At 41.0% G+C, this 72,089-nt stretch overlaps 1 protein-coding gene and 1 non-coding gene across 4 annotated transcripts; both read right to left on the bottom strand.

Annotated features, from left to right (window-relative positions):
* Positions 1-18,653: 18,653 nt before the first annotated feature.
* On the bottom strand, positions 18,654-18,760 carry LOC139033363 (U6 spliceosomal RNA). The gene has a single exon (XR_011485948.1). It is a non-coding gene; the product is annotated as a U6 spliceosomal RNA (small nuclear RNA).
* Positions 18,761-32,177: 13,417 nt separating this feature from the next.
* NREP (neuronal regeneration related protein) lies at positions 32,178-65,488 on the bottom strand. 3 transcript variants are annotated; one of them, XM_070462364.1, is made up of 5 exons: positions 65,451-65,488; positions 65,043-65,084; positions 63,676-63,744; positions 39,659-39,736; positions 32,178-33,939 (listed from the first exon to the last, which is right to left on the bottom strand). In XM_070462364.1, exons 3-5 carry the CDS (start codon positions 63,676-63,678, stop codon positions 33,814-33,816), a joined length of 207 nt encoding a protein of 68 aa, XP_070318465.1. In that variant the 5' UTR covers positions 63,679-63,744; positions 65,043-65,084; positions 65,451-65,488; the 3' UTR covers positions 32,178-33,813. The 3 variants fall into 3 exon arrangements, with proteins under 3 accessions (XP_070318465.1, XP_070318464.1, XP_070318466.1); XM_070462363.1 differs by lacking the exon at positions 65,451-65,488 and adding an exon at positions 65,278-65,383; XM_070462365.1 differs by lacking the exons at positions 65,043-65,084; positions 65,451-65,488 and adding an exon at positions 63,949-64,087.
* Between the last annotated feature and the right edge of the window lie 6,601 nt (positions 65,489-72,089).

The raw sequence follows: 72,089 nt of genomic DNA, 5'->3' as shown, positions 1-72,089 counted from the left end.
GTGAAGACATATTTGGTGTGCCATAAATAAGGAAATTTTAAGCCAATTGAAAAGGATTAAAAAACTATTCTTTTGTCATCAGCAACATTTATATTAAGGATATTACCTGTATTAAGGATATTACCTGCCTACCTACTATACAACTGTGTGGTCTGGTTTCTGTCCTCCAGAAGTTTACACTCCAAATATTCATTATGATGTAAAAATAGTAGTGTCAATGACTCATATGAATTTAGTTCTAGCTACTAAAAATAATAGGAAGTGCCATTTGTATAGTTTTTGATGATTAGTACTAATTTAAGATTCACAAAATCTTATGAGAACTGTGGGTATTCCCATGTCACAGATAGATAGAAAGAGACTAAAAAGTTATTTGTCTAAGGAAACAAAGGTAATAAGGAGCAGAACTGGGGTTTAAGTCTCTTGATTCCAGACTTGCTCATCTTTCCTCTACATTCTACAGGACCACGCTTCTCAGAGCAGCGGGCCAGCCATGGAGGGGAGCAAGGGAGGTGATGCCAGATAACCATGAATGCCCAGTCTTTCTGAGTACTTTTATGATAATGCCAGATCCTGGTGCCCCAGATAGCAGTAGAGGGAGATGATTCTCCAAGAAGAGTCTTCAGGTTGGCCTCAAGCCCTGCAAACTCTGTTAATGGAGGCAGCAGGGTCAGTTCTGGTGAACAGCCTGGAAAGCAAATTTGTTGGGGGCAAAAAGTAAATAATTCAGGAAAGCTCAGGTCCTTTAGAGGTGGTCTGACCTCCATCTAGGTCACATTTTTCTAAGTGAATATGATGGTTACCTTCATGTGTCAGCTTGAGTGGGTCATAAGTTTCATAGATGCTTGGTCAAACATTATTCTGAGTGTTTCTGTGACAGTGATTTTGGATGTGTTTAATATTTAAATCAATAAACTTAGTGAAGCAAATTGCCCTTCCTAGTGTGTGAACCTCAAATCACGTGAAGGTCTGAGTAGAAGGAAAGACTGATACTCTCCAAATAGGAAAGAACTCCTCCCTCTTGACTGGCTTCAAGCTGGAAAATCTTTTTTTTTTTTTTCTGCCTTTGAACCTCAAGTGAAACAGTGACTTTCTTGGATCTCAAGCCTGTTGGCCTTTGCATTGGAACCACACCAGCAGCTCTCCTGGAGCTCCAGCTTGCTGACTGCAGATCTGGGGACTTGTCAGCCTCCATAATCACATGAGCCAACTCCTTACAACAAATACATATATATGTATATATATAAGACAAAAGTGAAAGTCACTCAGTTGTGTTCAACTCTTTGCGACCCCATGGACTGTAGCCTATCCAGGCTCCTCTGTCCATGGAATTCTCCAGGCAAGAATACTAGAGTGAGTAGCCATTCCCTTCTCAACCCCAGGGATCTTCTCAACCCCGGGATTAAACCCAGATCTCTGGCATTACAGGCAGATTCTTTACCATCTGGGCCACCAGGGAAGCCCATGTATTTGTATGTGTGTGCATGTATGTGTATATTATGTGTATATATATAAATTCTACTTCTCTGGAGAACCATAACACAGTGGATGGATGTCCACATAATCTTCCTATGTGAATGTCCACCTTACCATCTCTACATCTGACAAGGAAAGCAAATGGGTCTTCCCTTTCTCAAAAATGCAGGATGACTTTACTCCATAGGAGCTCCCCTGTCCTGTCCAGACTGCAGTTAAGAAAACTGTCATTTCAGGATCATTCAAGGAGCCAGGTCAGAGATTTTTAAACATTAAATTGATATCAGATCTATTTTTAAGCTTATAAAGAATCTCAGTATAAAAGTGGATAAAAAGGGGATCAACTGGAATGAGGTTGGCAGCCCAGGGGCAGAGTGGGGTTGCCTGGAGTTCCCCTCCAGTACTGGTAGCTCATTGCTCAGGGCCTCTGTAGGTTTTATTTCCATCATATGGAGCAGAACTTTATTCTACTTACTTTCTAATGTAACTTTTCTTCTTGAAAAAGAAACACTGTACAAGTTACACATGCTTACTGTAGAAGATACAAATGTGCCTTTATAAAAGGAAAAGTTACTCATTATCTAAAATTCTACCAACCAGAGAAAACTAATATTTTCCTGTTTCTGAATTGTTTACACATATACACATGTGTGTATTCACACTATACTTGCATAATACACATAGACCAAAGCCCTCTTGAAATAATTCATTTCAGAACAACTAATCATAGAGAATTATAATGCATCTTTCATCAAGAAATGGTAGAGTACAATTTATCTTGACTAAAAAACAGTTTCATCTATTTCAGCTGACTTTCGATCACACAAAACAGAGCCTTTACATACAGATGAATTCTATCCTCTTGCTAACAGTTACCTAGCAAGACTATAAATTCTGTAATGCTGAAAATATTTTTTTCAGATTTTCTAGAGTCCTTTGTTCATTTCTCTGAGTACTTCTAATTTCAGTAAACCTTTATTCTTTAGGAGTGAATCAAATGTCTGAAAATAGATATCCAGAGAATAAAAAGAAGGAACAAGTTGGAGAATGCAGATGGATGGCCCATTTGGGGATGCAAATCCCAAATGAAGAAGGGTGAATCTAGGTGTTTTTTTTTTAACTTTCTTTGAGGTCAATCATACAGAGAAGGATAAAAAATTTTTCACCTGGCAGCATTTTTATACATATCACCTTTGAGGTACATTTTGGAAGAAGATTGAGGGCCTTCAATTTTCTTCAATTTTCTTCCTGGGCTACCTCTCCAATTTTTCTTCTCACATCTTTTCAATCATGATTCCCTAACAGCTTATCTGAATTTCATGAGTCCATGCTCTTGACATCCACTCATCTTCATCTGTAGAAAACATACTCCTATTTTGAGTCAGGGTTTCTCAAACACCAGTGTGCATCAGAAGCACCTGGTAAGTTTTTTACAGCACAGTCAGTGGGGTCCAACCCCCACATTTTTGACTCAGTGGGTCAGGAATAGGAAAGAAAATTAGCATTTTCAACACATTCCTAGTGATACTGATCTGTGGGCCACACTCAGAGGACAACTGCTTTGCAGTGTTTCTTGGACTTTGCTGTATCTACCATCACCTGAGCATCTTGCTAAAAGGAGAGCCTGATCCAGTAATTCTGGGGTGGATCCCAAGGTTATATTTTTCTAACAAGCTCCCACTTTGAGCAGTGTGATTTTTGTGGGGCTCAACTCAGAATACTGTTATTTTTTTAGAGGAAGAGGGCCACCCCCCTCCTCCATATCAGTGGTTGCCAGACTTGTCTGCACGTTGGAATCATAGTGATCTTCAAAATATACTGGTGCCTACATCTCATGTCAGAGATTATGGCTGGTCCAAGGTACAGCCTGGCCTTGGGAGTTTTAAAAGATCTTCGGGTGATTTTCAGGGGATCCTCAGGTGATATGTATGGAATCACTGACTCGATGGACATGAGTTTGTGCAAGCTCCGGGAGCTGGTGATGGACAGGGAAGACTGGAGTGCTGCATGCAGTCCATGGGGTCACAAAGTCAGACATGACTGAACGACTGACCTGAGCAGGTGATTCTGATAATGCAAACAAGTTTAGGAGCCACTGTTCTAAATCCTCAAACTACCTGCCATCCTCCATTTTATTTTCCTTACAGCTATTGGCAGCTTTTGTCTTCGCTTTCATCTAATCTGCCCTACTGCACTGAAACTGCAAGTCCATGTGTCCAAGGCACAGGGAGGCCAAACAATACCAAAACATTAGTGTTTGGAACAGAGAAAGGTTTATTGAGGGCCATGCAAGGAGACAGGTGGTTCATGCCTTAAAAAGCCCCAAATCCCCCAAAGCTCTTAGCAAAACCCTTTTCTAGCAAAGCTTTGGGAGAGACCTGGTTAGTTGTTGCAAACTTCCTGGTGTCAGAGGTCAGGTCATGCTCGGGTAACAATGTTTCCGTAAATCTCCAGCTAATGAATGCTATCCTCTGTCCTGACAAGAAAGGGGATGGTCCCGAGGCACAACGTGCCCCTCCGAGGTCCCGGTCCCGGCTAGAAGGAAGCAGGTCTCAGCTGGTAGTTCCCTCAGGGCCAGTCCCCAGACCCTGCCCAGCTGTCATCGCTGAGGGAGCCAGGCGCCCAGGACCCAACTGGCCCGCAGGCTCCTGAGGCCTGCCCATATGGTGGAGACCAGGTCCCACAGGATGCATCCCATGCGGACGGTGCTGCCATTAGATCTCAGAGACAGGAATGGTGGGGAAGGTTCACTGTTGCCTCAAGGACTGGACCCCACCAGTGGGCGGCTGTGGTGAGAGCTCTGGAGCCCTGCAGGACACAGCCCCCAGCCTGTTCCCTGGGCCCCCCGCTCACAGGCTGGTCCGAGGCAGGGTGAACTGCAGGGTCCTGAGGAGAAGGCTCGTATCTGCCTCTTACCTCACTCTCCGCCTGATGACCACCACCTTTGGCTGAATGGAACCACTAACGGTCGCTAGCTCACTGACGGTTGTTTGTGGGAGGGGCCCAGTATCAACCAATGGCTGAACAGAGCCACTAACGGTCACTCAATGGCAGTTAGCCCCTTGGGGGAGGGGCCCACTAGCACTGATCAATGGCTGAACAGGTCCGCTAGTTTCCCAGTGACTGGAGGAGGTGGGGAGAAATGCTGCGCAGCCGTAGGCAGGGCTGTGTTCTGTTACACTACCAGCTCATTCACCCTCCTGAACGCAGGAATGTAGGCTGTTTCTTTCAGTGTTTGACTCGCACTTGTTCAGTCACTACGTCATGTCCGACTCTTTGCAACCCCGTGAACTGCAGCATGCCAGTCTTCCCTGTCCTTCACTATCTCCTGGAGTTTGCTCAAACTCATGTGCATTGATTTGGTGATGCCATCCAACCATCTCATTCTCTGTCACACTCCCTCTTCTCCTGCCTTAAGTCTTTCCCATCATCAGGGTCTTTTCCAATGAGTCAGGTCTTTGCATCAGGTGGCCAAAGTATTGGAGCTTCAGCATCAGTCACATACTAAATAAATGTTTGTTGAAATTAAAAAGCGACAAAAATATTATAAATAAAAATGAATTTGTAAAAATTATTACCCTAGTCGCCAGCCCCCAGTAGGGTAGGGTTTTCCCAGAAGTATTTTATCTGAAGATAAGTTGTCTGACTTTCTCATAATAGACTCACAGGGACTACTGCTCTTCACATCTTCAACTTCTAACTCATTTACCCTATGAATTCCAGCAAGAGACTTTTCTCATACAGCTTTTAGTTCACACAGTTGTTTTTCACTTGCTACTACAGACTTGCTAAGCCAACCCCAGGATCCAGGAACACATTACTGCCTGCTCCTGGGATTATGAAAGAGCAGGAATGGAGCCCACCTCAAGTTTGTCCACTGACCTTCTCCCGCAGAGATCTCTGTCCTTCTGTAAAGGCCCTGGAGCTTTGTACCCCCGCACCAAGGGGTTCTTACTGGCAGGCAAATGTCACTGAAAAAATGGAGTTCATTCTCTTTCCCATCATACTCTTCCCCTTAAGATCCCTCAGTAACTGCAGGCGTATCAGCTGAGTGTAGGCAGCTGAAGCCTGGATCTCAAGGTCCCGTGTGTCATGATTAATTGAAGGCTTCTGTGGGTTTGTTAAGTAAGTATGGTTTCTTAGGGTCCATCAGCTTTGTAATCACACCTGGAAAGGGCAAAACTTCTTCATTCTGTATTTTTCTCAGAGAACTAGTAAGTCTTGTAGTCACTGTCTGTGCCAGTAGATATTACATGTTTCCAGATCCTCAGGCTGCTTCCTGATTTTGGAACAGATTTATGTAAAGTCCTGACATTGCACTTAATGCTGAGAACGGTGCTGAGGCCCTGCAGCATCATGCGTTAGAAGACAGCTGCTCATATCAAAAAGCCAAATCCCTGCCAGTTTAAACAAGTAGGATTTATCTTCTTGCCCGCCCCCCTTATCTAACCAGATGTATGTCTAACACTGCAACTCAAAGTGCCCTTAGACTTGAGACTTCTTCTATTTTCTGCCCTACTCTCCTTAATAAGAAAACATTATCATCTCCTTGTTATGAGATGGCTGCTGTATCTGTGAGTTTCACATCCTTAATTCTAGGCAGAAAGAATAAGGAAGAGGGAAGCATCACCTCTTCCAGAATTTCCAAGAGACTCTGAGCTAATGTCACAAGGCTATATTCAGCTGCAAGAGAGTCAAGTAAAGAGTATTTTCAGTTGGGCACGGGGCTGACCTATCCATTTAGGACAGTGCCTAGAGCTCGTCATATTAATACTTTTAGGATCCTCCAAAAATGTCATTTTACTTTCTTTTAAAATCAGAAGGGAAAGAGACTATACTGAATATGAATATACAACAATGAATCTAGTCTGAATTGTGTTTGTCTTTATACCAATGAAGTTGTGAAATTCAATCTTAACTTTTAAATAGAGAAGGGGTCCACAAAGGCCAAAGCATCTAAAGATGATGCTTAGGATCATCTAAGGATGATCCCAGCACAGCCATGATTGGGATGATCCCATTGGATTCCACACTGGAATGATGCCACACTAGCATGCTACTGTCTTTTTTCCCTCAGCCAGAAAGCAGATTTCATAAGACTATGAACATTACAAAATTAATACACATAAATAATAACATCATTCTCACCAGAGACATATTGCCCACTACAAGTATTGACTAGTGATTATTAGTTTTTTTGAATGGTATATAAGTATTTTTTCTTTCAAAATAAGATGCTATTGTGCAATGCTACATTTCTTGACCTCATTTTCCAAACCAATAAATTTTAATAGCTTCACCCTTTGGCTGCCCATGGTTTATCATTGCCTAATCGCTAATTCCTTTCCTTGGTGTTTTGCCAATAAGTTGGGGATTTCTTAGACTACTGACTGCCATAGAGTATGTGCTTTCTAGTTACCTGACTACCTGCACAGCCTATCACCTTGGCCCTTCTGCAAAAGACCATTTAAGGAGGAGCTGTTTTTAGCAATTACTGTATTTTCATTTTTGGTTAGAAAAGAGTGGGTTTTTCTCTTCTCCACAAACATTTGACCACCAATTGCCAAGAGTATCACTTGTGAGTTATTTGGAAGAGCTGTTGGCCCTTAATTGTTTCCAGATGACATTTGAAATGGATGATGTGGTGGAATTCATTTCCTATTCTCAGAGCACCAAGAATAAGCTTAGCACCTCAAAGCATCCTACTTGAAATCTTTAACAGAAAACATGTGCCCCATACAGCCCATATACAGGGAATTTGTTCCTAAAGAGGTGGCTTCTGTTGACAGTACTAGTGCATAATCCTTGAAGTAGAGACAGTCTCTTGTTCTACTTGGTCCTCTCATGGCGGTGCAGTGGCCATAGTGGCCTCTTTAGCCTCTCACTGAATCTTAATCCAAATTAATTAAATTGCCAACCTTAAAACCATTTATGCTTCCAAAATCAATTCAGGATAATAAGTTTTTCCTGGGAAAAAACCAAACTATCATTATGTATGATCCTGGCTAAGAGGAATGCCAGTATCCATATAAGAAAGATATGGTCAGCATCATGTTCTCTTAGACAAAAGGAGAGCCCTGGAATCAGCTTAGGAAGGAAAAAGTAAAGAGAGTAAAGGTTAAAAAAGAAAACAGCTCTTTCTAAGAGGTGAGGTTAATGGGTAAATTGTTTCACTTTCTAAACACAGTATCTTCACCTAAACAATGAGGGTAGCATTGCCTGTGTGTGTGCTCGGTTGCTCAGTTGTGTCCGACTCTTTGTGACCCCATAGACTGTAGCCCGCCAGGCTCCTCTGTCCATGGGGATTCTCCAGGCAAGAACACTGGAGTGGGTTGCCAAGCATTGCAGGTGGATTCTTTACAGTCTGAGCCACCAGGGGAGTCTACTTCAGAATAAGTTGTGATGAAGACCGATCAAGATAATTTTTGTAAAGCAATAAGGCAATGCCTCTCACATTTTAAGACCCCAGTAGATGGTGTTTATATCTTTATTGGGCTTCCCTGATAGCTCAGTTGGTAAAGAATTCACCTGCAATACAGGAGATCCTGGTTCAATTCCTGGGTCGGGAAGATCTGCTGGAGAAGGGATAGGCTACCCACTCCAGTATTCTTGGGCTTCCCTTGTGGCTCAGCTGGTAAACTGCCTGCAGTGCAGGAGACCTGGATTCAATCCCTGGGTTGGGAAGATACCCTGGAGAAGGGAACGGCTACCCACTCCAGTATTCTGGCCTGGAGAATTCCGTGGACAGAGGAGCCTGGTGGGCTACAGTCTGCAGGGTTGTAAAGAGTCAGACATGACTGAACAAATTTCACTTCACAAGTTATGAGAGAGCAAAAGACGAATGATTAGTAAACAAGGAATATCAGTCAGAGCAAGAAAGCCAGCTGAAGGGTGCAGGGCAGACCAAATCATTTAATGGAACAGAAAATCATTTCTAAGCAAATTCTCAAAATTCACCAGGGTGGTAAGGGTAGAGAATATGAGAACACCAGATCTCCACAAAGCACAGGATGGGATTTCACACTATCATTATATACATATACGGCTCCAAAATCACTGCAGATGGGGACTGCAGCCATGAAATTAAAAGACGCTTACTCCTTGGAAGGAAAGTTATGACCAACCTAGGCAGCATGTTAAAAAGTAGAGACATTACTTTGTCAACAAAGGTCTGTCTGGTCAAGGCTATGGTTTTTCCAGTGGTCGTGTATGGATGTGAGAGTTGGACTGTGAAGAAAGCTGAGCACTGAAGAATTGATGCTTTTGAACTGTGGTGTTGGAGAAGACCCTTGAGAGTCCCTTGGACTGCAAGGAGATCCAACCAGTCCATCCTAAAGGAGATCAGTCCTGGGTGTTCATTGGAAGGACTGATGCTGAAGCTGAAACTCCAATACTTTGGCCACCTGATGCGAAGAGTTGACTCATTGGAAAAGACCCTGATGCTGGGAGGGATTGGGGGCAGGAGGAGAAGGAGACAACAGAGGATGCGATGGCTGGATGGCATCACCGACTCGATGGGCATGAGTTTGAGTAAACTTCCAGGAGTTGGTGATGGACAGGGAGGCCTGGCGTGCTGCGATTCACAGGGTCACAAGGAGTCGGACACGACTGAGCGACTGAACTGAACTGATATATATATACATACATACATATATATATATTTGGAGGGGGAGGGGCTTGTTTGTTTTACTGTCGTTGTTTGAATTAAAAGGAAAAATAACCCAAAAAGCTAGAGTTTGCCAACACTGGAGCTGTCTTCATTTGCTAGAACCACCATAAAATAATACTACAGACTGCATGACTTAAACAAAATTCATTGTTCTCCCAGTCTGGAGGCTAGAAGTCTGAGATCAAGGTGTCAGCAGGACTGGTTTCTTCTGAGGCCTCTTTCCTTTGCTTGCAGATGGCCACCTTCCTGCTGCAGGCCTTCTCACATGGCTCTCTGCTCACACATACCTGGTGTCTCTCCAGCCTCTTGTAAGGACACCAGTCCTGTAAGCCACACGAGGAGACCCTAATAACCTCACAGTCACCTCTTTAAAATTATCTCCAAATACAGTTGTATTCTGAGGTCCTGGAGCCTAGTGCTTCAACTTATAAATTTGGGAGGGACACAATTCAGGGGTTAATATAGATGTCAAAATGCACTTAACATCTAGGCCCCGACGTCTCAAAAAATAAAAGAGGGAGATACAGGTGACATCACCATCAGGGTACCAGCCTTTCTCCTCTTTATTCTGATCCTCTCTCTTCTCTGCAAACACCACATTGGTTTTCACTGACCGTCTTTCTGAAAATCCTAGGCTGTCTCCTTGATGCTAACTTCCTTGAAGATTTCCATAGAGAGACTTCAATTAGGGTTCAGTGGAATGGTGTGGTGGGAAGGACTGCAGGTTCAAAATCAGAAAATGAAGGAAGCCTCTGGTAGGCCCAGCAGGAAGAACATGGCTGAGAGATGACTGGTTTGCTGCACAGAAATCTGCTTTCTGCACTCGACTTCCCAACTACCTCTGGGACATCCACCACTTCATTCAAACACACTCAAGGCAAAGCATTCCAACATCGCTGATCATTTCTCTGGCAGCTTTCCAGTGCTTCATTCTTTGGGTTAATAGTGGCCGAGAAAATTATGCAAAGTATCCGGGATGTTGACATCAGTTCAATTCAGTTCAGTCACTCAGTCATGTCCAACTCTTTGTGACCCCATGAACCGCAGCACGCCAGGCCTCCCTGTCCATCACCAACTCCTGGAGTCCACCCAAACCCATGTCCATTGAGTGGGTGATGCCATCCAACCATCTCATCCTCTGTTGTCCCTTCTCCTCCTGCCCTCAATCTTTCCCAGCATCAGGGTCTTTTCAAATGAGTCAGCTCTTCGCATCAGGTGGCCAAAGTATTGGAGTTTCAGCTTCAGCATCAGTCCTTTCAATGAATATTCAGGATTGATTTCCTTTAGGATGGACTGGTTGGATTTCCTTGCAGTCCAAGGGACTCTCAAGAGTCTTCTCCAACACCACAGTTCAAAAGCATCAATTCTTCAGTGCTCAGCTTTCTTTATAGTCCAACTCTCACACCATACATGACTACTGGAAAAACCATAGCCTTGACTAGACGGAGCCTTTGTTGGCAAAGTAATGTCTCTGCTTGTTAATATGCTGTCTAGGTTGTTCATAACTTTCCTTCCAAGAAGTAAGTGTCCTTTAATTTCATGGCTGCAATCACCATCTTCAGTGATTTTGGAGCCCCCAAAAATAAAGTCTGCCACTGTTTCCACTGTTTCCCCATCTATTTCCCATGAAGTGATGGGACCAGATGGCATGATTTAGTTTTCTGAATGTTGAGCTTTAAGCCAACTTTTCACTCTCCTCTTTCACTTTCATCAAGAGGCTCTTTAGTTCTTTGCTTTCTGTCATAAGAGTGGTGTCATCTGCATATCTGAGGTTATTGATATTTCTCCTGGCAATCTTGATTCCAGCTTGTGCTTCATTCAGGCCAGCGTTTCTCACGATGTACTCTGCATGTAAGTTAAATAAGCAGGGTGACAATATACAGCCTTGATATACTCCTTTTCTTATTTGGAAGCAGTCTGTTGTTCCATGTTCAGTTCTAACTGTTGCTTCCTGACAGATTTCTCAAGAGGCAGGTCAGGTGGTCTGGTATTCCTATGTCTTTCAGAATTTTCCATGTCAGAATGTTGACATACTATTTGCTCTACTGTCTACTTCAAAGTTCCTCAGAGTTCTCTGAATTTTACTTTCTAGAACAAATATTCTTGGCATAAGCATAAAGGATGCCCAATGCAGTTATTTTTAATGGCAGCAGAAAGCAAGTTCTGGATGTTCAGGTCGGAAGCAAGCTGTCTGTTAGCAATAAACAATTAATGGCTACGTAGTAATAAATTTGGTTGGCACAGACATTTCTTCAATTCACTGATACATAACAACAACCACAATGTATTAAAATATGATCTTGTTTCTATTGAGTGATCTCCCTTTGCTCTTGTTCTTATGCTACAACTTACCTGGCATTGCCCCAAGTTCACCTTCAGTTTTATTGATTGAAGATGGCATCTAAGGAGACCAATTTGATTCATCAAAGTATAAAGCTAGATGGGACCAAAAGAAATGGTTCAGTTAAATCTGCCAGGAAAATTCCAGTGCAACAAAACCATCAACATTTTCCAGGGCAGAAAGACAGTGTTTCTGGTATATTTCACTGTCCAAAGGACTTTCCTGTGTCAAGTCACTCCCCTGTTGTAGTGTCTGAATTTGAATGAACTCTATATTACCGAATCCTCTGCCCCATATCTAGTCTAAGGAAGAGGGCTGATATTCCAACAATTTGCAAGCAAATACACAGACTGAATTCTGAATGGTGACTCTAGATTCCCCTTGAAATTTTGATTTCCAGTGTTAGTCACAGCTACAGCTGGAAGACTACTTAGTCTATGGCTGATTCAGGAATTCTTGCCTAATGGATGATGACTCATATGGTGAGTCCCTTGAAATCTGAAAATTAATGCTGGTCAAAATGCAAATTTCCAGGGGGAACCCTTTGCAACTGTTTGAAGCCCAGTTATTTTTCTCATGATATGCTAGAATTTGGCTGGTTGCTTATTTTAGGCTATTTGCACATGACTTTGCTATACTTTTGCATGGATGAGCAAAGCATAGAGTGTCCTCATCCTTCTGTGGTCTCCCATTCTGCTTTCTTTCCCTCAGTCTTCAGCAAGGATCCTTGTCTTCGAGAAGACCGTTCACCCAACAGTGCCCTCTGCCTCTCATCAGCAACTTAGCAGCATAACTCAGGTTCCCTGATTTCTAGCTCAGGGTTCTTGATACTATACCAAGTGGCTCATAAGGGTTACTCCAATGTCCCACCCATCCCACAGGGCCACTCAAGCCTCCAGACTGCACAAGTCAGCTGTCTGCATGCCACACCAAATAAGGTCTGAGGATGTGAGTTTTGCAGCCAGAAAACCTGAAGCTACTCTTCTTTCCCTGCCTCAAAAATTGCCCATTCTCCTCACCAGCCAGCCCCTGGAGCAGCTAAAGGACATGACGTGGCTTTGCACACTCATTCTATAGGGAACAAAGGAATATAAATTAGAGCTCCTATTACCAGTCTCCTCAAACTCCTCAGTGTTTCCCTGCAGAAGGTCACAGTCCTTGGCTTGCTGTTAGAGGCATCCTTTAGCCTGCTCTGAACCTCTCTGCTTCCTCTCGACCCAGCAGCTCCTTACCCTGCCCCTTCTCATCAGTGATGGATTCTTGCTCTTTGCTATCCCATTCCCCTTGGTAGAGTGTCCCTCCCACACCCTTCACTTAACTCTAGCTGAGCCGCCAGACACATATTATTTTTCCCAGGCCTTGCCACAGAGGGACCCCCTCCACCTCCTCTCTCGGGTCATTTAAGCACTCCCTGCTCACAGGGCATGCAAGGTCAGGTATTGTTTTCTGTCTCCCAGGCTCTCCTTCCTTAGCAGCTCCCACGCTTTTTAATACCTACCAGACACACCTGATACTTTCTCGCCTCTGTGCCTTTTGCCCATGCTGCTCTCTCGCTGAGAGCTCCACTTCTCATTTCTATCAGAATCCTAGCTATACATCAAAGTCAGTTGAAATACTATCTTCCATTTAACTGACTCTAATCCTCTGCATTCTAGTGCCATGGTGACAAATTACCCCAAACTGAAACAACACCGATTTTTACCTTTATAATCCGGGAAGGCAGAAGTCTGAAATGGCTTTCACTGGGCTACCATTAAACGATTGGCAGGTCTGTGTTCCTTCTGCAGGTTCTAGAGGCGGTTTCCTTGGCTTTCCCAGCTTCTGGAAGCCACCCACACTCTTCCCATCTTCAAAGGCAGCATGCGTGTATCTTTAAATCTCTCTCCACTTCTGCCATCACACCGCTCCTCGCTGTCCCTCTGGTCTGCCTCTTATAAGAATTCTGTGATTACTCTTGGTTCATATGAATATTCCCAGAAACCTCATCTCAAGATCTTTAATCATGTCTGCAAAGTCCTTTTTACCATGTAAAGTAACATATTCATAGGTGCTGGAGATTTCCCTAAAAAAGAATCCATCTTTTTCATTTCTATAACCTTATAACATTGTGCTTGAGTATCTCTAATTCAGGGTTCATCTAAGACTGTATCCTTAGGGCAGGGTAATAGCTTTTATTTACAATTCAGGTAAAACTTTATTTTTGGATACTGGTATTTGAATTTCATATTATTTTCGCATGTCACAAAAGATTTTCTTTTTCTTTTTGTATTGAAGTACTGTCAATATAAGATATTACATTAGTCCCAGGTGTACAATATAGTGATCCAACATTTATATACATTATAATCTGATCACCATGATAAGCTTAGTAAACAAGTCCCCAAATCCATATAAAGTTATTCCATCTTTACTGACTATAGTCTGTGTGCTGTACATTACCACCTCCATGACATGACTGGAAGTTTTGTATGTCTTAATCCCCTTTACCTGTTATACACAATCCACAACCCACTCCGGTCTGGCAATCACTAGCTTGTTTTCTGTGTCTGTCTGTTTCTATTTTAATATGTTTGTTGGTTTATATTCCACATATGAGTGAAATCATATAGCATTTATCTTTCTCTGTCTGACTTATTTCACTTAGCATAATACCTTCTAGACCCATCCATGTTGTCACAAATGGCAAGATTTCCTTTTTTTGTATGCCTGAGTAATATTCCATTATATGTATTTCTCCTGACAATTTCATTTCTTAAAACAGTCTAACCTCTATTCTTCATTGCAATGTCCACATACAGGCGCAAAGGTAATTTACATAAGTATGATTATTATGGAAATATCTATAGTAATGAATTTGAAACAACTTAAAAGTCTATCAGTATGGTAGTTAAATTATGATATAGTAAAAAAGAGACAGAATATTAAGCAGACATTCAAAACAAGAGGGAGATGCATAAACAGGCATGGAAAACATTCACAATGTGTTAAGTTTAAAAAAAAAGCAAGTTTAATGCAGTACATCTAAAACAATTTGGCTTTTGAAAACAAATTATATGTGTGTAATAGGTTATATATGCAAACAGAAGGATCTGGGAGATAGGTTATTACTTGCCTATATGATTTTGGAACATTTTCACCCTCTCTGAACATTTGAACTTGATATTACAGTTATGTTTTGCTTTCATGATTGGAAGAAAGGAGAGAAATCTCTTCTGAAAATACAGCAACAGATATTATGTGACTTCTGGAAACAAGGGAGGTCAATAATGGGCATTTGGTAAGAGACCAAAACATAAGACATTCTTCTTTCAGAGGAAACTGAAAGCTAAGGAAATCCTACTCCATAATTACTGCTTTTGAAACTAACTGCTTTACATTTACTTTCTTTTCCATGAAATGAGAGCAGTCACATAAAAATGTTTCTCAATGATATTAAGATGTCACGACTCCACAGTTGTCTACATCTGACTCTTCCCTGTGCTTCTGCGGTGTGACAATAAGCTTCAGGAAATCTCCCGGAATTCCCAGGGTGGGGAGTGAAGAAAAAACCCACCTTTTTGTTATTGAATTGGATACAGGCTATTAACAAAGAGATATTTCTAAGTAGATTTAATTAGACCATTCATGGTGTAAATTTCTTTTCATATAGTCCATTTGTTTCCTTAAATCTCTGTGTCTTTCTATATATTTCTTTTCTTCTATACTCCAGGATCTAATCAATTTAGAATTCTTTACACGTGATAATTCTTTGAATCGAGTTTGGCCACCAAAACAGCAGGATGCTATCAAACTTATTTTTGTATGTATGATTCCATATGTTTAAAAGTCAACATGCAAATATATGCAAAAATTCTAAAATTTAAAAAAAAAAACAACTCCCTGAACTTAATACCAGTCCTTATGGGTGGTTCCAGGTGTCCTGAAATTGGGTGGCTTGTGAGTGTGGGTGGGTGGTAGATGGTAACTACCAACCTCATTCTCTTCCTTAAAGTTGCTAAAAATGAGATCTTACAGGAGACCAAGGAGATACATTCAATAATGCTCAACCAAGATTTTCTAATTGACAGTTTTTTGTAGATGCTTTTTAAATGAACATAATTCCATTTACTTTTGTCAACAATACTGCTGCTGTTTACCCTGGAATGAGAACCACAAGATGACACCTTTATACTCTGTCTAGTACCATGATTCCTCTATTACAGAATAATAAATCCAATTATCTGTTTATTCAAATTTTCCATTTAACTCCATAGTATTCAAAAACACTGCTATTATATTTTCTGAGTCTCATTTCCATTATTGGCAATCTTCTCTGCATATCATGTCTTCTGCTTTGATGAGGCTAAAATTTACCTTGTAAAATTCTTTGCTTAGTGTCATAATAAGAGTTACGAATTTACAAAAACTTGGTGCTATTTATTTCTACTTGGAATCACCTGGTTCTCTCTGGAATCATAGAACTCTTATAAGTAGTCAGTGTACTAAGGAAAATCAGTGTGCTTCCTTGCAAACACAAGGGAAAGGAAGAACGAAGGAAGGAATTCAAGTGGTGGGTTTGATGACATAATGGACAAGAGAATTCTGAGAGGTTTGGCGTGCCGCAGGTATCTTCCCAGCTCTAGGAAGCCTCAAGCTTGCAGAGTACCACAGTACTTCTACTTTGTAATCCCCAGCCTCCCACTTCCTGCCCATATCCTCTCCTTCCCCTGACCCAGCACCTCCCCACCATGCCCACTCACCTTCTTACCACCTATCTGCATACTCACCTATAAAGGCGAGCTGACATAAAATTCAGGATGTGAATAAACATGCTGTGGGGACAAAATCTCACTCATTTTTAATTTCTCGGCACATTCTAAGACGTAAAGCAACCTTTCCCAGGATGGAACACAAATGTGCCCTGTTCATCCCAGGCAGTGGATCAAGTAATTGTGTTTCTGAGGATGAAAACTGCCTTACTGGGAAAATAAAGATAGTTTTTTTTGTATTTGAAGATTTGGGCTCATGTTTAATTGGTAAGAGTCAAGCCTCTCATTGATTGGGCCATTAAAGCCTTTTGTGAGGGAAAATAAAGAAGTTTGAGCTTTTGGATAAAGCAGAAAATGGATTGAAGTGAGGGAGTTTGAGAAGAAAGGGGATGTAGGGAGAAGGGAGCCCTGAGCCAGGAGGATGTTCTACTATGGCCAGGGTGGACCAGGAAAGGGACCCAGAAAAAGCCCTCCATGAAGAGGTTATCATGGACATGTTAGCAAATATTTTTCCCAGTTGGAAGTAGAGATTTTCAAGATAGGTGGTTGGCCAGGGAGATTTAGAGTCATGCATCTCAGACTGGTAGTCTCAGATGCCCATACAAACTGGGGATTTGGAAAGGATATTCATACAGGAGATCATGTTCTGTGACAGTGTTTTCCATAAGATAAAATGCATTTCTATTATGAGTGTTATTCTAAACTAGAAAGAATGGATAGTGAGTGTTGACAGTGGCAGGGCAGGGCTTGGGTGTGGAGAGGGGTAGGTAGCAGCTGGGGGAAAGGGTCAGGCTTTTGGGAATACCAGAAAATAAGAACACAAAGAGAATGGTAGCAGCAACAAAGTTATTAGCAACCTTAAATACAGAAAGATCATTTTGCCAAAGTACAATTCAGATAAAAACTGGACAAGTTATTTTTAAGTAGTCAAGACAGCTAGAGTCATTGATCCAGAGACTGTTTTTCGCATCCTTATGCTGGAATTCATTTTGGTATGGTTTTATTTTTTTAAATATATACCTATTTTGTTTATGCTTGTTTTTGCAGACCTGCAAATTTTATATTCATGGATAAAAGAAAGCTGACGATAGGGTCAGTGATTCATTACAGATAATTATTGAGAAACTAACCACGGAGACCAAGGTCAGAGCTGGAGGATTCAGTGGGGGAGGGGTGATATAGAGGGAGGGAAGGACCTAAGTGTCTATTTATTTATTTTCTCTTTTGTTTCTCTTTATTTTTTTCCACTTATTTTTATTAGCTGAAGGCTAATTACTTTACAATATTGTAGTAGTTTTTGCCATACATTGACATGAATCAGCCATGGATTTACATGTATTCCCCATCCTGAACCCCCCTCCCACCTCCCTCTCCATCCCATCCCTCTGGGTCTTCCCAGTGCACCAGCCCTAAGCACTTGTCTCATGCATCCAACCTGGGCTGGTGATCTGTTTCACCCTTGATAGTATACTTGTTTCAGTGCTATTCTCTCAGAACATCCCACCCTTGCCTTCTCCCACAGAGTCTAAAAGTCTGTTCTGTACATCTGTGTCTCTTTTTCTGTTTTGCATATAGGGTTATCGTTACCATCTTTTTAAATTCCATATATATGTGTTAGTATGCTGTATTGGTCTTTATCTTTCTGGCTTACTTCACTCTGTATAATGGGCTCCAGTTTCATCCATCTCATTAGAACTGATTCAAATGAATTCTTTTAATGGCTGAGTAATATTCCATAGTGTATATGTACCACAGCTTCCTCATCCATTCGTCTGCTAATGGGCATCTAGGTTGCTTCCACGTCCTGGCTATTATAAACAGTGCTGCGATGAACATTGGGGTGCACATGTCTCTTTCAGATCTGGTTTCCTCAGTGTGTATGCCCAGGAGTGGGATTGCTGGGTCATATGGCAGTTCTATTTCCAGTTTTTGAAGGAATCTCCACACTGTTCTCCATAGTGGCTGTACTAGTTTGCATTCCCACCAACAGTGTAAGAGGGTTCCCTTTTCTCCACACCCTCTCCAGCATTTATTGCTTGTAGACTTTTGGATAGCAGCCATCCTGACTGGTGTGTAATGGTACCTCACTGAGGTTTTGATTTGCATTTCTCTGATAATGAGTGATGTTGAGCATCTTTTCATGTGTTTGTTAGCCATCTGTATGTCTTCTTTGGAGAAATGTCTGTTTAGATCTTTGGCCCATTTTTTGATTGGGTTATTTATTTTTCTGGAATTGAGCTGCAGGAGTTGCTTGTATATTTTTGAGATTAATCCTTTGTCTGTTTCTTCATTTGCTATTATTTTCTCCCATTCTGAAGGCTGTCTTTTCACCTTGCTTATAGTTCCCTTTGTTGTGCAAAAGCTTTTAAGTTTCATTAGGTCCCATTTGTTTATTTTTGCTTTTATTTCCAATATTCTGAAAAATATGGAACGCTTCACGAATTTGCATGTCATCCTTGCGCAGGGGCCATGCTAATCTTCTCTGTATCATTCCAATTTTAGTATATGTGCTGCCGAAGCGAGCACAGGACCTAAGTGTTTGAAAGGGAGACTATGGTAAATGCTGAAGACTAGTCCATTTAAAGTCTTTCTCAGGGGATTTTCCTGAGCATGAGGTGAGGCAAACATGTGAGCCAGTCTATGTCATAAGGAAAAGTCATGACAAGATACGGTTTCCTTTTACAGCTATGATTCCCCTACAGGTAGATGGGGGTGCTTTAGACCTAGTGAGGCTAGACTTAAGCAAGGCACTTGACAAAGTCTAAGTTCTGTCCTTGTAATCAAGTCAGGGAAAAAGCAGCAGCAGTGGCAAAAGCTAATCCTTAGACTAGTGCTGAAACAGCTGCTTAAGAGTAGCCTAGGAAGCTGTTAAATGTCCGAGATGCCTGGCCACGGCCCTTTAGGCCCTGGAGTGAATTCCAGAAGTCAGGTTTTGGTACGCTCCCCAGATGATTCCCATGAGCAGACAGGCATAGCATCTCTGAAGGAAGCTGACTGACAGACCAGAGACAAGCTGAAGAGAGGCGTCCCAAGGTTCCATGAGTGTTCCATTCCAGTCAACACTCTCCTCAGCATCTCAGATAAGAAGGAGGAGTTTATCACATCCAAGGATGGCGTGAAACTGGACAAGATGGCAGAATTAGCATCCAAAATGATTTCAGCCTAAGTTTGACAAGATAAAAACCTAAGGTTATGTTAAAATAAGATTGTCAGTAAAATTTTCATATCACCTACAACTTCAAATGACAGGGGAGACCTCCAAAATTCATCTTATTATTTGTAATTTTAGAAAGTCAATGAAAAATAATGCAGGGATCTGGTCTGGTCAGAAGTCTTTCAGCCTGGGCAGGGAGATGATTGTATATAGACAGATGTTGGGAGACAAAGAATCAACCATGAGGTCAATTTGGCACATGAATGGGGAGTTAATAGATTTCTATGAGCAGACTCAGGAAAAAAGACGTAAGGTGTGTGACTTGAATCCAAAAATGTAGATACATGGCACATCAGTCTTAAAGTTATGGAATCAAGTATTAAAAAGGTGCATTGCATTTCATCAAGGTCTTGATTAAACACTCTAGTTATTAGTTAACTAGGATGCTACTTGTCCTCCTTAAAAGGTAAGCGTCTTTCAGTCTCAGAATTGAAAACTGAGTAGAGAAATATCTTAGAAAAGTAAAACCCAATAATACTAATATTTTTGCATCAAGAAAATTTAAAATTCAATATTTTACATACTTATGTTTGGGAATTGCATTTGAATGACAGCTTTGTAATTTCAATGTAAATTGTCTAAGTAATTGATTCAGATGTCTGGTTTGCAGTGGAATTCTTACTAACTATATAATACAATATTTCAACACTTAACTCAGGGTTCATGATATTTATAAACTCAATTTATTAGACTTATATGAAATAATTAGTACTTGGAAAGTCTGCCAATCAGGCAATCAAATTAAATGGAAATAAAACATATTAAATTTATATATGCAATGTAAAATATGTGAAAGTATTTAATTAACTAGTTTTAAATGGATCAAATATTGTTCAAAGGCCTTTAGAGTAACTGCTAAAACTGCTAGGCACAACTTGAATAGCAGGATTTATAAACTGAATTTAGAACCTGAGGAAGAATGAGGTTATTAAAAAGTAGTGACTTTAATGAAGTGAATATCAATCTTTGAAAACAAAATCAACACCTGAATAGTCTTTTATACATAGAGAAGCTAGCCTTGAGTGAACCAAAATCTCACATCAGCTTGTCCAAAGTTGGGATGGCCCAGCAGCAAGTGTGAAAATGATGAAGGCTGGAGGCTGAGACCTTGAAGCTCCACTGGTCTCAGGACGCTGAGTCTGCTGAGAGCGGCTACAGTCTTGGGACTGAGCAGAGAGGTCTGTGTTCAGAGAGGGAGCCCATCACTTCCCTCCACTCTACACAGGTCAGGTTCCTTGGCGTATCCTCCTCACTCTCGGAAACCTATCTCTAGAATCAATTGTTGCTGGCTGTCCTGAGCCAGTTTGATCATTCACTGAGGTTCTTTTTAGTCTGGTTTTGTAGATAATGCAGATATTTTAGCAGATAATAGAAATGGGTGAGATTAGTTGTGTCCCTACAAAGTCACTACTTTGTATAGTAGTGACTATACAATGAAAGTTATAATGAAAGCAGGTCTCCAAACAAATTCTTCCACATGTCTATCAGACATTTAATAAGCAAACATCTATCAGTAAATAAGCACAAAACAGTTCATACAATCTATCCTTTTATGTCATCTGACCATACTTTTCAAGGAGAAGTTTCTAGAGGCAGATTCAACAATATTTTAGTGGCAGAAATCTGTACTTCTTATAGAGGAGCTGGCTTCCAAAACTGACAGGGCTCTTATGAAGGCATGGGCTCAGACCCATGAGGCAGCTTAGCAGGAACTAAAAAACCCTGGGCTCAAATATTGGCTGTCCCCATTCACCAACTTGGGAATTTTACATAATCTCTTCTGCCTTCCATTTCTTCACCTATAAGGCAGGGATAATTAAAAAAAAACTACCTATTTTTAAGGTTGCTGTGGGAACTAGAGGCAATAATGCATATAATGTACATAGTGTCAAATAGCCAGCACTGATGAAATATAAACTATTACTGTCATTGTTCTGTGTAATTACAGAGAGAGAACTAGAGTTTATGGGTAAGAATGAGAAATAAGAAAATAGTCAACTCAGAAAAAGAATTTTCTGGCAATTATAGTATTATAAAAATAGATGAAGCTATCTTTTGCTGAAATAAATTCCTGCCAAGGTCAGTATTCAAGATGAAACTGTCTGTGGACTTATCAGAGGTTTATCTAAGTTTTCAGAGGAGATTCCTGCTGAGGGTGGAAGATCAGATACAGAGAGGTCTCTGTCGTCTCCAGCACACAGATTCTGTAGTATTGGCCCCTTTTCTTTTCTTGTAGGTGTCATTTAGACATGATTATCCACGGGTGGTCACAGAAGGGTTCTCTACCCTGGCAGTTTTACAGATTGAGAAGGTTGGTCTGGAGAAATCACTTTTTCTTAATTTTAACTCTGTCCTTTTTAAGGAAAATGGTGAAATGCTCTTCTGCTGTACCTTTATTCCTGTTACAAGCAGTGTAATTTCCTGCTTTCATGTTTTTTCAGGTGCACCAAACATCCACCAGTCTGACATTTCCCATTCTCCACTTTACAGCAGTAGTCACACACACCCTCAAACAACCCTCATTCTCTATTTGTTTTAAAAGATACAACAGGACCTTGTTTCTGGGATTAAAATTGTGCCCTGGGCTACTTCTCCAGCTTTCTGCCATTTGTATTTCTATGCCATTTGATTCTTGCACGAGTTTTGTATATTTACCCACCCCTGGACCCCTTCTCTCCTCTGAGAAAGACTACAACTAGTTCCTTATTTAGGAAGTTCCTGCTCTAATGCCTCTATCTGTACAGACATCACTTCCTGACTTCTCCCAGGCTTAAATCATGTATGGTCCCCATCTCTGACCTTGCCCAGTTATGTCTGCTCATTCTCCCCATTTCTTGGCTATCAGTTCAGTCTCTCAGTCGTGTCCAACTCTTTGCGACCCCATGGATTGCAGCACACCAGGCCTCCCTGTCCATCACTAACTCCTAGAGCTTACATTTCACCTCAGAATTTCCCTAACACCCAAATCTGTTACTTTTACTGCACGTTTAAAAAATTACAATCAATTTTTAACCAGCTCATGTATCCTGTGCCCATTGCTTCATGCATGAAGAGTCAGAGGAATCTCTTGATTCTTGATGAGTAGACTAATCATAAAATAATACAAATGATTTGTAAACATTTAAAAATGTTCATCCTCCCTAATATGAAAAAAAAAAAAAAAAGCCAGTAGAGGCAATGAAGTACTTTTTTACTCTTACAAAATGAGTTGATAGGAAACCAGGCAAATACTGCAAATCTGGTGAGTATACCCTAGGACAGGCACCTGTGCCTACACTGTTGATAAGAGGGTAACTTGATACCAGTTTTTGAGAAAGCAGTTTGGCAAAATATAATATGGAAACACGACCATATATACTTTTGGGGACAAAGAGGTTCATCACAGCATTATTCAGAGTATGTAAAATAAGGTAATAGATAAGAAAGTTTGCCATAACTGAATATTTTGCAGTCAATGTTTTTTTATTCCTCTATTTTTTAAATTAAACTTTTTATTTTGAGATCATTGTACACTCACATGCAGCTGTAAGAACTAATGCAGAGGGATTTTATGTACTCTTTACCCAGTTTACAAAACTGCAGCACAGTATCACGATCAGAATGCTGACGCTGAGACAGTTAGGATGCAGAAGGTTTCCATCACTATAAGGATCCTTCATGTTGTACTTTTAATCACTTGCTCATCCCCACGCCCTCTTTTTAGCCCCTTATCTGTTATCTCTTTGTCCACTTTTTGCCATTTCAAAAAAGTTATATAAATAGAATCATACAGTACATAAGTTTTTGGGATTTTTTTTTTTTCACTCAGCCTAAATTTCTGGAGATTCATCCATGTTGTTGCATTTGTCAATAATTCATTTCTTTTTATTCTATGAGTAGTATTCCATGATATGGGTATACACAGTTTGTTTGGCCAACCCGTTGAAAGGCATCTGAGTTGTTTTCACTTTGAGGGAGTAATGACTCAAGCTGCCGTAAACACTCAGGCTTAGGTGTTTACATGAACAGAACTTTGCATTTCTCAAGAGATGTGCAATTGCTGGGTCATACGTTAGTTGCATGTTTAATTTTTTAGGAAACTGCCAAACTGTTTTCCACAGGGACTGAACCTTTTCACCCTCCAGCAATGTATGAGGGATGTGGTTTTTCCTCACCCCTATCAGCATTTGGTGTTGGCACTATTTTTATTTTAGTTATTCTAATAGGTATATAGTGGTATCCCGTTGTGGTTTTCATTTGCATTTCTCTAGTGGCTAATGATGTTGAATAATCTTCAAATCTTATTTGCCATCTATATATTGTCTATGTTGAAATTCTTTTCATGACTTTTGCCATTTTCTATTTGGATAGCTTGGTTTTTCACTATTGTATTTTTAAAAACTGAGATATAAGTAACATATCATAAAACTCATCCTTTTAAGATGTACAATTTAGTAGTTTTAAGTACATTCAGAAGATTGTATAACCATGACACTTTATGTAATTCCAGAATAGGGTAATCACTCATATTTATTAGCAATCACTTTCCATTCTCTCCTTCCTCACCCCTGGCAACTTCTAATCTACTTTCTATTTCTCTGCATTTGCTTATCTGGGATATTTAATATAAACACAATCATATAATATATAACTGTATGTGACTGATTTGGGTATAAGGTGTTCAAGGTTTATCCATATTGTAGATGTGTCAGTGTTTCAATGCTTTTTTATTGCCATACAGCATTAAATTGTATGGATATATCACATTTTGCTTGACTAGTCATCACTTATGGGCATTTTTAGTGAATATGAATAATGCTGCCATGTACATTTGTTTGTGTACACATATTTTCAATTCTTTGGCTATACACCTAGGTGTAGGATTGATGAGTAACATGCAGGTTCTACATGCAGGCTGTTACATTCCCAACAGCCACTTATGAGCATGTAGGACGTATAAAGATTAAGGAAGAGGCTCTGCCATCTCAGACAAGCTATTTCACTGTGGGCAACTAATTATTCCTGAGCCGAGATAACGATTCTGACCTCGCATCGCATCATTGCCGAGGAGCCACATGTGAAATGATATAAGTGACAGTCACTCAAGTGTCCTACACAGACAATGAGCAAGCGGCTATTTTTCACTCTTCCCAGGAGCTGCTACCACACTTTCTAAATGTCCCTTGGAGCCAGTCCTCCTCCACAAGAACGCACATCAAATGCTCTCTCATTATCACATCTGACAAAGCAGATCCTAGCTGTTAATGACAAATTAGAGCAGACCAGCTACCCTTCTGTCTAAGGAAGCGGTGCGCCTCAGCTCTGCTGGGAACACTTGTTTTTCGGAAGCTAGCTTTGGGATTTGGAGGAGTGAGCTGGGGAGGTGGTTCCCGCAGAGGCCTGAGGAAGTACCCTTGCTTGCTCCCCTCTCCCAGATATCCAGAATCTTCGGCACAGACAGCCCGGGGAGAGGAGGGGACAGGAGGAGGCCTAGGGCCTCTGCGAAAAGCCACGCTTGTCTCCTGCCTTCTCGTGGCCCTGAGAGAGGCCCGGGGAGGAGCCCAAGGAGACTTGGGAGCGGGGCACATGTGGCCCTGCACCGGCTACTGGGTCAGTAACGGGCCCCGCGGCCTCGGCTGAGCCACGTCACAGGCGCGCGCCACGCAGTGTGTGTCCCGGCGGCAGCCGCGCCCTCAACCTTCCCGGACCGCGGCTGCCATTTTTCAAAAGGAGCTGGGGCAGCCACACACAAGCGTTCTTGTAAGAGGGCAATAGGGGTGGAGAAAGCTCCAGAAAACAGATCCCAAGGAAACTGGCTAAAGGAACGGAGGCAGTTCTGCCTGGAAGAGCAAAAGGCAGAGGAACGGGACACGAAAGGCTGTTGTGCGGAGGGAAAGGGCGCCCTTGGTCTCTGTAGCGCTGAGAACTCAGCTAGGACCAAAGGGTGGCTGGAAAGTAAGAGATGTGTTAGGCTCAGAAGGGTTCCAACTGATCATTAAAGCTGCCCAACTTGAAGGAATCACAAATTAATGCATTCTTACAATGCTCCATTCCATGAGGCTTTCACATACCCACATGTGTCTCTCAGTGAAATAGCTAAGCTGTTAATGGCACTGTGTACTGTGAGAAGGAACAGATTAATTGCGTATTGCCTCTATGTAGCTATGCTCAGAGGTAAGCCTAATGGACACACACGATAAAAGAAAAGAGATCCTATTTTTCTACTCTAAGGTTCTATGGACTTTTCTCCAGGACTGGGGTCCCAAGGACTCGAGGGTTGGAAGCCTGCCGTACAATCCCACTTCTCAGCGACCCAGGTCCCCTTCTCCTGTGACCGCTGACGCAGCTGCACAGAGATACACCGAAGTGTTTAAAAGACTATGAAAGAAAAGGATTATCGCTAAAGAGATTTGACCTTGAAAATCAAATGAATGAAGTAAAAGCTCTAAGAATAATTACCGACGTAATGAACTTGCAGCCCAGGACGACCAATCTCTGAGACCTTCCTCCTGACTCCATGTGCAGTCAGGGGCTCCGGGGACCAGGTAGTCTCCATCTTTCTTTCCTTTCCCCATCAAAATTCATTCCTGTTGTGTTCCCTGGGAGTCTTGTTTCCTGAAGCGCACTAAGTTCATGGCCTGCAAACTTCAAGGCTTCTCCGTGCAGAATAATGGGAGGATTCATGCATTGTGGCTGGGTGAGAAGTATTTCTGGCCAAAAGTGAGTTCCTCAAAGCCCAGGATAGAGGTGGTTATCTAGTTCAGAGATGTTAAAATATTTTTGTTCTAAAATAAGAGAGACTCTTGGGAGTTCCCTGGTGGCCTAGTTGTTAGGAACTGCTGCTTTCACTGGGGAGGCCTGAGTTCAATCCCCAGTCAGGGAACCATCCCACATGCTATGCAGGGTGGCCAAAATGCAAAAAAATTAAAATTGAAAATTTGGAAAAGAGAATCTTAATAGAGTATTTCCATCATGCAATTTCTAAGTTAACAGTAAAGTTTTTCATCCTAAGTTTAAATACTTTCAAAGGTTATAATTTGAAATATATTGTAAATGTTTCTAACATAAAAGTTGAATTTCTTTCATAAATGTATGCAATCAAATCTAAACACCGTGGCAACTGATAATCCATAACTTCATTTTTAAAAACAAGTTTTTAACTTGCAGAAATTTGATTTTTTTTCATGAACTTAAATTTTTATTCCAGATCCAAGAGTTGTAATTGATAAATTTTTTTATAAGACTTTATTGGTCACCCATCACATTTATCTGCAGTAAAAAAAATGTATCTAAATTTAGAAACTTTTATGTTCTGTGATCATAAAACTGTAAGCATTAAAACAAGCTGGTTGTATGAATTAGCATCATTAGCAATTCACTACTAACTAAAACTACATAAATATATTTATTATTAAACACAAAAGTTGAAATTAGAATGAAAATACATCTTAAAAAGATGATGAATTTTTTCAATTATTTCAAGCATCTGGAGATGAATATTACTTAATGCTAAAATGAGACATGGGTTATCAATTCTATTTCTTTTGTATGTTTTTAAGCTGTAAACTGTAGGAGCTGAAAGTGTTTTATGATAGTAATGTAATTTAACTCTTTGAACTCCTTCCATGTTATATGCCAAAATTCATATGATGATCTACTATCAAAACATATCTTTAATCTTCTTTCACCTGACAACTTGATTAGGTCCTTCTGCATTTTTTTTAATAAGTGGCGAGTTGGAAAGCACCCTGACTTGCAAAGGGATTTGTCCTCGTCATTAAAATCTAATTCACTTGCTCAGTTTCTGGGAAGAAAGATCTTTGCAAAGATTTATCAAATGATTTCTAATTATGTTGTAACACTTTCACCTAAACCCACCTTTTAAAATCCCATGTCTTCAGAAATGAAAGGAATAATAGATAGATATTAATTTCATTACACTTTTGTCAAAACAATGCTTTTTGATCAAATATTTTTATGATATTTCTTGCCTTAACCATATTATCATTACCTTAGAGTTGCAGATTTAGCCCATTAACAGAACTTGTCCATCACAAACATCTTTGGCAGAGCTAGTCTTCACTGTCAAACCTTATTAGTCAAATCAGATACACTCTCTGTAGAAAAAACCTTGAATTCACTTTTCAATTCAGATAGTTATTTCGAGGATTATTATAAAAAATGAATGAGAATTAAGTCTATATTGTGAAACTGACCACTGAAACCAATCATAATTAAAATTATATGAACCTAATATAATTAATTATTCCATGTTTAAATAAGTTATAAAAATAAAATTATCCATACACTTTCTTCAATCAAGTAAGAAGAATGATGAAAGGCATGACATGTGTCTAGTAAAACTGAATGAGGCTATTGAATGCTACTGATTGACTTTGGAGGATAAATAAGAACTGGTGAAAAAATGAGAAGCACCACAAATAGAAGGGTTTTAGGCTTCTAATAAGTCTAGCAGCACACTAATATTTTTGATGATGTTATGAAAAACATATTAAACATTTTATAAGATAGGATAGGATATGATGAGAATTGACTATAATTGAAACAAATTTATATATATATATACATTTATATATATATATAATTGAAACAAGTATTTTATGCTATGGTTTGATACCACAGGTTTTGACAGTTTTATTAACTAATGCACATCAAGTCTGAAAGAGACCACATGAAAATTTTTTAATCCTTGAATTTTACCCATTTTATCTTGTAAAAATTGAGTGTTTTCAAAAGGCATCCTGATTACATTTAAAATAATCAGCAATGCAAACTTATACTGCTGTAGCTGTTCTAGGCTACTTTCTTCCCAGGTTAAGAAATATCCTAGGGATGAGTATGGAGACCAATGGGGAAAAAAATGCTTAAAATCACATGAACAAGCCATTTTGGGTATTCAGTGTTTCCTACTGATTTTCCCTTTGCTTCCCCCTCTTAGGACTCTCTCTTAACGGCAAGGCATTTTTTGACAAGAGTCAGGAGGAGAAAGCATTAAATAAAAATTGTCATTATTTCCATCACTGCATTTTACCAATATTATCTGAATTCTGAAATCCCATGAATCCAAACACCTCATTTCTATGTTTTCTAATCTATCACTTTGAATGTGTGTATAAGAAGGGAAAGCCCAAAGCATAATGAATTTATGATTAATCATTAAAGCAGCCTTCCTCTTTGCCACATCTGCAGTTTTTGTGTCATATTAAGGACAACATATTATATTAAGAATTGGGATGTGTGAGACCTACCTTTTTTAAAATAATGTGGAGAGGACTATTATAAACATAGGCTCATTCTCAGCAGAACAATCTTAGGAAAGAGTCCAGTATGCATAGAGGATCTAGAAACGAGTTTCCTTAAAACTACCTATGAGCATAGACTCCTGGGAAAGACTTCACATGGCCTGAGGTACACATACCCTGGTTTGAAGACCATGCATTTTTCAGACCTATAGTAGTCTAACCTGACCCAGTCCAAGGTGTTCTAGCCTGGGACTCTCAGTCACTGGGGGAGGGTAATTCAGAAGTTGAGAAGAGGGCCTGGAGCTGCCAAGGGAACTGCAGCAGCCCTGTCTGTTTCCAGTCTGGCCTTCACAACCATCAAACAAAGATCTTAGAGGGTCCTCTGACCATTTGTGGGTGCATCTCTGAAATTAGAAGATTCCTGTTGCAAACTCAAGTGCCAACAGAGTGAGGCAGGGGAGGTAAGTAAACAAAGCAGACAGTACGAGATGAGCAGGATGAGGACTGGATGTGTGAGGGGCCACGCCTCATCAGAGACGGAGGCTGCTACTCAGCTCTCATTTTTCAAGGGACGCCCCAAACCTACATTTTCATGTGAAATCTTCCAACTTGTAAATGGTGGAAATTAAATCAACATTTTTATAAAGCACATTTTGCAGGCAAAACAAGTCTGCAGGTCCTATCTAGTCCATGGTTTTTGGTTAGCAGTCTCTGCCCAAAGTCCACAGGGTAATATTTTTACCTCTAGAGAGAGAACAAAGCACAGTCTTTAATCAGAGTTTGGGTCTCCTGCTCTGACTCTGGCTGGTGCTCCAGTTTCTCAGCTCCACATCAGCAGCTTATTCAGTTCAGTCCAGTCACTCAGTCACATCCGACTCTTTGGGACCCCATGGACTGCAGCCCGCCAGACTTCCCCGTCCATCACCAACTCTTGGAGCTTACTGAAATTCATGTGCATCAAGTTGGTGATACCATCCAACCATCTCATCCTCTGTTGGCCCCTACTTCTCCTGCCTTCAATCTTTCCCAGCATCAGGATCTTTTCAATGAGTCAGTTCTTTGCATCAGGTGGCCAAAGTATTGGAGTTTCAGCTTCAGCATCAATCTTTCCAATGAATATTCAGGACTGATTTCCTTTAGGATGGACTGGTTGGATCTCCTTGCAGTCCAAGGGACTCTCAAGAGTCTTCTCCAACACCACAGTTCAAAAGCGTCAATTCTTTGGCATTCAGCTTTCTTTATAGTCCAACTCTCACATCCATACATGACTACTGGAAAAACCATAGCTTTAATAACCCTGAACAAGTTGTAGCTGATCTTCACAACATGGATCCTGCAAATTTACGTTGAAATGCATAATTAATTATCTAGTGTTTCAAGCTTCATAGGGAACAAGGGAGTAGTCATCATCAAACCCAAGCCATTGAGTTGGATGGAACTTTAAACATCATTTATTCTAGCGTCCCTGTTTTGATAGCTTCCGATAACATTTTCTAAATATTCCTTTCAGAGTCAATAGCACTTGGGTTAAGAAACAGTATTATAGCTCCTGGATGCGCTCCTCTTCTGCCTTCAGTCTCTGGAGCTCCAAGGATTGCAAAACTTTTTCAAAGAAACAACTATGAGTCTACTATCAGCCATTCTCACTTTCAGCCCCCGGCCTAGTTACCCTGAGGCTTTAACTTCAGATGGTGCGCTGGTTTTCAAATGTGTCCACAAATATTTTGATACTCCTCCCTTCAGGAGGTAGAGCTTAATTCCCTCTCCATGACTGTGAGCTATACTTAGTGACTTACTTCTAATGAATAGAGTATGATGGATGATGGTGACTTCTGAGAACAGGTCACAGGCATTATGGCTTGCTCCCAGCTCCCTCTTAAATTACTCACTGTGGGGAAAGCCAGAGGTCATGAGCACACTTGAGTGGCCCTGTGGAGAAGCCCATGTGTGGGAGAACTGAATTCTCCTGCCAACAACCATGTGAGCAAGCCACACTGGGAGCTGATTCTCCAGCCCTGGTTAAGCCTTCAGATAATTGCAGCCTGCTGACCTCTTAACTGTAAACCCAGAAGAAATGCTGTGCCATAACCGCTAGCTCAGCTGCTCCTGACCCCTGACCAACGGAATCCAGGAGACGATAAACTTCTGTTGTTCCAAGGTGTCAAGTGCGGTTGTTATGTGGCAAAAGATGAATATAGAGGGGCATAAAGCAACCCAGACTACCACCCCCCTGGCCTGGCCTCATCACGTTTCCTGTTCTGAGTTTAACAAGAGCAAGGAGGCAAGATGTAACGCCTCACAGCTGTGATAACACATATAAGTGATGGGAGCCTCCTGAGTGAGGAAAATAGTAACATTATAAGATGAAAGGTAATTGTATTTGAAGAGCACTTCTCTTACATTTAGAAGTACTTACCTCGGGTGGGATTACCAAAACAGTGTAGCCCCATTTAACAATTTTCTTCCAAGTTGAGAAGATTCCAATGATCTGGTAGGCAATTCTGCCCTAAAGCTCCTTTCTCTTAATAAGATTAAACATTAAGATACAATAAGAATCTTGACCAAACTCTGAGATATGCATTAATTTCAAAAGCAACTCCCCAATTTAAAAGTCCCTCCTGACACAAACAGAGGTGTCAAGAACCAAGATTCCCCAGATAGCATCTGATCCCCTTTCTCCAAAGCCTGAACTCCCAGCTTGGGGCAATGCTATCTATGGCTCCTCTCCGGTCTCTCTCTGGCTCTTAGACATCTGCTTCTTAGCCCGTTCTGGTGAAACCCAAATAGCTAGGTAGTAGAGTTTACTACCAGTCAATTTAACAACTTGTATTAATCTGTAAATCCAACTGAAGTTTCATTGATAATAGATGAGAAAGGACCAGCTGGCATTTCTCATACACAGGGAGAGAATAAATTCCCTGAATTGTTGGGTTTCAGCATCCCAGGTAACCTCCAGAAGGTTCTGGTGATGCTTATCTTATCATTTGCTAGATTACAGGTAGCTGGGTACATGTGAATTCAAGACTTAAAATTCTATCTCAAAATTCTACCCACTTATAAGATTTTTCTTATACGTTTATACACTTTTGTGAGTATATGCAAATATTCCATGAAGAAGCAAGGTTAGGTATCTTTTGGTATGGGTTAAAAACCCCACAGAGTAAGTCTTTATGGCAAGGGCAAAAAAGAATGTTTTGAGGTGTGAGGGAGTGCACTGAAAGAGCAAAACACAAGTGCAGAAATAAAAGGGTCTTGGTTTAATTCTCCTTTGTATCCATAGGCAGCTCTACAAATACCATCCTAATGAGCCGTTGCCTAGGCCCTCATCTCATAAAACCCTCAGAAGGCAAAATGCATGAAAGGCAGAGCTGATTCTATCTCTTTTGATATTTGCCCTTGGATCTACTTTTGGGTCTCTGAGAGCACATGAATTAACATGAGACAGTGAAAGTATTCAAAAGGCCTTTCCAATGATGAGTCAAACCAGTTACCATACAGCTTGCATATTTATTGAACAAATACTACTAAAATAGCTAAAATACATTGGGTACTTGTCGTGAGTGCATCAGTAAAGATCACATTGTTACAAAAGCCTGCATATTCAGCAGTACACAACTGCAACTCTACGTAAATGCCACAGATGCAGAATACTGTTTCTTGCTCTATTTACACAGCGGATATACCTACTCTAACAAAGGAGGTAGGGGGGAAATGCACAGGAAACTCAGGCCAACGGGGAGCGAGAAGAGAAGGAAGAAGTGCAGCGCATGCGTCAGTCGATGTGTAACAGTCAGAAGCGGAACAGTTCAGAACGAAGCCTGCCCTGTCAAAGGAAGAGCTAAAAGACAGTTATATAAAAATCAAGGTGGGCTTTCAGACTGGCTAACACAACAACATTCCGTGAGTAGATGGTATTGTCTGATTGTATTTTTGTTTATCCATTTCATTGGGAGCAAGGACAAAAATGTAAAATCTACACCTTGCTTATCAGGACTGTTGAAAAAGAGTGCTCTGCCTTTTAAAAAAAGAATTTTTTTTTTTGGTAAAGACATTTTCTTCAACCTAATTTTTGGGAAAGGTGTAACTTTCATGTTCCTACTGAGATGCTAATTTGGGGGATTTCCCCCCCCCTCCAGAGGGCATTTATAAAAAGGAAAAAAAAAAAAGTTTGCCCCTTTCCCCCTGAATATTCTTTCAAATGAAAGAACCAAAAGAGACACCTAAAGACGCCTGTCAAATTATTGCTTTTCGTTCACTAAGTTAGGCAGGCGAGGCTACGGAAAGGAAGAGATTTGGTAAGGAAATTACAGTTTTGTGATTGCTCCCGCTACAGTGACTGCGCGTCCGGGAGTGCCAGCCCGTGAGCCGGGGTCTCCTGCTCCGCGGGGGCGCCCGCTCAACCTCCAACGCTGACGAAGAAAGCCACACTGAAGACACGAGGAGAACAGGTCAATCCAGTCTAGAGAACGACATTCAGGGAGACAGAGTACCAACACCTTCTTAGAACATGAAAATAAAAAATAACTCCATCAGAGCTACCTCGCCAAGGAGCATGTTGAAAGTCCAAAATAGCACCATTCATCAGTGTCTCAGGTCCTGTGGCAGCATCTCGGTCACTTACCACAAGGAAACAATGAGTTTCAAACTACTTCTATACATCAAAAGAGTACATGGGTAAAATATAGAGATATACAGACAATTGATGAACATAAACTACTAGGCTTGTTACATCTAAATGAAAAAAAAAAAAAAGGGGACTCTCAGCCTCTGCAAGAAGCAGTCAGGAGCTGTGTGAGTGAAAAGGCAGAAGTGGACCGGTTGTGTGAGAGCAGAGGGCGTTTGAGTTGTGGAAGACATTGTCGTAGCAAACCAGGCCTGAAGGCCCACCTGTAAGGGATGTAAACGTGGATTCACAGTGTGAAATTCTGAGCGTTTTCACTTGAGTCAGAATGATTAAAAACTGGTTTGATGATACCTATTTGTCCACTGTAAAATCTCTAAAGCAAGGCTCAGAGTCCCATAGTTTCTTCTTATACTTGATGATTTACACAGAAAAAAATCCCATATATGATACCATGACCTCATCAATACCCATACACCATATGTAATACAAATGGAGGTGATTAAAAAGAGTGGAGGTAACTGGTTCCTGGGGAGTGGAGTTCACTGCTGCCAAGTGGAGTCAGGGAGGCAGCCCCCATCTCGCCAGCCTTCTTGCGGTTCACTTCCTTGGGGACAGGAAGTCTTCCCTGAAGGGCACACAGACAGACACACACACAAAGAATTACACTGAGTCATGCTTTTAAAACCACTTGAGCATTTTTGCTTCTTCCTCCCGACTTTTACCCCTGAACTCCCAACATTTCGCAGAGTTTACATATTAAACACAGCTCACCTGAATGCAAATATTAGGTCTGTGAGGGCATGAAGCCGTTAAACACTAGCTGCCCTGGCTGCAGCAGAATCAAGTGCTTCTCTAAGGGCTGAGCCCGGCCGTGTGGGAGGCAGCATTCCCCAAAGTCAGGTCTCTAAAAACCGTTTCTGGGATCAAATATGGCCTGACAGAAGACTGGGTGAGAGGTGTTCCTAGGAGTGTTAACGCTTTGTTTTTTTTAAAGAGTTGAATGACTGTGGTGGAAAGGGATAATTGTTTTATAATAGTTAAAATATTTAAAGCATATCACAGCTGCAACAAATGTAATTTATGAACATTTTATTCTAGAAGCAAGTGGCCCAGGCCCTATAGGCCTTACAGTGAGAGCCAAAAGTGGGGACTAAAGACAGGGGAGTGTTTGGGAGGGAAACCATGTGGGCTGGGGGTGGGCAGGCAGCAGCTGCAGACAGAGGAGACGAGAGGGGAACCAGGGCCAGGAGAGCGGGAGACTCAGCTAGTTGGGACTGACTGGGGCTCTGCTAGTCTATCCTCACAATCCTGATGAGTGAGGTTTTGTGTATCCGACTAGGAGAATCCAAATACACTGTGACTGAGGACCCATTGGGCACCCACGGGGAGGAGATCCCCACCACAATCAAACAGCAGGAGGACAGGACAATGAGGCCCATCTGCCCAAGCAGTGATACAAAATAAAGGTCTTATCACAACTGGATGTCATGCCCCACTCAGGAATGAAAACAGTGAACATATGACAAGAGTCTCTTTTAGCCTAACCATTAAGTATAGGAATTTTCTTGGAAAAAAAAAAAATCCATTATGGTTTTAAAAGATCTGTTGGGATTATTTTTTTTTTTCTTTTTGTTAAGGTCACATGTTCTAAAAGGATAGTTATAATAAGCCAATTTGACTGGATATAGGTACTTGGGTTAAAGGGATAATCATGCTTTGTAGTCTACAAATTACCATATTTGAATCTTTTTAAGAAACTCAACATTCAAAAAACTAAGACTATGGCATTCGGTCCCATCACTTCATGGCAAATAGATGGGGAAACAATGGAAATAGTGACAGACTTTATTTTCTTGGGCTCCAAATCACTGCAGATGGTGACTGCAGCCATGAAATTAAAAGACACTTGCTCTTTGGAAGAAAAGCTATGACAAATCTAGACAGCATATTAAAAAGCAGAGACATTACTTTGCTGACAAAGGTCCATCTAGTCAAAGTTATGGTTTTTCCAATAGTCATGTATGGATGTGAGAGTTGGACCATAAAGAAAGCTGAGCGCCAAAGAATTGATGCTTTTGAACTGTGGTGTTGGAGAAGATTCTTGAGAGTCCCTTGGACTGCAAGGAGATCCAACCAGTCCATCCTAAAGGAGATCAGTCCTGAATATTCATTGGAAGGACTGATTCTGAAGCTGAAGCTCCAATACTTTGGCCACCTGATGTAAAGAACTGACTCACTGGAAAAGACCCTGATGCTGGGAAAGATTGAAGGGCAGGAGAAGAAGGGGATGACAGAGGATGAGATGGCTGGATGGCATCACCAACTCAATGAGTTTGAGAAAGCTCCAGGAGTTGGTGATGGACAGGGAAGACTGGCAAGGTACAGTCCATGCGGTTGCAAAGAGTCAGACATGACTGAGCAACTAAACTTGAACTGAAGAATTCAGAAATCAGAGACATCCAAACAACTTGAAACCGAATTGTTCGGTTCACTCAGCAACCCCAGAGTGAACTAAATGTAACAGATAATTCAGTTTTAAGAAGTTTTACTTACCGTACAGTGTTCTCATATTACACATCTGTTTTATCTAAATTTTTTTTAAAAAATCTCAGACTTTTAGAGCATGTAACATTTTCAGAATGTATATAAAATCTACTCAGTATGTATTTTAATGTTCGAGTCTTAGTCTGTGATTTAGAGGTTGTTTTGGTATCATTAAATGCAAAAGGGCCAAACCAGAAAGTTAAATTAAAATTTTATTCATCATTTATATGCCCTAAAGGATCCAGAAAAGTATCCAAAAGCATTATTTCGAGCAATTCCTTTCTTTTGTGAAAATAATTTCAATTTTGAAATTTTGGCATGCAATCCCACTATTTAAAAAAGAAATCCTTTGAAACACGATGTCTTTAAAATAATGTTTGTTTCTCCTCCCATATCAACCAGTGAGCATCACGGTTCAGGATATGACAAACAAGTTTTAGACAAATGAAGAATTCAATGCTAACTATCATAGGCCTAGAAAAGGAAATCAAAAGTTCACAACACACTTCACTAAACATCATGGCTGGCCTTAAAACTGCCTACTTCAGACTTACTCTTAAGTGAATATATAGAACATCAGTTAGTCTTTATATATCTCAGTCTTACTACTCTCATATTTCCATGAAAAAAAAAAATACAGCAAAATGGATGGGAGATGGGTGGGAGCTGGGTGGGATACGGTTAATTTGGAAAGAAGTTCTTCCAGGAAAACAAAATTCTAAGGAGATTATTTCAGATTTGAATTTACCATTTTTAGTATTTTTTTCTCTCTTTTGAGACCCCCCAATATTCAGATGTGTCCTTCCTTCATTATTCACGTTCTGCATGCCTACTATGGACTGAACAGTCTATTAGATTTTAAGGCAAGAGGGACAGAAGCAGTCCTTCGAGCCTGCCCTAAAACTAACATGCTACATGGGAGCCACCCAAGTAACTGGAGGTCAGCAAAGCAGTGGTGACGAACCCTGCAGGGAGTTCTGATATGAGACACCCTGGGGAGCTGGAGTTCTGTGCATCCTTCCTTTGGAGACTGGAATTCACTGGACTTCAGTCCCTACCTCCTATTCACTAAAAAAAAAAAGAGAGACAGAGAGAAAGAAAGGAAAAAAGATATCTCTGCCCCCATTGAAGGAAGTTCAAGCTTCTGCAACAAGAGAAGGAGGTATTTCAAAGAAGAGACAGGAAGATATCTTACTTCCACAAGTTAGACCGTGGAAGAACTTTATGCAAAAATTGTGCTATTTCCCTCCGTCATCCCCATATAATGGTCCCTATAGGACTGAGGAACTTGAATAAACCAAAAGGCTGGAGGAGGAGATATAGATCCGTGTCCAGGGGCCCCCAGAGACTGTGCTCCTGGGTGGCTCTCCCTGCCAATAATTGTTAGTACATGAGTCCCCCAGTTACTCAATAATGTGTTTTGGGCCAAGTAAGCCAGGATTGTTTTTCTTATGATTATGCAAAGATGTACTTTTCCAGAAGGCAACAGCTAGAAAAAGGACAAATATATTATGCTTAAAATACTATTCATATATTTAGAAAGGAAAGAACTCAAAATAACAGAAGACCTGAATTCCAGGATCCACCAGCCCCCTGGAGCATATCTCAATGCCAACAAGGCCTAGGACTCAGATAGCCTTTCAAGAGGAAACGGAGGTACTGTTGACCTCACTGAGGAATTTGGCCAGTCTTGCTTGTCTGGTTGATGCTACCAGTATCAAAGACATGAACTCTGGGCTCCTGAATGGGGCAGGCACTCATAAAAAGCCTATACTTCCCCTCGTCCCTTCCATGATCACATCTTACCCTCAGCTACTCAGGGAAATTATGCCCTGAGATGGTCCAGCAAAGAATGTCTAGACTACTGCAACCCTGGTGGTGCAGTGGTGGGGTGTGAGTGTGTTTTAAATAAAGCGCCTGTATTTTAGCTCACTTCCACTCCAACTCTGTAAGATCAGAAAAAGTCTAGCCCAGGCAGGGTCCAAATCATTTAGTTCACGTACTTTCTTGCCAGTGATTTCGACCTTGACCTTCAGAAATTCTCTGAAAGATTCAAAGTGATTTAGGACTGTTTTCTCTCAGTGCAAACTGCCAGTCGACATAATCTCTTTAACTAATGTCTGCCTGTCAGTAAAGGGTAGGAAATTGCTGAAACCATCAAAGGCAAGTAAGATAGTTTACCAAAGTTGAAATGACAGTAATAGCTGGGGAGTCCTCTCCATTGGTCAATTACACTTAAGAAATTTTTAAATGGAAATTGTATTTTCAATGGTCTCTATTTTTTTTAAATTACAGAATCAACAGGTCAGTGGTAAAAGATACAATCATCCTTGCTTAAGGTCAAATTGAAATTTACCCTAATAAGCAAAGTTCAAAGGTATCTACAGTAAAAAATTGGTAAATGTTTCTGTTGTTTTTTTGAAATACTGCTGAAAAAATAAAATGTAAATTTTACAAATTTTCTTACAGCAGAAAACTGTCACACTGAAAATGTCTGAGCAATAAAAGCATGTTAATAGAAAATACTTTTGGGCCTAAAACTTAGAAGAAAAAATATAGCAGCTTTTTAATATTCTTTCTGTTTTGTTTCATGGGTAATTTTATCACATAGTCAGGTATTGTTACCAGAAAAAATTATCATCATCTATACTTTTAAGAGATCTTTTAGTTAGATATATTCATATTTGGATTTATCTATATCAGAATGGAACAAACAAATTAAAAAAACCTGTAAAATGTATAGTTGACAAATTGGTTCCACGATTCTTAAATTAAAATTTACTTTGGAATTCAGGCATCAAGAAAGAAAGATAATATGAACTGTAAGAGTCACAGGATATCAGGATATTCTTTTTCTTTTTTTTGTACTACATGTTATTTCCAAGATGATAATAGGTTATGGATTATGGTATCAGGTTAATGGATTATTATCAGTTCAGTCGCTCAGTCGTGTCCGACTCTTTGTGACCCCATGAATCGCAGCACACCAGGCCTCCCTGTCCATCACCAACTCCCGGAGTTTACCCAAACTCATGTCCATTGAGTCGGTGATGCCATCCAACCATCTCATCTTCTGTCGTCCCCTTCTCCTCCTGCCCTCAATCTTTCCCAGCATCAGGGTCTTTTCAAATGAGTCAGCTCTTCGCATGAGGTGGCCAAAGTACTGGAGTTTCAGTTTCAGCATCAGTCCTTCCAATGAACATCCAGGACTGATCTCCTTTAGGATGCAACTGGTTGGATCTCCTTGCAGTCCAAGGGACTCTCAAGAGTCTTCTCCAACACCACAGTTCAAAAGCATCAATTCTTCAGCGCTCAGCTTTCTTTATAGTCCAACTCTCACATCCATACATGACCACTGGAAAAACCATAGCCTTGACTAGACAGACCTTTGTTGGCAAAGTAATGTCTCTGCTTTTTAATATGCTATCTAGGTTGGTCATAACTTTCCTTCCAAGGAGCAAGCATCTTTTAATTTCATGGTTGCAATCACCATCTGCAGTGATTTTGGAGCCCCAAAAAATAAAGTCTGACACTGTTTCCACTGTTTCCCCATCTATTTCCCATGAAGTGATGGGACCAGGTGCCATGATCTTAGTTTTCTGAATGTTGAGCTTTAAGCCAACTTTTTCACTCTCCCCTTTCACTTTCATCAAGAGGCTTTTTAGTTCCTTTTCACTTTCTGCCATAGGGGATTATTATAGTAGACAGTAATGAGTATTAAAATGAGGAATAGATGTTTTTGTTTCTATATTAAAAAAAAAAACAGAACACCTTAACAAAATATCAACTGGAGATCTTACCTTAGGAAGCCTTCCCTCCATTTCCTTGTCTGGAAATGGTTCTTGACAGACCCAGACAGAAAGCTCTGGGTAATAAACCTAGAGAGACAAAGAAGCATACACATTCAGATTAAAAACAGGAGCCACTCTGAAACCTCTTGGGATCAGCTTAATGAGCTCAATTGTCCTCAATGGTCACTTATTTCCCAATTGCAACTTAGAAAGCTGGGGAAGCCCATTCTCTCTTTCAGTCAGTGTGCATACTCTACACTCAGGAGAGTTTTAGCTCAGTGTCTTCCAAGACTAAGTTCAAGAGAGCAGAGATATCAATCAGTGTTATCTTTAGCATGCAAAGTGGTAGCGTCATGGCCTGACTGGCTAAGCAAACTAAGGCACTGGGGAGGCCCAATTTTCAAAGCAACCTGTGATTAGCATCCTTGCAGAACTCCGTGTTTATGAGATACATGTGCCATGTACTCGCTCAACACTGTTAAGGGTTATCCTGATTCATTTATTAGAAGGCTCAATGATGCATAAAGCATAGGAAGGAGAGGAAGCAGCAGTCTGCCTCCTCCCCAGAGCCACACGTCTGCCCAGCTGCTTGGAAGCATCAAGGGTCTGAGACAGGGACAGGGCAAGGGATGGCGGCATCGTCATGAATGATTCAGAGAAGGCAAGACTAGTTAATAAAAGGGGGTGGGGGGGTGGGGGATGGGGTGGGGGGTGGGGAGGTGGAGCAGGGGTGGACAAGATGGAGCGATTGAGTCCAACTGAGTAACTCTTTTTTCAATACTGAAAAGGGTTATTATCATAAGAAGGTTGCTGGCCAGCTGTTCTCTATCTCTGGTAAAGACTGGAGGAGGGGGATAAGGAAGGACTTATAAGTACAGATTTAGGTCAGCTGTAAGGAAAAACTTGGCATAAGAATTGTTAAATTACTGAAAGAATTTAGAGAGGAAAACTGTGAAATCTTCCTTAAGAAATTTAGAAACTGAATCCAATCACCATCTGTCAGGGCTAATTTACATTTGATACAGCCCTTCTTGAAGGGAGGGGAGAAAATTAGATGAGAGCCCCTGCAGATCTGGTTCTATAAATGCTGTAAATAAGCTTTACATTTAATAAATGACATTAAGAATCTCACTTCATTAATCAGTTATCAAAGAGACTTATGTATCTTTTTTTGGTTTGTTTTTGAAAGCACTAGATGTGGTAGCCTAATCATTGGGCTCACCGCAAGGATATCAATGTTCCAATCAGTCCATCTGATCTGAGGCATGAAATGTGGATGGCTGTGCAGGTTCTGTGGGACGGTCTAACAGAAACTATCTTTGCTCAACTCCAGTAGCATTTATGGCACATGCCACTGAACAAAGAAATTTTGTGTACATTACCTAATTTATCCTGATTATAAATTTTGACTAGGTCTTATCATTACAGAGAAAAGGAAACTGCAGCTCAGAAAGGTCATAGTGTACAGGATAGGGCTCAAACTCAAGCCAGATTCCCAGTTCTAAAGCGGGATTTCAGTTATTGGCACCTTAAAGATGCCCTCAAATTATTCCAGAATGCAAACTGCCTACTACCTCTCTTTCAAAATTACACCAGCCCACAGCCACCATACACATTTAGGTCTTAAATACTGGAAAGCTCATCCTGCAAAAACTGGGCTTGTTTTCTGACTTTGGACTGGGCCTGCTTTCTGGGCCATGTGGTTCCCCCAATCTCAAACTCCTTCCTCTTGCTCAGCTTTCCCCTCCTCTGCTCAGCTCCTTCTAGTAAAATTCCACCATCTGCCTCGTTTGGGACAAACAGCCACCACAACATTCTCTTTAACCAGGAATGGGTGAAGAAAACAAAACTGCAATCTTAGATACACATGCTTTGCTTTGAGGCTTAAAAGAAAGTCACAGCACACAAAATCCCACTCTGGGAAATTTTAGGAGATCTCAGATTGGGATCCACTGTAAGGTCACTTAATATAAACAGATAAAAGCTGATGACATCTCTGTATTACTGATTTTAAAGGCATGCTTTAAGTATAATTTAAAACATGACAGGTATTAGCAAGAAAAAATATTTCACTGTAAACCAAAAATATTTTTAGAAATACATATATAAGCTTAGTAGGCACATGGATGCAACGAAAAACAAAATCAACTAAATGTTATATATGTATTCTTCTGCTTTTCTGTGATATACAACTTTAACAAAATGACACTACATTAGCATTTAACTTCTAGGTTCAAAGCATCAATACTAAAGCAACCCAGGCTGGATCTGTAGGGAAAAATAGCTTGCCTCTCAGAAATTGTTATACTTAGTCACAATACTTATTATAATTTTTTCCAAGAACTTTCCTTTTTTAAAGAAAAACAGCCAATGATATTTGCCAATGAACTCAGGAACATGAGTATCTGTTAGCAACTCACGACTAAGTAAACTTCCTTCCATACCTCAGATTTGCTTTTGTGCAACATGTCAGTCAGTTTAGCTATAAAGTGACCAAAGGCATTTCTAATTAGGCATTTTTTTTAGTGTGTGAATCATAAAGTAATCATCATAGGTGTTATGAAAGATAAATGTAATTTTGGCTTTGTGATAAATTCATATAGTCTCCTTCAGAGTCAGAATTTTAACCCCAAAATGAAAGAGACAGAAGAATCTCATTTACATTCTTAACACCTGCCTGACTGGTCTCTTAAGAACTCAGCACATCCCTGGACACAGAAACCTAAAAGGGAATAAACTTTTATTTGTTGGTTTTGGGAAAGGGTGGTAGATTATTGGAAATGCTATCTACATAACAGCTTCATTCTTTCCTATACCTGTGGTGTTTTGAAGACTCTAATATGAATGACTTTTTTGAGCATTCTTTGGCATTTCCTTTCTTTGGGATTGCAATGAAACCTGACCTTTTCCAGTCCTGTGGCCACTGCGGAGTTTTCCAAATTTGCTGGCATACTAAGTGCAGCACTTTCACAGCATCATCTTTTAGGATTTGAAATAACTCAACTGGAATTCCATCACCTCCACTAGCTTTGTTCGCAGTGATGCTTCCTAAGGCCCACCTGACGTCACATTCCAGGATGCCTGGCTCTAGGTGAGTGATCACACCATAGTGATTATCTGAGTCTTGAAGATACTTTTTGTACAGTTCTTCTGTGTATTCTTGCCACCTCTTCTTAATATCTTCTGCTTCAGTCAGCTCCGTACCATTTCTGTTCATTATTGAACCCATCTTTGCATGAAATGTTTCCTTGGTATCTCTAATTATCTTGAAGAGATCTCAAGTCTTTCCCTTTCTTTTGTTTCCCTCTATTTCTTTGCACTGATCACTGAGGAAGACCTTTTTATCTCTTTTTGCTATTCTTTGGAACTCTGCATTCAAATGGGTATATCTTTCCTTTTCTCCTTTGCTCTTCGCTTTGCTTCTTTTCACAGCTATTTATAAGGCCTCCTCAGACAGCCATTTTGCTTTTTTGCATTTCTTTTTCTTGGGGATGGTCTTGATCCCTGCCTCCTGTACAATGTCACAAACCTCCATCCATAGTTCATCAGGCACTCTATCAGATCTAGTCCCTTAAATCTATTTCTCACTTCCACTGTATAATCATAAGGGATTTGATTTAGGTCATACCTGAACCTGAATGGTCTAGTGGTTTTCCCTACTTTCTTCAATTTAAGCCTGAATTTTGCAATAAGGAGTTCATGATCTGAGCCACAGTCAGCTCCTGGTCTTGTTTTTGCTGACTGTATAGAGCTTCTCCATCTTTGGCTGCAAAAAATATAATCAATCTGATTTCAGTGTTGACCATCTGGTGATGTCCATGTGTAGAGTCTTCTCTTGTGTTGTTGGAAGAGGGTGTTTGCTATGACCAGTGTGTTCTCTTGGCAAAACTCTATTAGCCTTTGTCCTGCTTCATTCCGTACTCCAAGGCCAAATTTGCCTGTTACTCCAGGTGTCTCTTGACTTCCTACTTTTGCATTCCAGTCCCCTATAATGAAAAGGACATCTTTGGGGGTGTTAGTTATAAAAGGTCCTGAAGGTGTTCATATAACTGTTCAACTTCAGTTTGTTCAGCATTACTGCTCGGGGCATAGACTTGAATTACTGTGATACTGAATGGTTTGCCTTGGAAACGAACAGAGATCATTCTGTTGTTTTTGAGATTGCATCCAAGTACTGCATTTTGGACTCTTTTGTTGACTGTGATGGCTACTCCATTTCTTCTAAGGGATTCCTGCCCACAGTAGTAGATATAATGGTCATCTGAGTTAAATTCACCCATTCCAGTCCATTTTAGTTTGCTGATTCCTAGAATGTCTACATTCACTCTTGCCATCTCCTGTTTGACCACATCCAATTTGCCTTGATTCATGGACCTAACATTCCAGGTTCCTATGCGATATTGCTCTTTACATCACTGGACCTTGCTTCTATCACCAATAATTCCAATTATTCCAATAATTCCAATATTCTATCACCAATATCATTTCAATCCCAAAGAAAGGAAATGCCAAAGGATGCTCAAACTACCACACAATTTCATTCATCTCACACACCAGTTAAGTAATGCTCAAAATTCTCCAAGCCAGGCTTCAGCAATACATGAACCATGAACTTCCAGATGTTCAAGCTGGTTTTAGAAAAGGCAGAGGAACCAGATCAAATTGCCAACATTCACTGGATCATCAAAAAAGCAAGAGAGTTCCAGAAAAACATTTATTTCTGCTTTATTGACTATGCCAAAGCCTTTGACTGTGTGGATCACAATAAACTGTGGAAAATTCTTCAAGAGATGGGAATACCAGACCACCTGACCTGCCTCCTGAGAAATCTGTATGCAGGTCAGGAAGCAACAGTTAGAACTGGACATGGAACAACAGACTGGTTCCAAATAGGAAAAGGAGTACATCAAGGCTGTATATTGTCACCTTACTTATTTAATTTATATGCAGAGTATATCATGAGAAATGCTGGGCTGGAAGAAGCACAGCTGGAATCAAGATTACTGGGAGAAATATCAATAACCTCAGATATGCAGATGACACCACCCTTATGGCAGAAAGTGAAGAGGAACTAAAAAGCCTCTTGATGAAAGTGAAAGAGGAGAGTGAAAAAGTTGGCTTAAAGCTCAACATTCAGAAAACTAAAATCATGGCATCTGGTCCCATCACTTCATGGGAAATAGATGGGGAAACAGTGGAAACAGTGTCAGACTTTATTTTTGGGGGCTCCAAAATCACTGCAGATGGTGACTGCAGCCATGAAATTAAAAGACGCTTACTCCTTGGAAGGAAAGTTATGACCAACCTAGATAGCATATTTAAAAGCAGAGACATTACTTTGCCAACAAAGGTCCGCCTAGTCAAGGCTATGATTTTTCCAGTGGTCATGTATGGATGTGAGAGTTGGACTGTGAAGAAAGCTGAGTGCCGAAAAATTGAATGCTTTTGAACTGTGGTGTTGGAGAAGACTCTTGAGAGTCCCTTGGACTGCAAGGAGATCCAACCAGTCCATCCTAAAGATCAGTCCTGGGTGTTCATTGGAAGGACTGATGTTGAAGCTGAAACTCCAGTACTTTGGCCACCTCATGTGAAGAGCTGACTCATTTGAAAAGACCCTGATGCTGGGAAAGATTGAGGGCAGGAGGAGAAGGGGACGACAGAGGATGAGATAGCTGGATGGCATCACCAACTCGATGGACATGAGTTTGGGTGGACTCCGGGAGTTGGTGATGGACAGGGAGGCCTGGCGTGCTGTGGTTCATGGGGTCGCAAAGAGTTGGACAGGACTGAGCAACTAAACTGAACTGAATACGAATGACTTAAGAGAAACAATATCAACTGACAATCATTATCTTTACTCTCAAATAACTCAGAATACTTCTGTGCTTGCCAGCATTCACCAGAAGTTTGTAAAATACGTGCAGTGTGCTGGACAGTTAGACTCTGGATACCACCAGAAGAGAAATAGAGTTCCTGTCTCCTAGGGGCTCAAATCAAGGGGCAGGTGAGAGGGACAGTAGGGGTGACAGATCCTCTAAAACATCACTTAACGATCTAAAAGATCATTTAAATGTGGTATGGGCTGAACTGTGTTCCCCCTAATGCCCATATGTGAAGTCCTGACCCCTAATACTTCAAACTGTATGTGGAGATAGGGTATATAAAGAGGTAATTAAGTTAAACCGAGGTCATATGGGTGGACCCTGGACTGGTGTGTTTACAAGAGGAGGAAATTGGGACACACATACACACAGGGAAGACCACGTGAGGACACTGGGAGAAGATGGCCATCTACAAGCCAAGGGAAGATGCCTCGGAAGAAACCAACCCTGACCACAGACTCCAAGACTCTAGAACTGTGAAAAAGTACATTTCTGTTAAGTCATCTAGTCTGTGGTACTTTGTTTTGACAGCCCTAGGAAATGAATCAGTTCAGTTCAGTTGCTCAGTTGTGTCCGACTCTTTGTGACCCCATGGACTGCAGCATGCCAAGCTTCCCTGTCCATCACCAACTCCTGGAGCTTGCTCAAACTCATGTCCATCGAGTTGGTGATGCCATCCAACCATCTCATCCTCTGTCATCCCCTTCTCCTGCTGCCTTTAATCTTTCCCAGCAGAAAGATCGACTCTTCCAGTGTGTCAGTTCTTTGCATTAGGTGGCCAAAGTATTGGAGTTTCAGCTTCAGCATCAGTCCTTTCAATGAATATTCAGGACTGATTTCCTTTAGGATTGACTGGTTTGATCTCCTTGCAGTCCAAGGGACTCTCAAGAGTCTTCTCCAACACCACAGTTCAAAAGCATCAATTCTTTGGCACTCAGCTTTCTTTATAGTCCAACTCTCACATTCATACATGACTACTGGAAAAACCATAGCTTTGACTAGAAATGAATACAGTCTGCTTTAGGTGCAATTTTTTAAAAAGTATAGGTTATGTCAAATGTAATAGTTGTCAGAATATCTATCAATAGATTTAACGAACAAACAAAACCAACATTTAGCAAGACATCCAGTAGCACTGTAAACAGAGGAAATGAGGGTGGTGGTGAGCAGATTTGCAAGGGTATGTAAAGGCTGCCAGATGCAAGCCAAGGAAGATGGAAGGTTGAGAGGCTTTCAAGTGCTGATGACATGTAGGTCAGAGAAAAGGGTAAGTTGATCTATCTTTTTGTAGTTCACCTGTTATTGTTGGACCCCAAGGCTGCTCATTCTTCTTGATATATGTCAAATGATGCTCGGTAAGTGGACACATGGCTTAAATTGTTTCCCATATATTCAGTTTTCTGGATTCAAGTTTGTGTTCTTCATAAAGACCAATTATCATCTTCATCAAATTCTCTCTTAGAGGTGGTGGCATGAGCATCTCAGAAATGCAAGCACATGGGAATATCTCATGAGAAATGAACCAAAATTTAGGGCTTCCCTGTTGGCTCAGGGGTAAAGAATTCACCCGCCAACACAGGAGATGTGGATTCAACCCCTGGGTCAAGAAGATCCCCTGGAGAAAGAAATGGACACCCACTCCAGGATTATTGCCTCAGAAATCCCATGGACAAAGGAGCTTGACGGGCTACAGTCCATGGGGTACAAAAGAGTTAGACACGACTTAGCAACTAAAGAATAACAACATAGTCCATATACAGAATCAATCTAACTGACATGCTTCCTATCACTTCTACCATACTGCATGAAAATTTTGAATTATATCTATTTATTACCTGTTTCTAAATTCATATTTCCCTTTACTCACTTACCGTCTTTATCAGTACTTCTTTGGGGAGACTGTTAGAGGAGAACAATCTTCAAAAGCAGGATCATGGCTTTATTTGGGGCCTAAATGCACCACACATATATATGTTGCTTACTTTACCAGTTAATATACCTTCTGAGAAAACTGTGATGAAGATGCTGCATGGCTTGGTTGTTAACAACCATAATTATAATTATTTTCTACCCTTGGTGGAGTTCTATGTGCTTAAACAATGGCCCTTTTATGATTTATCAAAGATAGGTGCCCACCCCCTGCAATTAGAAGAGTGAACCAGAGTAGCAGATGTCCAATGTGCATAATTAATTCTTTGAGCAGCAAAGGAGTATATTTTATAATCTCTCTGCCAATTACTGTGTGTGTGTGTGTGTGTGTGTGTGTGTGTGCACACGCGCGAATGCACGCATTTGTGTACATCTTCTATTCTGCCTAATGGGCTGGGAGGTTATGAAACCCAGTACTGTAATATAGGAGAATTTATGTGCACACACATGCACTTCATTTCTGCAAATACCCTTTGAAGTGGCCCTATTAAGCTCTCCCTCAAAAGCTGGTCTGCTCCCAGGTGTGACCAGTCATGTGAGAGGGCAGAATGTAAACTGAAACCATAAATGAGTTACAAGGATCATTTTCTCTGAACAGTATTACATCAAAGATTAGATGGTGCCAAAAGATGATGCGCTGAGCTGTCTCTCTAGAGACCTGCCTAACCCTGTGAATGCTGCTTGGAGATGGAGTACACAGTGGGGAAAATGCACTGCAACTAGAAGACAAAAAGAAAAATATGCAGAACATTGGGTCATTCAGATACTGGACATCATCTCTGAACATTCTAGAAAGTAAAACAAATGTGTTAGTTGGTCCCTAAGTTGGCAAACATTCTGGTTCAAGAACTAAGTGAAACATGCAGGGATCTAATTTAAGTGTGCACGTGTGCACGTGCACATGCACACACACACACACACACACACATAAGCTCGCTGTGGTAACCAATGGATAATTGCAGAGAAAGCATTACAAACACTTGACTATTGCACTCAACCACAAATGCCCTCCTACTGGAAAGGAAGGGATGGTCTTTTAGGACATTGCTGACACTCTTGGTTTCCTATGGCCTGATAAGTTCTTCACCTGTAGAAATGGGGGTGGGGGAGACAACTGTGGTTCACAGCACACAAGCCAATTAAGCCCATTGAATTAACTTTGCTTTGGGGGCAGATGTTTACTATGGGCATAGAAAATGTCCACATTTTACTCTTATTATGCAGCAGATTATATTAATGCCCATGATGACACGTCAGGCAGGCAAAAGATTCATTTCTTTCCTTTGTGAGCTGGGCTGTTTGAAACAAGCTGTGTTCAGTTTTAACAGTGGGATCCTCTAGATTCACTCTGCCTGTTGTGAAGCCATCTTGAGAGGCTGCTGATGAATATGTGGGAGCCTGACAGCTGTGGAATTTCATTTCTAGATTTCAACTAGGCAGAGAAAGGAAAAGGAAGTCTCCTCACTGGCAACAAAATGAAAGTGTTTATAAGTGAAATTAATCATCAGCACAAAGAGCTTTCCCAGTCATTCTGTACCACAATATAATATTCTGCCCATTTGGCTGCTGAGTCTTTTTAAATCTGATTTCTAAGAATAAAAACAAAGACTTAAAGAGGGGCAAGGAATCAAGTCAGAAGCAAGCCACAAAAGGTTAACATTACCCGACTTTGTCACCACTCTTTGAAACTGTTCATGATGTGAGTTTGGGGGCTTTGGATGGCGTGTGCTTCAAGGCAGGGTGCAACAGCAGCTGGTGAACCCAGCACGCTGAACCGGAGGTCAGTTGCAAACATTTTGTGCTGTGCAAACTCCTCTTATCCCAGCCTCATTCCTTTCCAATAGGAACATGCTTAGCACAAAGCAATCCACGTAAAGGCTCCATAAATCCAAAAAAGGGAGTTACTGATCGAGGAATTCTCAGATTTCTGCCAAGGCACCCTCCCCTGTGCTGGAGGTCAGCCTGGTACGATAAGCAGAGCCAAATTGTGGACTGGACTCAAGGAATTAAGTTCAACACTTCAAATCTAGACTTTTAATGGGCGATTTTTCTTTTCAGTGATGAAGACAAAACAAAATACAAACAGCTGATAACAGCCCAAAGTAAACCAGGAGAAAAAGCACAAGAAAAAAGCTTGGAAACAAATCTCATAAAGGATATCTAAGAAGAGATTTTCTGAACAAAGGGAAAAAATAAAGCAGCTTTTTAAAACTCTGGTTTGAGATTAAGCAGTTTGTGAGTGACCAATAAGAAAGTACAGGCCACAAAAATAAGACATTTGCTCTTTTCAGCAGGATAAAAAATACTGGCCTTTGTTAACTAGCAAGAAAAAAAAAAAGGCCCCTTAGGCATTGAAGCACAGCATAAGCTTTTCCTAGCCCCGTGACCTCAACAAATATGTTAATAAAATCTTTTACCTCCCTGGAGTGGAACCAGAGTAAATATTTACTTAACACATCTGAGTTCTAAGTCTGGACCACCTTACTCCCTTATATAAATTGGTTTTCATTTGCAACCAAGAAATTAGAAACACCACATTTTGCAATGTTTCTCCTAGTTTTATGGTAGGAGAAGGAAGGATGAAAGGGAAGGAAGGGAGGGAAGAGAGGAAGAAAGAAAGACAGCAAAAGACTGAAGGACAGAATGACCAAGGAACGCCATAAGGAAGAAAAGAAAACCATATTGGGCCCGAGTGCACTTGTGAATTTTTGAACTGTATTCTCTGCCACAAATGAGTCATGCTCTTGATACCCTTTCCAATACTAGACATCTGGAATTAGCAGGACCTTTTCCAAGCACATTCCAAGGTTAATAGGAAACATCTAGACTTGCTTTTATTAGCCAGTTTGAGTAATTTTAGGTATACTGCATTTCACCTTCGTATAAGAAGTCTGATTTCTACTCACCAGGAATGCTAATTTTTCTTTCTTCTTGTTCTAAAGTTACTGTGCTATTCAATGAAATTTATGAAAGTTTTCACCAACAATATGGAAGAAAAAGTCCTCGAAACTCAGGGTTTTTTCCCCTAAAGCCCTAAATTAAAAGCTAGTGAATAAATATTTATCTGAACATATGGATTTGGGGTTTTTCTTGATATGGGTGAATAATGAGATAGCCATTTGCTTTTGATGAGCTTATGAACAATTTCAAAGCATTCCTATTGCTGACATATGCAAGACTGACTTTTCCAGAAAGTTTGCATTTTCTCCCAAAGTGCTCATTCCAAAAGAAGTTATTCACTCTTTCCATCAATGCACCCTCTTCTGCTGGCAGCTGCAAACTGCTCAGCATTTACCAAAAGTCATTTCACAGTTCAGTGCCTGTCGTGTACCGTCTTGGTCATTTAAAGACTAGATAACTCTTCAACAGCAAACAGCATCACAACAGATCACCAAATTTGGAGGGAAAGTGGTTTCTATCATGGAGAGGATGTAATTAAACTTTATTTAAATCAGATGCTAGTTGATTATCTTTTAAGAAATTTGACTTTAAAGAGGGGGAAAATATAGGCAGATCTGTTATCTGCACACCATAAGTGCTCAGGGCACTACGAGGCTTCTGGTAAAGTGTCCTTTATAAAAAACTAAAAGCACAGAGGAACAGAAGAAGGTTAGGATGGATGTGCTCCTGCACACCACCTGGGTTCTCAGCCCCACTGAGCGCGGTCGGACTCAGACGGCGGCTTCTCCCTGACAAAGGCCAGCCTGGCAGTGACACAGGAAGCAGAGAAGACCAAAGGCGGTGCCATCGACCCAAATGCATGAGGTGTTTTGGGACTGGGAGCCACCAATAAATACCTGGAGAATCATGAAGATGACTGCAAAAGGAATGCCAAATTAGGAGGCCAAATTCCCTGGGAAAGGGATCACCTGTATTCTAATTAGCATGAAAAAGACAGCATTGGAAACTCAGAATTTCATTCTAAATCCTGACTGCATTCTGAGACAAGAGAAGACAAAAGAAGACTGATATTGACATCTTTTGGGCTTTTTCCTTCAGTTCTTCTTCCATGGTAAACCAATCAGCAAAACTACACTTCTCCAAAGGAAGAGAACTGTGAGCAAGACAGGAGCGTTGTTGGAAGCCACACTGGCAGAATATTTAAACTTGGAGAGCCACAGTTTTCTGTGGGAAATGCACACTGAAGTTCATTATAATTTTTTTTTTTTTTAATTTTAGGCACGTTTTCTAGGCACACCCCTTTAAGCCTCAGGGTGCCGCTGAAAGGGTGAAATGCATCAGTACATGTAAGGCCACGGCAACAGGGCGGGCACAGATGGACCAAGCAGGCCTGGGTCAGCCTCACCGTCTGACGGAGGAGGATGCTCCGCAGTCAGGGAGCTTGCCCAAGGTCACATATCCAAGAAATGGAGAAGACAGGATGCACACGCAGCCTCTCTTCTCAAAGAACACGTCTGTCCATACCAGCCTTCTCCGCTATTTCCCCGGAGCCACCTGCAGTGGCGCCACGAGGCCCCCAAGAGCGGGGCCTGCTTTCAGCCCCTAAGTAGGTGCTGGGCATCTCTACTTAGTGCCCTTCTGATGATAGTTAGTTGGATTGCTGACACCTACTATCAAGAGTAGTTTTCTCAAAAATATTTGTTTCTCTGCTAGCTGTGTTTTCGTTTGTGTGTGTGTGTGTCTTCTGATAAACAGCTGCCCTTCAAAAATAACAGAGTGAAGTAAGCCAGAAAGAAAAACACCAATACAGTATACTAACGCATATATACGGTATTTAGAAAGATGGTAACGATGACCCTGTATGCGAGATAGCAGAAGAGACAGAGATGTATAGACCAGTCTTTTGGACTCTGTGGGAGAAGGAGAGGGTGGGATGAGTTTAGAGAACAGCATTGAAACATGTATATTATCAGATGTGAAATGGATCACCAGTCCAGGCTTGATGCATGAGGCAGGGCGCTCAGAGCTGGTGCACTGAGGGATGGGATGGGGAGGGAGGTGGGAGAGAGGTTCAGGATGCGGACACATGTACACCCATGGCTGATTAACGTGAATGTGTGGCAAAAACCACCACAATAGTGTAAAGTAATTAGTCTCCAATTTAAATAAATTAATTTAAAAAAATAACTTGCCTAAAAGACCCAGCACTGCTGCAGGGCGCAGAGGGCGTGCTCGCCAGCATCCAGGTGTCGCCACAGTCTCTGGGGAAAGGCAGCTCTTACTTAGAGCAGCAGCTCTCACTTGACTACCTTACGATTCTGGATCTAACGAAACCCAAGCAACACTGATCACCAGTTTTGTCTTTTTTCAATGTTCCCTGGAAGGAAATGTTCAGCACAATACACATATCTAGCAAACACTGCAGGTAATTACAAAGGGTATTTGCTGAGAAGCCAAATTATTTTAATATGACCTCTAAATAAACTCTCAAACAACTTCTCTGATGACCTGGCAATGGACAACCTAATTCAGAATATCTTTCTTTCAACAAATGCCATTAGAAATCATGTTCACTGCAACTTTGCTTTTCAAAATTTAAATTTCAAGACAAACTGTTTAGTCAAAGGAGAATGAAATTCTTGATCAATAATAGGCAGCTATGCAAACCGTACACTACATATAAGTATAAAGTGATCCTAGTTGAAGAGGAAGAAAATAAATACTTATTAGAATAGAGAGGCATGTATAAACTATTAAGAATGGTAATTCGGAAAGAAAAACAAATCTAACCTGATTCCAGTTGGGAACTTTTAATTAACATAGTCTAAGAAATGCAGTCAGTTCTAAGGACAAAAATGGAAACACAGGGACCAGGGAACAAGCCAACCATTATTACTATCATGAAGGTAACAAATAGCATGTAACAAGAAAAGTGGTTTGTGATCCTCAAACCACATGTAGAGTACTGTATTCATTCATTCAAAGACATGATGAACCTCTGGTTTTGTCTAAAGAACATAAGAACATTGATCAATTGGGTAAAAATTCACATTAATTATCAGATGAATTGTTTCTATGATGCCAAAAACCAAATTTAATTGAATTTCTGATTGAATTGATTGTGACAGTGTAGACAGTTAAGCCTGTATAATAAAATTAAAGTTTAAAAAGCAGTCCTCATAAAAAAAAAAAAAAGGAATAGGCTTAATGAAGATGAAATGAAAAGATGTAAAGACTTGACACCCAGACCTTGATAACAAGATCAGAATAATTTAAGATTCTATTATCAAGAAGCGAGCAAAACATACAAGGGCCAGAGGCATTCCTCGATGTATAATTACCCCAAATCTCCACAGGGCACTGTGAAATGGAGCTTCAGTTACACAGCTTTTTTATAGGGTCCAGAGCATTCAGGCTTTGGAAACAATCAAATCCAGGTAATAAAGGATCAAAATTACAAACATGAGAAGAACTCCAAGATGTGGGCAGAATTTTTGATGCTGTATTAACTAAATTGGTGGAGTATATGTATTAATTATCCAATCAAAAAATCAAGAAATATTTACTAAGTACTTATTTTCTATGAAGTATTGAATATTTGGTAGGTAGCTTTCAACTCCAGAGAATGAACATCTTAGGAAAGACAATTCCCCATTAGTTTGGGCTGCAAGTGCTAAAACAGCAAAGAAAACACATTTAAAAAAAAAAAAAAAAAGCTTTTTTTAGAGCTATGCCACCAAATCTTGGGGTATCTATTCAGGAAAAGTGAAAGTGAAAGTTAAGTTGCTGAGTCGGTGTCTGACTCTTTGCGACCCAATGGACTGGTGGGCAGTCTCCTCTGTCCATGGGATTCTCCAGGCAAGAATACTGGAGTGGGTTGCCATTTCCTTCTCCAGGGGATCTTCCCAACCCAGGGATCGAACCCAGGTCTCCCGCATTGCAGGCAGATGCTTTAACCTCTGAGCCACCAGGGAAGCGGGTTAATTAACGACTTCATCTTTTCAAATTCTAATTCTCATAACGATGCTACCTCAGAAAGTCCATGAGATTGCATGTCTCAAATAGCAGGTCCATTCTCTGCCCAGTATTCCCTCGTTTCAGCCAGTGTTAACTGTCCCCCAATGCAGCAGGCACTAGGCTAAACGCTCAAACATGTGCTGCCAAACCCAGAGGGCACCACGGTACACGGAGGCTCAGCAACTGCCTGGCAAATGTGCACGACGGCAGACTTTCCCAGCATGGTCTCAATAAGCTTTTTGGTAACTTTCACTATGATGACGTCACGAAGGGCAAGAAATAGTCCTTCTTGAAAAAGTACTTAATAACAATCCCTTAGTTGGGTCATGTTTTTAAGTATCTTAGTTTTATTCATCTAACCACAGAATCCAGTTTTTCCTTGACAGTTTCGAATGTTGGCTGCCAAACACAGTATCTTCTCCTAATTTCTACTATATCTGACACTGACTTTTTTCAACAAGAGACCACTAAATGCCTGGATCCATTTTAAACACAATTTTTGTAAATTCCCCGTTGGGTCAGTGGACTGCAGTACTTTTCCCTGCTGGAATTGTATCAAACACAATTCAGACAGGAAGGCTGCTACCTGCCCTAGTAATCAAAGGACAGCGGTGTGTGATGGTGATCTGAGTAAGGGCTGGAGTGGAGAAGGGACAAGAGCTAGAACTGGGCAACCACACCAAAACTTCGTGCACGTTAGGAATCTCCCTCTTGTTTTAATTACTTATTGGTACAAGTCTCTGGCTCATATTTTCACTGGCAACAACTATTCAGCTATTCTCCCTTTTTTCCAATCAATGGCTCTGGTTCCCAATTTCAGCATAAAAGGGGCAAACAGACCTTCCTTTCATTGACAGCATTCTGTTAAATATTCTTCCCTTCTCTTCAAACAGGCATGATGCTTGTATTTTAGTCTATGGGAGTTAGGATGAATACTGAACAAGCACAGTTAAAATCAAGGGTTTAAAAATAGCTCCAGCTAGATAAATCTAGGGCTTCCCTGGCGGCTCAGACAGTGTAAAGCATCTGCCTGCAATGCAGGAGACCTGGGTTTGATCCCCGGGTTGGGAAGATCCCCTGAGAAGGGAATGGCAACCCACTCCACTATTCTTGCCTGGAGAATTCCATGGACAGGGAAGCCCGGCAGGCTATCTAGTCCACGGGGTGGCAAAGAGTTGGACACAACTGAGCAACTTCCTAGGCACAAGGCTGAGATCGGAAATCATTCTGAGGTAATAACAGCAATTATTTTATTTGTAAAGAATTCACCACCATGTGAAACCAGAGCAGATGAGGCTCCGCTCTCATGACTGACAGATTGCTGAGAAGCAAACTGGACCGCCGGCAGTACACCACTGATCACCTGAAGCCAAGTGACATCCCGCAGCCAGGACTCCGGATGGATGTGTGGCCCCACCCTAAAGCTGAGAGTCCCCTTCCAGCAGACCACACCAAACTAAATTTCTGGGCACTCTGAGGGCCTCTTCTGTCTAAAGAGTGGAGAAGGCAGCGCAGAACTGAGGAGCTGGTTTTGTATCATGTTTACATTTCAGTTAACTCTCCCCCTCTTACCTCCCTAACACTAAGCCTTCTTTATTCAGTGAGAGATGGTTTTCAGCAACAAATTGATCCCCTGTGTGTAGTGACTTAATTTCCTGGGTCCTACATTTTATAATCAGAACTGTCACACCCCTGCAAAGTGTTGGGCTACTACGAGTTGTAAATCTCAAGATGAGCCACCTGCTTCTGCCCAGAAATAATAGATCTCCACATATTCCTGAGCTCTCACTCATTCATTTATTCCACAGACATTTGTTGGTTCCTAAGGATGTGCCAGTTCCCACACAGGTATTGGAGCAGTGGTTAGACTGGCTCATGGAGGTGTAATCTATTCCAAGGTCCATGAAGGTTAAGGGTTCCTTTCACTTTGTAGGAAAAGAATGCCAGCCAATTTCACTAGCTGTTCTAGAGTTCCCTCTCAACTGTTCCACAACTGAACTCACCATCCTGATACAGGAAAAGGGGAAAAAGAGGCATCACAGCTTCAACTGCACCATAAAAAGAGGTCTGATGTTCACCGACTAGTGGTCAGTGTTTGTGCGTCAAGTTTCCAGCCTTGGAGGGTAGAAATGCATTCAGAGAAGCTGGCCGCAAGCAGGGTATTGTGTGTGTTTAGTGTACAAAGGAGCACGAGACTATTCCTGCTAGATGTCCTGGGGAGAGTTCCTTGGAGGGGTTGTCATTTAAATTCAGTCTGGAAGAAGAGCTTTATTTTGTCAGGAGGAGCATTCTTTCCAGGACTGAGTAAGCAAAGGCACAGAAAGGAGGGCCTCCTGGGGCACATTCAGAACAACAAGTGGCCTGGTCCTTCTAAGAAAATAAATGCTACAGTAGCTAGAAATAAAACACGAGTTCACATAGCTACTGGAATGGCTGCTCAGCCACAGAGATTCAGTTTATGAAGGTTTAAAACACAAGTTGAAAAAAATATTTACAAGTATGATGTGGGAGTAGGCATAAGGAATTTAAGGGAACAGTGCTTGTGTATGTCACTTACTGCCTAGGGGATGAGTCCAACCGCACCTGAAGGGTCCAGAACTGGTAAAATCATTTCATATTGAAAACCTTGCAGCTGATGCCTTCTGAGTCTGTCCTGTTTCCAGAAGAGATTCCAGAAAAATCCTTCTTGGTCTTGGCTTTCCCCAACTTTTGGGTATCATGTGATGAGATTCCCTTCTGATGGTCACTAGACTATTGTCTAAATTAGTAACAGCCCGTAGGCCTCAAATTGTAAACAATTTTATGATGATGATGTAAGCGTTGGCTTGAATTCTGAATACGTACATCTGGCTAATCAGGAAGTAGTAGAGAGAACCAGCTGGTTTTGTGTGGTTGCGACTGATTAGCACACAGCTAGCCGCAAAGGGAAGCGTGGGGCCTGCTTTCCCAGCTGGCGCAGCAGCATCACCCTCTCTGGCCAACTGGACACTAAGGAATCCTCTGGCATTTACCAGGGGAAGTGCAGCCACTTTCTCCCAAGAAAGAGATGAAGTGTGCTCCCTTCCCTATTCCTTCCAACTAGGGACCTTCCTTCTTCTTACCACTCCACCACTGCCCAAGGAGAGTGAGAGGCAGCAATAAATAAGGTGTATGTGAATGAACATGTGTGCTTTTTTCTGTTGGGCACAATCAAAATGCAAAGAGCCTGAGACAGGCTGGAACCTGAGTGAGAGCCTGGGGCCATCTCCAAGATGCCTGCGCTGTGGCTGCCTCTAGCTCAGCACACGGAGTCCTTGACTTCTAGGTCTAATGTGTGAGATCTGTCTCTGAGAGCACAGAGGCCTGAAATAGGGAGGAGGACATTCACTAATGCAGTAAACATCTATTATGCTCACTCCTGTAAGCATACCTTTCTAATAAACGTATTTCTTTCACCAGAAATATGCTTTTCTCTCAACTAAATATACCCATTCTTCGGCCACTCAATATTTATTAAGGACTGATGCTAAGCCCTGAAAACGTCAAGAAGGCACAGTACCTGCTCTCAAGGACCTTCTAGGTTTCAAAGTTTGTGCTGACTCCAATCAGTTGTTAATGTAATAAGACAGTGAAGATTTGGAAATCTCATTCAGGATGAATAATAATAATAATGTGTGTTAAGACACTGATTAGCAATGTCTGCCACAAGTGGAGGAGGAGGCAGAAATGGCACACAAGCTATGTATCTGTCATCTCTGGGTATAGCTTAATTTCTACCTCCTTAAAAAAAAGCATTCACCTCCAATTCCCAGTCTCCAATGATACCACTCCTCTGTATCTTACAATTTAGCACTAGACTATATTGCAAGACATTAAGCTCATCATGCATATCAGTCTTCCTGCCACAAATAAAATATAAATCTACATTCCATAATGCAACAAATTTGGCACAAAGAAAATCCTCAAAAAAAAAAAAAAAATGCTTGTTCAGTTGACACAGGAATAGATGCACAATCCTACTGTTAACTCTTCTCATTTTCTTCAGGGCTTCCATACATGGCAACTTTGTTTTCTTGGGATCATTTACATGATATCACAGAAGAGATCATACTGGAAATAAGTAAAGGCTTTAACGTTCCAATACTAGGAGCAAAGGTTCTCCTGGATGCCAGAGGGGATTTTTAGGACTATAGGAAAAAGTTGCTGTGAGTTTTGAGTACCACAGCTGCATCAAACCTAGAGGGCTAGTATCACACCAGGTTGTTCAGAGGATGGCTCTAAATGCTGATAAAGGTGAGCAACTTCAAGACACTCTTTTTTGACAAGTGGCTTTATGGCTTAATCATAATTTTTTTCTTCTTCTAATAAATAATGGAAAATAATTTGCTGTGGAAGCTAACATTACATTCACTTCAACTACCCAGCTCTTTAGAAGAATGGAAGGATAAAAATTACTTCTAGTCCATCAAAACTAAACAAGATTAAGTCACTAAGGATGAATTTTTTAAAAGTCCAACTTAACAGATATTAGCATGTATGGACCAAATATTTACTGAGCTTCTAACATATATTTAATATTTCATTAAACACTGCACATGAAGTTTTTAAACTTTCTGGGAGTCTATAATCTAGCTGGTCGGTGAAAGAAATGCATGTGATCCAACTAACAAATAATGCAGGACAGTATAATCTAGTATTACACCAGGTTAATACCATGTCATTGCTACTAATAACTGAATTGATATTTAGAATTTAGTTGAGTGCCATGCTAATGTTTAAATCCCAAACCATTAGAGCTGCTAATACTGTCATGCACTAACAGATCAATTTCAGGATCACTGCTGTTTTTTGACCCACTGAAATGAGATTCTTGAAGCTGTCCATAGGTGCAAAACATGTCCAGAAATACTCATTTCAGATAGATTTAGATCCAAGAAATAGGATTTTTAGGAACTATAATTTCTACAGATGTGGACTGAGACTTATGGTTAATTTTCCAATATAAAGCAAAGGAGTGGTTTAAAGTCAGAATATTTAAAATATATCTTGATCAACTAAGATGATACAGTCTAGCTACATCCCTTACATCTTCCTCTGGTATATTCAAATTGGATTCACTAGTAAGATTTCCTTATTGCTAGTCTTTTTCCTGTATAACAAAGGAATTATTCAGATAATTCAGGCAAATCCCTTCCACTCCTGCCTCAGTCCAGCAACATTTTGAATAAACCAAGATGAATCAGACAAAATCAAGTTATTTTGTGTTCAGCATAACTATTCAGATAATTATCTTAACCCTCCATTTCACTTTGGTTGTGAGGATAAGGTCCTAAAAGACTTATCAGCCAGAAACAGCACTTAAAAACATATGTGCAAGAGCAGGGAAGCTCCTAGTCAGTCTAGTGTAAGTGAACACCATGTATAAAACTCATCATCTGGAGGTTATTCATTTGGATTAGTAAAGTGTTCATATTTCAGAAGTGTATTTTCCTATTTTAAAGTATTCATCTTAGACTGTGTGCGTGCTCAGTCACATCTGACTCTTTGCGACACCATGAACTCCAGACAGCCAGGTTCCTCTGTCCATGGAATTTTTCAGGCAAGAATACTGGAGTGGGTTGCCATTTCCTACTCCAGGGGATCTTCCTGACCCAGGGATTGAACCCATGTCTCCTGCATCTCCTGCATTGGCAGGCAGATTCTTTACCACTGCACCACCTGGGAAAATCATTCATCTTAGGGTTTAAAATAAAGAGAATTCTTTCAGTGTATTTATGAAGATTTGATTTACACGCCAGTTTTTCAGGATCGCATCAGTTTAAAATAGAACAAACAAAAAAATAGAATGATATTTTAAATACCTGTTTATTCCAAGATTTCTGCTCAAATACCTTCCTCTGCCTGATTTATCTATTTAGCTCAAGAGGAAGAGGGACTGGGGCTAAACCCAGGTAGACCATCCCTTCTGTCCTAATTCCCCAAACAATTCCCAATTCTCTCCTCACAATGCACTAGAAGCACTGGTAAAAGAGAAGACAGTACCATCTAAAATTACTCTCCTAGGTACTTTTCAGCATCCCCACAATCAAAAATCCCTGAGTAACTTGTAAATTTACATTCCAAAACCCAACGGCACAGCTACCAACAGTACCTCATCCCTTTGCAATCTTTCTCTTTTTCTTTAAACAAGAAAACCTTATGTTACTGGAGAGATTATTGAAAGAGTCTCCTTGTAAGTTCATGAATGCCACTTCACAGACTGTACAGAAAGCAAAGCTCTATGAACGGGACAATGGAGTCAACTCATCATTTTGAAAAGCTCAGCATCAGACTTAGAGAGAATCTAAAATTGTTCCAATTCCTAGGTCTCTGTTAAAACATAATGAGCCCAAGCTTTTGCCACTGTGAATCCATGGCACATTCATACTAGGAGGCAAGTTTACAGCCAAAGGGTAGTCATGTTGAAAATCAGAACTCAACTTTGACACTGAATTAAATAATTTATTTTTTCAAACTACTCAGTAAGACCATCTGCTTATTTTTGAAATATTTTCTTCTCAGTGATGTATCTGAAGCAAGTACCTTTAAAATAAAACAACTAAGTAAATCCCAAGGACCAATATTAAATATAATCGTAGAACTTAAACAAAAAGCCAAATATAAATTAAAGAAATGCTGAAGATTTCTGCAGATTCACAATATCTTGTTAATTGCAAAGACAAGTGGGGGGGTTGGTGCTAGAAAAGTTATGCTTACTAGAAAACTGAAAAAGCTGGGGGATGTTATTAAAAAGAACACTCTAGAAAACTGAGATAAGGCAAACCACACTCAAAATTAAAACTTATAACAGTACTCCTAAAATGCACAACTGCAGATGCACTGTCGCCTATGTAAATGATGCCCCCTGGAGTTGTGCCCAAAGGGTCTCCTATAGGGAATACAATGTGATTAGCGCCTCACAGATTAACAACGCGGTTGTATTTTTTGATAATGCAAAAAGTTATCATTGTGAAACATCATTTTAGGGTATGTCAAATGTCTAAATATTGAACCATTCTGTTTTGGATCCTGGAGTCTACTAGTTAATTTCTTACTCTGAAATGAGTTGATTATAAATTTGTATTTGGAATAAGCCCTTTATTAAACAGGTCAGTAACACTGAAATTAGACCCTTTTTAATGTTTTAAAATATGGAAATCCATGTTTCTATACAAATGGAAAGATATGTTTCACAGAAAAGATACAAAAGTTTATATATTTTCTAGAAGTGACCAGGTGTTAAGTCTACTGCTTCCCTAGTGATAAGTCTTTAAGTAAGCCTGTTACACAGATCAGCAAAGTAATTCCTGTTTTAATCAAAGGAAAGAAAATAACTTCATTTTTCCAAAAAGGAGAAAAGGAGGTATACGACACCTCTAATATCAGTTTTTAAAAAAAGACAATCTAAATTTATTTTTTTTTTACATTAGTATGTGAAAAGACTGAAGAGCTCAGGCCTCCCAGAATAAGAAAATTGCTAGAAAGTTACTTGGAATCACCCACAGACAATAACTGTCAGTGGTTTCATTTCAGGCAATGGGCTTGTGCCAAAAGGGACTGACATCTTGATGAAAGGATCACCAAAAAGTTGCGAGAATTTTTCCATGACTAAAAATCCTTCCAAGAGCAACAAACTGACTTCTCATTCTGCCACCATAAATAGACGACAACTGTAAGAAATTGACAACCTGTAACAATAATTCGAATTTGCTCTTCTGCATTCGAATCGTTCCAACTTTCATTCTTGGCTTTGGCATACATGCTTACTCTGCTCACTACTATGGAAACATGGTATTTATTCTTTGAGCTTGATCTATAGGACTAAATTTGGCAGAATCAGTGGTCAGACTGATGTTTAACCAAACTGGTCACCTGACATTACAAAACACAAGAATCTTCATACCCTCTTTATCCCAGGGTAAGGTTCTGGGATAAAGAGCCACAGGACAAGGTGACGTGGCCAATCACAGTAAAAGATAAAGAAATAAACAAGAATATTTTGCAGTGGGTTATTTTATTACCATCCTAGAACCCTGTGACAATGGATAGTTAGGAATTTAATATCTACTTAGGAACCATTTGCACAAAACCTACTGATTAATTTTCTGTTTATCCCTTTTGCCTTCTACCTTAAGTTCCTTAATTTGGTCATTATCAACCTATGCCCAAGCAAGATCTGTTTTATTTGATGCTTTGACACCCACCTGTTGAAATGACAAGTGAGGCATACACAAAAAATAAAGAGCTTACTTATTAACAGAATTCAAACAGAATTCATTTAACTGCTTCTGACTCACTTTTCTCCTTGGAAGCTTATACTTGGATTGCTCTCAAAAAAAACATCAAGTATATCGGATTCAATTTTGATTCATTAAATTCCTCCCTCCTTTAAAAGAAAAAACGAAAACTAAATTTGGAAACCACACACTCAAAGTGGCAAAGAAGTGTTTTAAAGAGCATAAACATCTGCAGTAGGACATGCTGTACTTAACTAAAAAGTTTCATGACATTTCTGTTCTTTTTTTCAGTTCAACTTCATTTCCAGAGAGGAAATTTTTCAAAAAAGATTAATACATGTATTCAACTGTTTTTAATGTGTATTTCATCTATTTCTTTAATCCATCATCGAACACTAAGCTGCCTCCTCTGTGGATCATAATGCTTGTCAGAAATAGTTACACCTTCATTTAGAGGATAACATGCTTATCTTCTAAATCTGAGCAGATGTCTCTCATAAATGAAGTTATAAATCAACAACAATAAAACGGTAATTATATTTGGGAGACAATAGCGTGTATTAACATAAAAGTCCATGCTCTACATATATACCGCTTTAGCATACACTATAGCTGTTGGATTAGCTGGACACAGACTCCTAGTCTTGGGATAAGTTCTGGCTCTCTCTACTAGAAGACCCATTGCTTTGTTTGAGCCCCATTGCTTGCCACCTCTTACACGCATGTCACAATTTATCACCCTTCTCAAACAACAGGACAGTTTCTGTTGTTCAAGTTAAAAATTTTTCACTTCTGAAAGGAATTTCAGTTTTCTATTCAAAACGATTGAAAATCAAAAGATCTTATTCCTAATTCATCACATCCAATTAATATAAATTGCTGTACTGCAGAAGCTCACCAGGCTGGATAGGAACCTCTGAAAGGTCATATCGGGTAGAAACAATGAAGGGTTCAGGGGAGATGAAGGTGAGTGGTTGATATTTATAAAGAATAAAGACTGGTAAGAAGCAACTGAGAATCTCCTCTGATGACCAATTCTTACCATTTTGAGAATCCTTAACAGTCTTGGCCTTGCACCCTCCCTCTCTTCAGTCCAAGGAGACCAACCAACCTGCAAAATATGTTTAAATACAGTAGACAAATTGCCTTACCATATGTCAGCAAATGAGAAATGGTTGTTTAGAGGTTACAGACAAATAATCATTTTCTGTGGTTAAGCTCAGTTACATGCAAATTATTGTAACCACTGGGGCTTCTGAAAGAGCTTTTCAATCGGTCTGCAGGCTTAAATAGGGGACAAAGGAATCCCTGGTACCTGGCTTTGCAGAGTCCTGGGCTATTCTTAGTGTTGGGTTCATCTTTAAATTGCAGGAGTTCAAAAGGTTTAATAACTTAAAAGTAGAACCAAGTGATAAAAATAGATTGTTTTCTGGCCGCTCTTTGTTCCCAGACATACTACTGGCAGTATATTTGCAATCAAGACAGCAGAATACGAATCAGCCTTCCACCGTGTAGTGTAATGCCTCAGAGTGGATATTTTTGGAAATGGCACTGCATTACATAACCTTCCGTGTTTAAAAAAAAAAAAAAAAACTACACTAAGGGGGGAAAGTCAGGAATATACACCATTATGCCCTTCTCCCTAAACCAAATAAACATTAATATAAGTGCTGCGGGGATTTTCCTCTCAACCCTCGTGTCAGAATACAGGTCTTTTGTTAACATAAGTTATGACAAAAATTAAGATGAATGGAGAAACAAAGTTCTCTAACAGGGTATTATAAGCTCTTCGAGTTTTCCTATAATGGTATTACAGACACACAGAAATGCAAATCAGATTATTATCATCATCAAGCAAAAAGCAGTCACTTATTTTTAAGCCATCTCTCCCCCAAAGTTCAGCTGCTTTATAAGAAAATGCAGAAAAAAAGTGTTGCAAGATCGAATGCCTGAAAAGACCCTTGGAGGCGCAGCAGCTTTGAAAGAGTAATAAAGACTAAGGATGGAGGAACACAAATCCACTTTATAAAAGGGGAGGGGGGTGTGCATGCACCAAAGTGCATTTAATGCAAAGAAACAAAACAGTTCCTAACAATGCTTTATTAGCAAGAAGAACAAAAATTAATCACACCGACTAGCGAAAAACCCCACCCCTTCCCAACAGATTTCTCCCTCTTAACTTGTGCATTAGGAAAAAAGAAAAAAAAAACACCCAAGTCAAATTCCAGCCTTAATGCAGCGGGACCAAAATGCCAGAATTTCTCTAAGTACAGGCTTCCGTTCTTTAAAATTTAGAGGGAAGAAGCATGAACTCTGCAGGGTCAGAGTACAGCAAAGAGCAACGGCAAGAAATCGACACAAAAGAGAAAGCAGCGCTCCCGGCCGGGGATGGGAACGGCATATACTTACAGACAAAAGCCCCGTTCCCTGTTCACTCTCTCCTCTCTACACCTGAAACACAAATGTGGATGAAAAAGGGTATCATGCTAGAAAGACAACTGGGGAGGGGGTGGGGGAGGGGGCGGGGGGAGGGAAAGGGGTGGAGGAAAAGGAGGGAGGAGGGGGAAGGGAAACAAAACCCAAACCGGCTTCACTTCCAAGAAGTGCAGCCTTGGAAGAAGAAGGAGGGGGAAGGTCTCCCTGCCTCGCGCTCTCTCTCCAAGAGTGTGTGTCTCTCTCTCTAAGAGTCAGTTTCTCTCTCTCTCTCCCTGCTGCTAGTGTGCTAGTGAACAATGAGCTAATTCTGATGGGCTGGCGCCGCGCCAGCACCCCAGCCTCGCTGCCACTGTGCGGCCGCGGCGGAGCCAGACTGCTTACTCGGCAGGAATCGGCGACTCGGGGCCCGGTCGGCAAGCGGCCAACGCGCGCGCGCCCCGGCCCCCCGCACCCCGGGAACCCCGCGCGCCGCGCCGCCCCCCGCGCCTGCCGGGCCCGGGGACAAAGGGGCCCGCGGCTCCGCGCGCCGCCCCGGCCCCGCCCCCGGAGCGCGGCGCGCACACACCCGGCCCGGCCTCGCCCGCCCCTGGCGGGCTTCTCCGCCTGGACGTGCGGTTGCTTTTCAGACAAATAAGGAGGCGGAGGAGGCGGTTTGGGGGCGCGCCAGGCGTGAAGGCGGCCAGGGCGCTGCACAGCCCGGCGGCTGGCCAGGGCCCCGGGGAGAGGCGGCGCGGCCGGTACTGTAATAATAAACCTGCAGCAGAGGGCATCTGAGGGAAAGAGGACGGCGACCGGCGGCAGCCGCCTTCCCTTTTATGTGCCTGTCCGGAGCGGAGCAGAAAATGGGGCCCGCGGCGGCGCGGAGCCGCACAGACACACAAAGAGCCGCCTTGCCCGCGTTTGCGCACGGCCCGGGCCGGCCCCGCCGGGTACGCGCGCCCCGCTCCCGGCAGCGAGGGAGCCCGCCGCCCCAGCACCCCCGTGGCCCTGTGGCTGCGCGCGCACACACACGGGCACACACACACACACACACACACGCGTGCGTGCACGGTCACACGCGTGCACAGACAGCTAGAGGCTGAGATCTGGTGTGATCAGCACAAGACACCCTCCCCAAGTGCTCCCTTCTCCCAGAAGGATTTAGTAGGTTCCCACTCTCAGCCCTTCTGAAATCGTACTCTTGAAAAACTGGAGTTTGCATTTTAAAAGAGGTTCTTTGCATTTCTGATTTTTTTTAAAAACCTTATGTTTCTTACTTAAAATATGACTGTCTTTTTTACAGTAATTTAAAAGCTCAGATTTTTGCTACAAATTCGAACAAACTGATTTTGTTGCCAACCAAACAGGATATAATTTTATGGTAATTGTCACATGTTAGAGGGCAGTACTATTTCCTAATTCAATTCCTTTGCCAAGAAAAAAGATATGAAGGATCATAATGTCTTCTAAATTTGCCATCAACATTTTACTTCTGATCACTGAAAGCAATGTTTTCCATTATAGCAATCAAAAAGAAAAGGCGGATGGACTTACAAAAACTAAGTTCTTAAACATCTCACTACGAAAGTAGCAGCAAATACTGATTAGACTGCTAGTGGGTGTAATGTTTAAGGGGCCCACTTGGAGCTTCCCTGAATCAATCTAAAACATCACAGATATTTTCCTAAGGACCACAAGAAAACGTACCTTGGAACCGTAACTAGGAACAAAAGGAAAAAACAAGTCTCCGTCAATTTTCCCAAAGCCTTCAGGGCCAGTGTTCACCTGCCCAGAAAATGATGGAAGGCAGGTCTGGGGAGTAAATGGGGCAGTGGGATAGGGCAGAAGCTTGGGGGCTGCCTCGGTAGGTCTGAAGCCCCAGGAGGCTGGTAAAGGGCACCCCAACACTGAGATCTTAGGCATTAACCTCAGAGTCAGATTTGAAACCCGAGAGAGCACTGCCACGTGGACCGAAAATCTATCCCAGGAAAATGTGCTCAAGTTATTTCTCCAAGAAAGCATTTCTCCAGACACCCACACACACATTGAGTTTATTTTTTTCATTTATTTTAATTGGAGGCTAATTACTTTACAGTATTGTGGTGGTTTTGCCATACATTGACATGAATCAGCCACGGGTGTACATGTGTCCCCATCCTGAACCCCCTCCCACCTCCCTCCCCATCCCTCAGGGTCATCCCAGTGCACCAGCCCTGAGCACCCTGTCTCATGCATCGAACCTGGACTGGCGATCTGTTTCACATATGATAATATACATGTTTCAATGCTATTCTCTCAAATCATCCCACCCTCGCCTTCTCCCACAGAGTCCAAAAGTCTGTTCTTTACATCTGTGTCTCTTTTTTGTCTCACATATAGGGTCATCGTTACCATCTTTCTAAATTCCATATATATGTGTTAATATACTGTATTGGTGTTTTTCTTTCTGACTTACTTCGCTCTGTATAATAGGCTCCAGTTTCATCCACCTCATTAGAACTGATTCAAATGCATTCTTTTTAATAGCTGAGTAATAGTCCATTGTGTATATGTACCACAGCTTTCTTATCCATTCATCTGCCAATGGACATCTAGGTTGCTTCCATGTCCTGGCTATTGTAAACAGTGCTTCAGTGAACTTTGGGGTACACATGTCTTTTTCAATTCTGGTTTCCTCGGACACACATTGACTTTAGAGTTTACACAAAACTTACCTAAGATGATGTCCTTTCAAAACACAGGGAAATTTGGAAATTATCATATGCTAATTTTTCTTCATGTGTAATCACAGACATCTAGGTGACACAGATTTTTCAAGAAATAAGAAGAATGGGTCAGAATCATAATCTACTTACTGTGTTCCAGAAAAGCATTGCAAACCAACTATAGGAAACATTCTTGAGTCCTCTGAGTGTAGGAGACTACACTAACCACTAGGGACATGCCTAGGGCCCCCACCATGTCACCTCACCCAAGAAATGTAGCAATAGCCGTCTCACTTGCCCCTGGCTGTCATGCTCTGTACCACTCCCATCTATCCTGTGGGTGACATGGTAGATCCACTGTCCTGAAATGCTTTTTAATCCCTGCTCTATTATAGTACAAAGACCATACATACCTACTTAAAATTCTACTTAAAATTCGCCACAATGTGACCACAATCTAACTTTCTAGTTTTATCATCCCATTTCTTTCCCAGTCATGGTTTATCAGTCCTTTGCTTCTGTATGATTCATTACTTAGGGCCTATATTCATCCCGTCATCATTAACAGTTAGGAAACAAACTCATACAAACACTGACAAACCAAAATGCCTCAACTTCAGGGATATTTTGACATCTGGGATCAGATGACTCTTTGATGGGGACAAGGGCCCCAATGAGGAGAATAGAGGGGACCATCCAGTTCACTGCAGGATGTTTAGCAACACCTCTGGCCTCTATTAATTGGATGCCCATCGCAAATCCTAGTTAGGACAACCAAATATGTGTCCACAGATGGTCAAATATTCTTCTGAGGGTCAAACTCACCTCTGGGTGATAATCGCTGGTTAAACAATCAGATCCATTTCTGAAGGAGCTGGCTTCTCTTTAGCTATGTGGACTGCATGCACAAGGTACAGAGACCTGAACAAAACTGAGGCTTTCTTAGGAAAGAGGAAAAATAAGAAGGCGATGTCTTTATTTTGGAATTTATCAACTACGTTAAGATGACAGGGAAACAATCAAAGTCAAAGTTATGGCGCGTTGTGATAAGGACAGTTCTCGAGTTCTACAGAGGGTACACGGTGAACACAAAGGCTTCTTCATAAAGATTCAATGCTTCCTAAAGGAAGTGATGCTTAAAACTGAATTGGTGAAGAGTGACCAAAAGGCAGTAAATTAAAGAAGAAGGAAGACACATTCCAGCAGAGGCGGGGAGGAAGAGACCATGAACTAAGACATTTGATCCATCAATTCAGTTCAGTTCAGCTCGGTCGTGTCCGACTCTGCCACACCAAGGACTGCAGCACACCAGGCCTCCCTGGCCATCACCAACTCCCGGAGCTTGCTGAAACTCATGTCTATTGAGTCGGTGATGCCATCCAACCATCTCATCTTCTGTCATCCCCTTCTCCCCCACCTTCAATCTTTTCCAGCATCAGGGTCTTTACCAATGAGTCAGTTCTTCCTATTAGGTGCCTAAGTATTAGAGTTTCACCTTCAGCATCAGTCCTTCCAATGAATATTCAGGACTGATTTCCTTTAGGATGGACTGGTTTGATCTCCTTGAAGTCCAAGGGACTCTCAAGAGTCTTCTCCAACACCACAGTTCAAAAGCATCAATTCTTTGGTGCTCAGCTTTCTTTATAGTTCAACTCTCACATCCACACATGACTACTGGAAAAACCATAGCTTTGACTAGATGGACCTTTGTTGGAAAAGTAATGTCTCTGCTTTTTAACATGATGCCTAGGTTGGTCATAGCTTTTCTTCCAAGGGGCAAGCATCATTTAATTTCATGACTGCAGTCACCATCTGCAGTGATTTTGGAGCCCCCCCCAAAATAAAGTCTGTCACTGTTTCCATTATTTCCCCATCTATTTGCCATGAAGTGATGGGACCAGATGCCATGATCTTAGTTTTCTGAATGCTGAGTTTTAAGCCAACTTTTTCACTCTCCTCTTTCACTTTCATCAAGAGGCTCTTTTAGTTCTTCTTTGCTTTCTGCCTTAAGGGTGATGTCATCTGCATATCTGAGGTTATTGATATTTCTCCCAGCAATCTTTTTTTTTTTAATTAGTTGGAGGTTAATTACTTCACAATATTGTAGTGGTTTTTGTCATACATTGACATGAATCAGCCATGGATATACATGTATTCCCCATCCCGGTCCCCCCTCCCACCTCCCTCTCCACCTGATCCCTCTGTGTCTTCCCAGTGCACCAGGTCCCGAGCACTTGTCTCATGCATCCAACCTGGGCTGGTGATCTGTTTCACCATAGATAATATACATGTTTCGATGCTGTTCTCTTGAAACATCCCACCCTTGCCTTCTCCCACAGAGTCCAAAAGTCTGTTCTATACATCTGTGTCTTTTTTTCTGTTTTGCATATAAGGTTATCATTACCATCTTTCTATATTCCATATATATGTGTTAGTATACTGTAATGGTCTTTATCTTTCTGGCTTACTTCACTCTGTGTAATGGGCTCCAGTTTCACCCATCTCATTAGAACTGATTCAAATGAATTCTTTTTAATGGCTGAGTAATATTCCATGGTGTATATGTACCACAGCTTCCTTATTCATTCGCCTGCTGATGGACATCTAGGTTGCTTCCATGTCCTGGCTATTATAAACAGTGCTGCAATGAACATTGGGGTGCACGTGTCTCTTTCAGATCTGGTTTCCTTGGTGTGTATGCCCAGGAGTGGGATTGCTGGGTCATATGGCAGTTCTATTTCCAGTTTTTTAAGAAATCTCCACACTGTTTTCCATAGCGGCTGTACTAGTTTGCATTCCCACCAACAATGTAAGAGGGTTCCCTTTTCTCCACACCCTCTCCAGCATTTATTGCTTGTAGACTTTTGGATAGCAGCCATCCTGACTGGCGTGTAATGGTACCTCATTGTGGTTTTGATTTGCATTTCTCTGATAATGAGTGATGTTGAGCATCTTTTCATGTGTTTTTTAGCCATCTGTATTCCCAGCAATCTTGATTCCAGCTTGTGCTTCATCCAGACCAACATTTCTCATGATGTACTCTGCATATAAGTTATATAAGCAGGGTGACCATATACAGTCTACCAGTCTGTTGTTCCATGTCTGGTTCTAACTGTTGCTTCTTGACCTGCATACAGATTTCTCAGGAGGCAGGTCAGGTGGTCTGGTATTCCCATCTCTTTCAGAATTTTCCACAGTTTGTTGTGATCCACACAGTCAAAGGCTTTGGTGTAGTCAATAAAGCAGAAGTAGATGTTTTTCTGGAACTCTCTTGCTTTTTTGATGATCCAACAGATGTTGGCAATTTGATCTCTGGTTCCTCTGCCTTTTCTAAATCCAGCTTGAACATCTGGAAGTTCATGGTTCACATACTGTTGAAGCCTGGCTTGGAGAATTTTGAGCATTACTTTGCTAGCATGTGAGATGAGTACAATTGTGCAGTAGTTTGAACATTCTTTGGCATTGCCTTTCTTTGGGATTGGAATGAAAACTGATCTTTTCCAGTCCTGTGGCCACTGCTGAGTTTTCCAAATTTGCTGGCATATTGAGTGTAGCACTTTCACAGCATCATCTTTTAGGATTTGAAATAGCTCAGCTGGAATTCCATCACCTCCACTAGCTTTGTTTGTAGTGATGCTTCCTAAGGCCCACTTGACTTCTCATTCTGGGATGTCTGGCTCTATGTGAGTGATCACACCATCATGGTTATCTGGGTCATGAAGATCTTTTTTGTATAGATCTTCTGTATATTCTTGCCACCTCTTCTTAATATCTTCTGCTTCTGTTAGGTCTGTACCATCTCTGTCCTTTATTGTGCCCATCTTTCCATGAAATGTTCCCTTGGTGTCTCTAATTTTCTTGAAGAGATCTCTAGTCTTTCCCATTCTGTTGTTTTTCCTCTGTTTCTTTGTGTTGATCGCTGAGGAAGGCTTTCTTATCTCTCCTTGCTAGTCTCTGGAACTCTGCATTCAGATGGGTATATCTTTCCTTTTCTCCTTTGCCTTTAGTTTCTCTTCTTTTCTCAGCTATTTGTAAGGCCTCCTCAGACAACCATTTTGCCTTTTTGCATTTCTTTTTCTTGGGGATGGTCTTGATCACTGCCTCCTGTACAATGTCATGAACCTCTGTCCATAGTTCTTCAGACACTCTATCAGATCTAATCCCTTGAATCTATTTGTCACTTCCACTATATAATCATAAGGGATTTGATTTAGGTCATACCTGAATGGTCTAGTGGTTTTCCCTACTTTCTTCAATTTAAGTCTGAATTTGGCAATAAGGAGTTCATGATCTGAGCCACAGTCCACTCCCAGTCTTGTTTTTGCTGTATAGAGCT

This window comes from Odocoileus virginianus, unplaced genomic scaffold (assembly GCF_023699985.2).
Source record: "Odocoileus virginianus isolate 20LAN1187 ecotype Illinois unplaced genomic scaffold, Ovbor_1.2 Unplaced_Scaffold_3, whole genome shotgun sequence".
NCBI classification, from domain to species: Eukaryota; Metazoa; Chordata; class Mammalia; order Artiodactyla; family Cervidae; genus Odocoileus; species Odocoileus virginianus.
The sequence above is the reverse complement of the archived record's forward strand: the minus strand, read 5'-3'. Positions and strand labels throughout refer to the sequence as shown.

Excerpts from the sequence above, each read along its gene's own strand:
- NREP (XM_070462364.1), bottom strand. Across the intron at positions 33,940-39,658 it reads TGGAGGGAAGGCTTCCTAAG|GGAAGACTTCCTGTCCCCAA; the intron begins GTAAGATCTCCA and ends TGTGCCCTTCAG.